Below are 72,089 nucleotides of genomic sequence, written 5' to 3'. Positions count from 1 at the left end.
TTAGCATATTATCATTTAATATTATTTTAAAGTTTGTGAATCTTAAGTTTAAATATGTGAAATAAAAATAAAAATTAATGATGCGGATTAAAAATATTTTTATCTATGGTGTTCACTTAAATATTTTTCTAGAAGTTTGATGTAAATAATCACTAATATCTTAAACTATTTTTATTTTTTATAATTTTTATGTTCTAGAATTTTTTATAATTTTATTTAGACAATCGAATTTGAGTATCAATGTTTTTAAACTAAATCTAAGGTGATTATTGTGAGGAACTCAACAATTTTATGCAATTTAAAAGAATTAATCAATGTGAGAAAGCATATGGCTATGATTCCATCCAACTATCGACCATATTTCTCAATTATATAATTATCTCTTATTAATTTGACTTTTGTACATCTGCACATATTAGTCATTAAAATCTAGACCTTCTTGTTTATTTGGTGTAAGTTAGATGTTTAGTTGTGGGTTTTGTGCTATGCTTTAAATCCAAATGATGGTATCAAATGGAGTCTTCGAATTAGGGATGTCAAACGGGTCGAGTGGCTCGTCGGCTCGGTCGTTCGGCTCGTGGGCCTGTAGGGGGCTCAGTCCCACCAATCGAGCATGCTCGGCTTGTAGAGCCCACGAGCCATTTTCTCATGGACTCGTCAAAAAATGTGTGAATTTACAAAAAAGTCAAAAAAAATTAAAAAAAATTGAAAAATCATGAGCTCGCGGGCCGAGCTCGCCCTCGAGCAATGACCCAAGCTCGAGCTCGGGTTTTCTTTCATGAGCCGAGCTTGTGGGTTAAATTGCCATCACTACTTCGAATCCAGTCAGAAATTGAGCACTTTTTGACGTGCCATCTATGTCTTCTTGTATGATTGCAAGACTGATTAATGAGGATCAAATACAAATTCTTATTAACCTAAATGGTTATATTGAAGTGCCCTATTTCTATTATGTTTTTGGGACATTAGTTAGCTGATCGTCATTTTCTCAGTTAATACTTGTATTTTTTTTTATAGATATGGAGTAGTGATAGAAAAAGCTTCTGTGACATCAGAGACAGCTTAATGACATTGTGATTAGTTTCTGTAAAGCTGGTGCTTACGGATTTGATTTTCACCTTTTTTCACCTCTGTGTATATAAGCAGAATTGAAATAGTCTACCCTGTCTCTTGTGAAAAGTTCTGTATTGATCGACCTGTGTGACACTAGCCAATCAATTTAGAACTGAAAGAAGCCGGTAGCAAAGGAAGTGGCTAGTGAACGGCCTCAACCCGATCCGTGAATAAGCTACTGAAGCCGCTACTCGTGTTAGTTAATCAGTAAAAATTTCTCTCGTTAGAGGGTTGTGCTTTCCAGGGCCCTAGTTTGGATTCATTTCCTCCATCGATATAAAATTTCTCTTGCCATTTTTGCTTCTTTTTTTTTCATTAAGATATTATTTCAGTTATTTGTTAAATATATGGTAATTCTATTCTCTTAATTTGTTCATTGGTTTTTCAAGTGGGCGAGAAATGAAATATTTGCAATACAACCAGCTCAATTCAAGGATTTCTATATGGGATTTATTGAAACTGTTGGGTTTTTGATACCCAATAAATCCCAGACTATGATATTAACGTGGGTTAATATTATTTCATAGGCATAGGTCGATGAATGAAATAAGTCCAACAACCAAGTCCATGAGCTACACCCGACCCAATTGTATTTCCTTATGGATGGCTTGAATTTTAGCCCGTTTACCCTTTTAACGGCCCAACTTAAAGCCTAACCCTAGAGTATATATTTGACTATAACCCTAGCCACTTTCTTAATGATGATTGTGTGATTTTGAGAGAAGAAACAAGAGAATCCCGGCTACCCCCCTTTGTGTGTGAAAAAAGGTCTCCAAAAGTGTTCATAACGCTTGTATAACGTGTGCAATTGGTCCTTCATAGTATACCTTTGTGGTGACTTTTCCTAGCCTTTGTGGCCACAAAACATCATCATTTCTTATTCTACGTGGGTAAGATTGAATAGAAACCAAGGTGAATCAATTGGTTGTAGTTTGGAGCCGATTGGACTGGTTGTTAGTTGAGAAAGATGCGTTGGATTGAGCCTGAAAATCACCGATTTGAAGATCTTTTAATAGAGCTTCCGTAACAATTGGTATCAGAGCTTCAAGGTGGTGGTTTTGGCTCGTGAAACCTACCAAAAAGGACCAGAAATTGCAGCAAAAATCAGATCGAAGAAGCTATCCAAAAAATGTCAAAATCAGTCTCCATTTTTCGCATTTTCTGATCAATCCAGAAGGAGTTTGGGGAAACGAAGACCACTAGCGTGATGTGCAGGAGGAGGCGAACCCTGCAGAGCGAAGCGTGTCGATCGACGACGGTGCGTGTGGTGGCGCGTGAGGCCCATGCGCAGAGAGAAGAACAGGCTCGTTGGGGCACGTGGAGAGTTTTTTGGCAACGATCCCTTCAGGCAGTTTATTCCTCATATTATTTTCGACATTTTTCGTGTTGAAAGTTTTCTATTTCAGGGTACGCAATAGAATCTGGACAGCGTTGTTCTTCGAGCGTTCAGGACTAGATCGTTATTTTTTGGTTGCTGCAGTTTCCAAAGACTTTAGGACAAATAGTGGTGGTCCTAAAGTGATAAATTCGCAACTCTCGTAATTTACGGACTCAGATAGGTCCGCTTTGGTATATTGGCTTAACTTAGTTTAAATTTCAGCATTAGCATATCAACGTGTCGAGTGATCGTTAGGATTGGGGGTTGTCATTGCTTGGCAACTATTGCTCGTGCTAGAAAATTTAGGAATTATTTGCCCTATTTTTGAAGAGTTGAACTTTGATTGCAAGTTGGTAGTTGATTTTGTGCTTATCTGTCATATAGTCACTGTGTGAGACTTGTTGCGTGAAAATTTGAAATTTTTGTTTATATACCTTCATGTTTTGCATTAATTATCCAATTAGAATGCCTGGACTTGACCCGTTCGAACATTCCCTTGATCTATGATCGTGAATCTTACGAAACTCTGGGAATGTAGAGTGGTGTATATTGCAACCTTAGGATTACTTTGTGTGATATATTTGTGACTTGGTTGTTCTGTTTTTATTTTCTCCTTAACAATGCCTTCACACTTTGAAGTTGAAATTTTTAATGGGAAATGAGATTTTTCAATTTAGCAACAAAAGATGAAGGGTATTTTGGTCCAACAAAAAGTTTCAAAGGTCATAGATGGCAAATTTTTTGTAAATTTAACAGAAGTACAAAAAGAAGAGTATGATGAACTTACATACACTTCAATTATTTTACACATGTCTGATACTATTTTGAGAAAAGTAGGAAAATTGGATTCTACAAAACAATTTTGGGAAAAGTTGGAGGACTTATATTTGCTTAAGTCAACTCCTAATAAATTGTACTTGCTTGAATGATTTTTCAGCTTTAAAATAGATCTTTCAAAGGATCTTGATGACAATTTGGATGTCTTTAACAAGTTAGTTCAAGACATCGTTAATTGTGATAAAGAGGTATCTGAAACGTACAAGGCTATTATCCTGCTTGATTTCATGCTTGATTCATATAGGGAAGTTAAGAATGCAATTAAGTACGGTAGGGACACCTTAACACCCAAGATTGTCATAGACTCACTTAGAAGTAAGGAGATGGAGATTAAGACTGAAAAAGAGGATAAGAGGAGTGGCGAGTTACATGTGATGAGGAGTAGGATGAAGTTTAAGTAAATGAATTTGGGTAGAACTTAAGACGGTAGTGATTCGAGTAGTGACTTGAGTAATAAGGGTAGTAAGAAAAAGGGCAAGGGACGAGAGAAGTGTAGTGGTGGAAGGTGTTACAGTTGTGGTAAGTTTGAACACTTTATTAGGGATTGTCTCAAAAAAAAAAAAACATAAGCTAAAGGGTAAGATGAGAGGTGAGACGAATTTGGTTGAGGGGTCTCGTAATGACCCCAGTGAGGTTTATTAAGTGTAAACCTAGTCACTGCATATGCATCTGTGTGTGATCCTTTTCTGCATGTGTGTGATTGTCTAAATTTTGTTGTGTGATTATCTGCTACATCTCAATGTTTTTGATATGTGCATTTGCATGAATTTGAGACATTAGGATCACTTGGTGTAATTGCTTGCATGCATAGTGGGTTAGGATACATTAGCAATGTGTTGTGTGTCTTTTGGTGAGGTGGAGTATCGATGCCTAGGGGTACATGGTGGTTTGTACCGGGGATGTAGAGTGTGACATTTGGATTACGAGTGGAGATGTGATCAAATGTCTAGAATTCTTTATCTAGAAAGAGACCCTGATCAGGTGAAATGTGAGAGAGGCACTTCTATCACTTCTGTTAGGTAGAGACCCACTATCCACGTAGGTTGGGAGAAGTGATGTGGAGATAGAGGATTATCCCGTGGACTTAGGATCTATTGTGACTTGCCAGTTAGACATGAGTTGAGTGATATGTCTAGTGAGCTTGGTGGGCGATGAGAGGAGATATGCGTTCTCGAGGTGTGAATAACATGGAATGGGATAGGATTAGTGTGGAGAGATATTTTCTTAGGGTCATTTATGCATGTGTTGCATATGTGGTTGAGCGTGGTTTAATTGACTTGGTGTTAATCTATGGTTTTATGTGAACGTGTTTTTTGAAAAGATCTATTTGTATTATCCTATAGTATATCGTCATCGCACGTGTATTTACTCTTAATTGTTTACTGTTAAATATTTGTTTCTACTTGGGTGTTTTTGACCTTAGCCTCAGTGAGTACATGGAGCAGGTATGGTATGTGTTTCAAGTTGGAAACACGAGGTAAGGTCTGTGATCCAATTTTATTGGCTACCTTGATTATGCAAGTGTTAACTGTGTGTTTTGATTGCTTGCAGATTTATTGGGCATCAAGGTGGAGATTTGTTGGGTTTTTGATACCCGGGCTATGATGTTAACGTGCGTTAATATTATTTCATAAGTATAGGCCAATGAATGAAATAAGTCCAACAATCAAGTCCATGAGCTACACCCGGTCCAATTGTATTTCCTTATGAATGACTTGAATATTGGCTCGTTTACCCCTTTAATGGCCCAACTTAAAGCCTAGCCCTAGAGTATATATTTGGCTATAACTTTAGCCACTTTCTTAATGATGATTGTGTGATTTTGAGAGAAGAAACAAGAGAATCCCGGCTACCCCCCTTTGTGTGTGAAAAAAAGTCTCCAGAAGTGTCCAGAACGCTTGTATAACGTGTGCAATTGGTGGTTCCTTCATAGTATACCTTTGTGGTGTCTTCTCCTAGCCTTTGTGGCCACAAATCATCATCCTTCCTTGTCCTACGTTGGTAAGATTGAATAGCAACCAAGGTGAATAATCTGGTTGTGGTTTGGAGTCGATTGGGCTGATTGTTGGTTGAGAAAGGTGCGTTGGACTGAACCCGAAAATTACCGATTTGAAGATCTTTCAAGAGAGCTTTCGCAACAGGAACTTGGGGGCGGGCTACATACGTTGTTTGTTCACTGATGAGATAGTCTAATTTTTTCTCCTATATTTGGTTCATGTATCTTCATTGTCGACTTTAATATTTCTTCTATTAGATATATATTTTGGGAAGCTTTGTCTTCAGATAGACATTTAATTACACTTGTCTTGGTTTTCACTCCAACATATGAGGACCTCTAAATATCATACTATTTATAATTATTTGTTGCTTTAATCTTAATCTTTTTTGGAGGACTATGTTGCAAGCAATTGCACGAAAACATTCAGTGCAAAGTTGGGAGAAATTTACGAATGTTGCTTCTGCAAGTAACATGCATAGACAGTGCGAAGATAACTTGCACCTCTAAGCATATATTTAACTATTTACTAAAATTAGTACCTCATTCGAACAAAATACAATATTTAATTTTATAAACTTTCCTCTACTTAACAAATGCTTTTGTGCATCATGAAGACAAATTTGGAGAATTAGATAAGTTCTCTTTATATGGCTTTTGAATTTTTCTTGTTTCTTCGCACTTTTAGTATGCTTTATAGTTGTATTTTATGAGTGAAATCATATGGAAGTTTACCTCGCCAAATGAAGTTAAAGTTTGGGGCTCAACCCTCAACAGTTGACATGCTAATATCATCTTAAAAATAACATGCATGGGCAAAAGACTAGTATAAAGGAAAATTTGAAAAAATTAAGATTACTTTTTATTGAAGCTAATTGTTTCATTACACAATAAACTTTATCCTTGGTCATGTTTTACTCAATGTACTCTGAACTCGTACAATTTGCACTCCATTCATCAGCCGTGAAATTTCAATCAGATCATCTGAGAGGCCTACATGGATAGACGAACTGCAAAATAAGCATTACGTGGCACCACGACTAAAATTGCTAAAATTTAAAATGCTATTAAAAGCATATTAAAGCCAAAAATATCAATCCCCAAAATTGGATCAAAAAACCCTACCACCAAAATCATCTCCTCGACCTACTAAGATAACAATTGGGGTGACCACTCATAACACTATGGCAGGACCACATGAAGGTAAATGTAGAATCAATTTTTATTGTTTATTGTCGAGTTAATTGTTCCAATGGTCATTGAACTTATATCTACGTCTTTTCGAAAGCTCACTAAAATTTAAAATGTCGAGTTTTGGCCACTGAACTTAGGAAAACGTTGTACGTTATTCACTGACATAACTTCTATTTCAAACTTCTAATGAAATTGATGATGTGGCCGATAGGATGCACATGTTACGTCCCGTCAATCATTAAACTTTGAAATAGTCGTATTTTGGCCGCTAAACTTTAAAAATATCTTATATTGCTCACTAAACTTTGATGTTGTCGAATTTTGGCCATTGAACCTTGATATAGTCGAACACTGACCACTAAACTTTGAACAAGGTCTTCCATTGCTCACTACAAATTAGAATTTAATTAAGCCTATATTTATCTCCATTCAAAATAAAACTCTTTAATTTTCATACTCATTTTAGCCATACATTTATATAACAAAATATTTTACACGTAAACTCAGAATTTTTTCCAAATTTTTAAGCACACGTCTTCCAAAAAATCACTATTTAAAACTATTTTTGAAAAAATAATGGCCTTCTAACAAGGGCTAAATTTTGTTGTTAAAATTCAAATTTAACTTAATTTTAACAATGAATATATTGTGTGTTTCATTGTAATTAGTAGTTACATTCTTTGCACAGCTTTGCAAACATTGTTTATACCACTAGGAATGAATACTCAATTACACAGTAGTTAAATTTAATTTTAATTTATTTTTGTAGAATTTTAAGCAATCATCATCATAATATTTGAATTTTACAATAAAACACGCAATCAATTTTTTGTTAAATAAAATTAAATCCGAATATTAACAACGAAATTTAATTAAATCCAAATTTATTGCGAACAATAGAAGATGTTTTACAAAACTGTGCAAAGAAAGTGACTACTAATCCCAATGAAACACACATATTGTTAAAGTTAAACTAAATTCGAATTTTAGCACCCTGTTTGATGGCCATTATTTTTTTTTAAAAAGAATTTTAAATAGTGACTTTTTGGAGAATGTGTGGTTACAAAGTTGGAAAAAAAATTAAGTTTACACGTAAAATATTTTATTGTATAAATGTGGTTAAAAATGAGTACAAAAATTAAAGAGTTTTGTTTTAAAAGGAGATAAACAAAGGCTTGATTAAATCCAAATTTATAATGAGCAATAGAAGATGCTTTTCAATATATATATATATATTATTTTTTATTTTTTTTTAATTTTATCAACAAGTTTTGTTAGATTTTTGATACCCAATAAATCTTGGGCTATAATGTTAACGTGGGTTATTATTATTTCATAGGCATAGGCCGATGAATGAAATAAATCCAACAACCAAGTCCATGAGCTACACCCGGCCAATTGTATTCCCTTATGGATGACTTGAATCTTGACTCGTTTATTCTTTTAATGGTCCAAATTAAAGCCTAACCCTAGAGTATATATATGACTATAAGCCTAGTCACTTTCTTATGATGTATTGTGTGATTTTGAGAGAAGAAAAAGAGAATCCCGGCTGTCCCCCTTTGTGTGAGAAAAAAGGTCTCTAGAAGTGTCCAGAACGCTTGTATAACGTGTGCAATTGGTGGTTCCTTCATTGTATACATTTGTGGCCACAAATCATCATCTTTTCTTGTCTTATGTGGGTAAGATTGAATAGCAACCAAGGTGAATCAATTTGTTGTGGTTTGGAGCCGATTGGACTGGTTGTTGGTTGAGAAAGGTGCATTGGACTGAGCCCGAAATCACTTATTTGAAGATCTTTCAAGAAAACTTCCGCAATAATTGGTATCAGAGCTTCAAGGTGGTGGTTTTGGCTCGTGAAACATACCAGAAACATCCAGAAATTGCGGCAAAAATAAGATCGAAGAAGTTGTCCAAAAATTGTCAAAATTAGTCTTCGTTTTTCTCGTTTTTTGATCAATCCAGAAGGAATTTGGGAAAACGGAGACCACTTGCGTGACTGTCAACTCCGGCGCGTGTGGCGACGCGTATGGCCCACGCCCAGAGAGGAGGAGACGCGCTTGAAGGTACGTGAGCGGGAATTTTGAAGTCCCTACAGACAGTTTGTTCCTCATATTATTTCTGACCTTTTTCGTATTGGAAGTTTTCTGTTTCAGGATACGCAATATAATCTGGACAGCGTTATTCTTTGGGTGATCGAGACTCGATCGTGATTTTTTGGTTGCTGCAGTTTCTAGGGACTTTAGGACGAATAGTGGTGGTCCTAAAGTGATAAATTCATAACTCTCATAATTTACGGACTCAGATAGGTCCGCTCTGGTATATTGGCTTAACTCATTTTAAATTTCAGTATTAGCAGATCATCGTGTGGAGTGATCATAAGGATTGGGGGTTGTCATTGCTTAGCAACCATTGCTTGTGTTAGAAAGTTTAGGAATTATTTGCTCTATTTTGAAGTGTTGAACTTTGATTGCAAGTTGGTAGTCGATTTTGTGCTTTATCTGTCATATAGTCATTATGTAAGACTTGTTGCGTGAAAAATTGAATTTTTTGTTCTTATACCTTCGTGTTTGCATTAATTATCCCATTAGAACACTTGGACTTGACCCGTTCGAATATTCCCTTGATCTAAGATCGTGAATCTTACGAAACCCTGGAATCTAGAACGGTGTATATTGCGACCTTAGGATTACTTTGTGTGACCTATTTGTGACTTGATTGTTCTGTTTTTTATTTTCTCCTTAAAAATGTCTTCACACTTTGAAGTTGGAATTTTTAATGGGAAAAGGGGTTTTTCAATTTGGCAACAAAAGATGAAGGGTATTTTGGTCCAACAAAAAGTTTCAAAAGTTATAGATGGCAAATTTCCAACAAATTTAACAAAAGCACAAAAAAAAGAGTATGATGAACTTGCATACACTTCAATTATTTTACACCTATCTGATACTATTTTGAGAAAAGTAGGAAAATTGGATTCTACGAAACAACTTTAGGAAAAGTTGGAGGACTTATATTTACTTAAGCCAACTCTTAATAAGTTGTACTTGTTTGAACGATTTTTCAACTTTAAAATGGATCATTCAAATGATCTTGATGACAATCTGGATGTCTTTAACAAGTTAGTTCATAACATCGTTAATTGTGATGAAGAGGTATCTGAAACGTATAAGGCTATTATTCTGCTTAATTCTATGCCTGATTCATATAGAGAAGTTAAGAATGCAATTAAGTACGGTAGAGACACCTTGATGCTCGAAATTGTCATAGACTCGCTTAGGAGTAAGGAGATGGAGATTAAGGTAGAAAAAGAGGATAAGAAGAGTGGCGAGTTACATATGATGAGGAGTAGGATGAAGTTTAAGCAAATGAATTTGGGTAGAACTCAAGACGGTAGTAATTCGAGTATTGACTCGAGTGATGAGGGTAGCAAGAAGAAGGGCAAGGGACGAGATAAGTCTAGTGGTAGAAGGTGTTACAGTTGTGGTAAGTCTAGACACTTTATTAGGGACTGTCCCAAGAAGAAAGTTAAGCTGAAGGGTAAGATGAGAGGTGAGACGAATTTGGTTAAGAGGTTGAGTTATGACCCCAGTAAGGTTTATTAAGTGTAAACCTAGTCACTGCATATGCATCTGTGTGTGATCCTTTTCTGCATGTGTGTGATCGTCTAAATTTTGTTGCACGATTATCTGCTACATTTCAATGTGCTTGATATGTGCATTTGCATGAATTTGAGACATTAGGATTACTTGGTGTAATTGCTTGTATGCATAGTGGGTTAGGATGCATTAACAGTGTGTTGTGTGTCTTTTAGTAAGGTGGATTATAGATGCCTAGGGGTATATGGTGGTTTGTACTGGGGATGTAGAGTGTGACATTTGGATCACAAGTGGAGATGTGATCAAATGTCTAGAATCCTTTATCTGGAAAGAGACTCTGATCAGGTGGAGTGTGAGAGAGTCACTTCTATCACTTCTGTTAGGTGGAGACCCATTATCCACGTAGGTTGGGAGAAGCGATGTGGAGATAGAGGATTATCCTGTGAACTTAGGATCTATTGTGACTTGCCAGTTAGACATGAGTTGAGTGATCTGTCTAGTGAGCTTGGTGGGTGATGATAGGAGATATGTGTTCTCGAGGTGTGAGCAACACGGAATAGGATAGAATAAGTGTGGTGAGATCTTTTCTTAGTGTCATTTATGCATGTGTTGCATAAGTGGTTGACCGTGGTTTGATTGACTTGATGTTAATCTATGGTTCAATATGAACGTGTTTTTGAAAAGATCTGTGTGTGTTATCCTATAGTATATCATCATCGCACATGTATTCTCTCTTGATTGTTTACTGTTAAATATTTGCTTCTACTTGGGTGTCTTTGACCTTAGCCCCAGTGAGTACATATAGCAGGTATGGTATGTGTTTCAAGTTGGAAACAAGAGGTAAGGTCTGTGATCCAATTTTATTTGCTACCTTGATTATGCAAGTGCTAAATGTGTGTTTTGATTGCTTGCAGATTTATTGGGCTTCAAAGTGGAGATTTGTTGGGTTTTTGATACTTAATAAATCATGGGCTATGATATTAACGTGGGTTAATATTATTTCATAGGCATAAGCCGATAAATGAAATAAGTCCAACAATCAAGTCCATGAGCTACACCCGACCCAATTGTATTCCCTTATGGATGGCTTGAATCTTGGCCCGTTTACCCCTTTAATGGTCCAACTTAAAGTCTAAGCCTAGAGTATATATATGGCTATAACCCTAGCCACTTTCTTAATGATGATTGTGTGATTTTGAGAGAAGAAAAAGAGAATCTCAGCTGCTCCCTTTTGTGTGAGAAAAAAGGTCTCTAGAAGTGTTCAGGACGCTTGTATAACATGTGCAATTAGTGGTTTCTTCATAGTATAGCTTTGTGGTGTCTTCTCCTAGCCTTTGTGGCCACAAATCATCATCTTTTCTTATCCTATGTGGGTAAGATTGAATAACAACCAAGGTGAATCAATTGGTTGCGGTTTGGAGCCGATTGGACTGGTTGTTGGTTGAGAAATGTGCATTAGATTGAGCCCGAAAATCACTGATTTGAAAATCTTTCAAGAAAGTTTCCGCAACAAGTTTATTATTAATGTTTTCTTTCATTCAATATACTCCTGCATAGCAAGCCCTTTTCTCGCAACCATCTATCTTCAAAAGTCACAAGTGTCCAACCATTCTGTGTCTACTGGAAGTAGTGCATTTTTGATAAATAGAAAGAAAAAAAATGCTAAAATGATTCCTCTATTGATGATAACTAATGAACTGCCTAAACTTTTTTCACAGACAAAATAGAAGACGACCCAGACTTCAATGATTTCGAGAATGACATATATTGCATGAAAATAATGTGAAATTGGTTGTGTTCAGAGGAAACTCAAGCGGAAGAAGAAGGGGAAACAGATTGACAGTGAGAAGTGAAGTTGTTTGTTAACTTCCAAGAATTGGTCTCAAATTACTTTTGTTTTTGGGCTCAAATAACTTTATTGGCAGCAACAAAAGAACTTATTTTGTATCTACAATGTTGCTGCTATGTCTTTTGGGGACCACCATTGACATTTGTTTCAAGCAGGAGGATTACGTGTATCTGTAGAGTCGAGTGTCTGAAGACATTGTTTTTTGAAGAATAGGCGAAGACATGGTTTTTGAAGAATAAGCTTGTGCTATGTACTTATATCAGCTGTCAAATTTGAGGTCCAATTGTTATATTTATATATATATGTATATATATATATATATATATATATATATATATATATATATATATATGTATATATATGTATATATATATATATATATATTCTTTTCGTTACATAATAGCCTGTTTTCTTGTGTGTTTTCAAATAAAATGGAAAATGAGCTCATGAAATTAGTAATAACTTTCCAAAAGGAGCCATTTTGCGAAGCATTAGACTTTGACAATAAAATTGTGGTTGTAATCTTGTGCAGATCTACTTGCATCAAAGTCGAAAAGGTTTAAGACCTGCAAGTCACAAAAAAAATTGAGTGAAACTCAATTGCTTAGGATGCGTTTGTTTTGCTATCTCAACTCCTACGTAGGTTATCTTCAGCTGTCTCAAGCTATCTCCCTCGCCACAAATGCCAACAATACTTGAAGTTCTAATTGAGTCTTGTACATAATATCTGCAATGCAAAAAAAAACATAACCACAACAATGTTAAATGCAAGAAATACAAAATTGTCAAATCGAAAAATTCAAAAAAAATTTAAAATCCATGAATTAAATATCTAAAGTAGATTTTCCTATTCTCAAAAAAGAATTTTTACCTTCGTTTTTGTATTGATGAAAAACATCAATATCCCGTTTATAGTAGTATCAAACACGGCCCCCATCATCATAAACGTCCTTTTGCGCCAAGCATTAAATGCAAGCTTCAATAAAAAAATATATATATGAAGTATTTGTCAGCATACATACAGACTATAGTTGTATTATGAATATATATACTCACATTTGACTTTTTCTTGGATACTCCTAGCCTGTATGCAAGCCTACGGAGTGATGTTAATGTCATCTGAACTATGGAGAAGTTTCTCCAGGATTTGCATACAAATATCGACTGTTTAAGACTTTCAATTTGTAGACGCTTCAGTATATTTTTTAGTACATCTTCAGGTAATTCACTGTCATTGTTACGCTCCTATCTGAATCGTTTCGGAACGCCCACCACCATATATTCCGATCTGATAGAGACCCGTCCGAAGTGTTTCCGAAGTAATATCACCAATGTCCACAACCTGGTAGCACGCTGCGAAGTACAGGCGATCCATACTACTGACCTGACCAAAGCACCTCGCCCCCAAGGCCAAGTGGACCCATGTTAGAAGATCTGTCGCCAATTTCAGAAAGAAATTTGTGCCAAGATCCTCCCTGCACCTAAGGTTTAAATTGATTTGACGTCTCCATGAGGCTAGTTGATGTAACTTATCAACTTTATGTCAATTCAACTCAGGGAAACAAGCTGTCCGCCCACTCTACAGACGTGGCTAATTGACGCCTATGAGCGGACGCCTCATACCGTCAGATGTATATACGTGTCCCACATCCAACGGCTCATCCCACCTATAAATACCCAAGGTTTGACAAGAGGCAAAGGTAATGAAACTCTTACTACATAGCACTCCATAGCAAGCTTATATATTTTCTTCTCCACCTTATCATTATTTTGCACAACCCCTGGGTACTGTTCCGACCACCTAAATCTGACTTGACTGTCGGAGTGTATACGGCCGCCACCATCCCCGTTGGTCCCGGCCATGTGCGTCTGACCATTCCCTGATTGTGTGCAGGGAGGAATACGTGGAGTAACTCTCGGTTGGCCACGTGGAAGGTCCAATTTTCGAGGCCAACAGATTGGCGCCATCTGTGGGAAAACTTATCGTTCGAAGTTCTGCATTCTCCACCGGAGAAGTTACCGAAAAACTAGTGACTAACCCTGAAAAGGGGACGTTCTTGAAAAAGAACAAAGTCGAGTTACAATCCAAGTTCTCACCACCCTTAAAAAAGGAGATAGGATGAGCTATAGCCATGAAGACGACAACCCCATGAGAGAGGCCTCTGAAGAAGAGGTACTCCATAACAATGTTACTCATCAGAGACCACATCACCGGCATCGTCGAGGTGGAAGAACAGCCATACTCACTGAAGAAATGGCTCAGATAGCTGTGGGTATGAGAGACATCACAGCTAAGAATATGGCAATGCATGAACTCCTCATGCCAACCCAGGGCTATCAAATGCCCCAAGGATCTTATCCGGTGCGGGAAGCCCCTGTATCTCACTCTTGAGGCCACATGAGCCGACACACAGAACGTCCCCTCGAAAGAGAGATGAATGCGGAACCCACATCTTATGTGCAAGGGAGCCAACCATCAGAACCACATTTGGGGGATAATTTTCCTCAAGAATACGAGGAACAAAGGTTGGCAAGCGTCTTCGACCAGATAGGGAAGGACCTTAGCAATAGGGTCTGTCTAATGAGAAGATCGATTTGTCCAGATCAGGAACAAGAAGAGGCTCCTCCTCCTCCTCCTAGACATAGGAGGGACAGAAGGAATCTAGTCGATTGGGGAAGTCGATGAGAAGCACCTCCACCTCCCCAGAACATTCAAGATGATGAAGGGTCAAATGGGCCCTGTCTATCTTATGAGATTGACGATGATGATGATAACCTCCCTTTCTCAAGAGAGATCCGAAGCTTCCCAATGCTATCAAATTTCATGCCCCCTAAGATCCCCAAGTATGAAGGAAAGGGGGACCCGGAGAAGCACCTTACCAAGTACATGACACAGATGAGCCTAAGGGGAGCCTCACCCACTTTGAAATGCAGAGCCTTCCATTTAACACTAGGCAGGGCCGTCGAAGTATGGTACAGTAGGCTTCCTCCCCTAAGCATCAGAAGTTGGCCAGATTTGAAGAAATCATTTTTGAACCAGTACCTCTCACGCAAGGAAGGAGAGGCACCAGTGCAACGCCTGCAAGATATGAGGCAGGCCCCTGGGGAGACTCTGAAAAGCTATCTTGTCAGGTCTACAGATGAAATCACCTACTGCGAACACGTCACTGACAGAGAAGCCCTTTCAGCCGTGAAAGGTGGGCTCAACATGAACAGTTTGTTCTGGAGGGACGTGCGCAGCAAGAATCCCTCCACATATGACGAGCTGGTGGAAATAATGAGAGTGGAAATTGTTAGTGAAGAAATGATTGATCATCGCAACCGATCCGCACAGGGACTCCCTCCGCCTCAGAGGCAGGTAGGTCGAAGACCCATAGCACACCTTGTTACTCAGCAATGGACCCAAGCAGGTCATACAATAGCTCCCATATCCAGACAGGCCCTGGCTTTCGTCACATGGAATGCAGTACCAGTGTTGGCATATGAGAATGCCCCTGCTGAAGCGGGACCATCTGAAAGAGCTGATAACAAGAAGAAGAAGTGGTCAAACAGACCCTTGGAAAGGGCAAGGTTTTGTACGTTCCATCAACTCTATGGACATGACACTAGTGAGTGCCAAGCAACCTATACCCTTCCAACAGGAATGAATATCCTCGCAGATCCGCCTCCTCGAGGAAGGGGGATAGAGGACACAGGGAACAATCGCCTCGGAGAAGAGAATCAAGGGACCAAGGTCAATCAAGATAGGGAAACCAAGCCCAATTTTCTAGGAGCCAGGTCATCAGGGAAATCGATACTATCATTGAGGGACCCCACACTAGTGGTAACACCAAGAATGCCCAGAGAAATTACACAAGGGAAGCAAATGACCCACCAATGATCACTTACATGGTCAACGAGTCGCAAGCAGCAGATAGGATGGCCCCAATCACCTTCTCCCAGGAAGACTCAAAGGGGGTTCACCACCCCCATTGTGATGCATTGGTTGTAAAAGTCGTAGTATCTAGGAACGGATTAAAAAGCATGCTCGTTGACAATGGCAGTTCCGTGAACATATTGTTCGACTCCACTTTTGACAAAATGCAAATTGAACATGGGATGATCCCCATGACCGACCCACTATTCGGATTCACTAGGGACAGCATCATCCCACGAGGGCGGATCACTCTGCCTGTCGAGATGGGTTCGGCACCCCTAGTGGCCTAGCACTTCATGGAATTTTTGGTGGTAGATCACAGATCGGCATATCATGGAGTATTGCGCAGACCCGCTTTGAAAGATCTTTGGGCTGTCACGTCCATCCACTACTTGTGCATGAAATTTCCAACCGAACATGGGATTGCTACGGTCCAAGGCTATCAGATGGGCTCCAGGGCATGCTACTTAAACTCGTTGCGAAAGTCCGAGCCCCGAACTGTTAATGCAACCCTAACTGAGGTTCCCGCTGAAGTCAGTACAGACGTGGAAATGCTCGACGTCCCTGAACAAGGGCATACCTCTGAACAAGAGAGAGACGTCGACATGGAAGAGGCCCCTGAACAAAGACACCCTCTTGATGAGTTAGATCCCCGAATAATTGACTCTGAACCAAATGCGACCCCAATGGAAGAATTGGAGACTTTTCCCACCAATCCAGAAGACCCCAGTCAGGTCTTGCATATAGGAAAGTCATTGTCCCCTGAAGCAAAAGCAGAGATGATAAGCTTCCTGAAAGGGAACTTGGAAGTATTCGCATGGAAATATGAAGATATGGTGGGAATAGATCCTAGGATCAGTTGCCATCACCTTAACATCAACCCCTCCTATGGCCCCCATAGACAAAAGAGGTGTGCCCTCAATCCGGAAAGGTATGAGGCACTGAAGGACAAAGCGAACAAACTTAGCCACAGTGGTTTCATAAGAGAGGTCATCTACTCAAGGTGGATATCCAACCCGGTTCTGGTGAAAACGCCCAGCGGAAAGTGGAGGGTATGCGTAGACTTCACGAACTTAAATAAGGCGTGCCCCAAAGACAGCTTCCCACTTCCAAGAATAGATCAACTTGTGGATTCTACTGCTGGACATAAGCTACTGAGCTTCATGGATGCATACACAGGGTATAACCAGATACCCATGTTCCGACCTGATGAGGAAGCTACGTCGTTCATTACGGATAGGGGTCTGTATTGCTACAAAGTCATGCCCTTCGGATTGAAGAATGCCGGAGCTACATATCAGAGGTTGGTCAACATGACGTTTGCCGAACTCATGGGCAAAACCATGGAGGTCTACGTTGACGACATGCTGGTCAAAAGCGTCCAGGCAACCGAACATGTAAGTCACCTTGATCAAACTTTTCAGATACTTAGAAAGTATAATATGAAATTGAATCCCCTCAAGTGCACCTTTGGAGTGGCATCGGGTTAGTTCTTGGGGTATATTGTCAATCAAAGAGGAATTGAGGCAAGCACAGTGAGCTAGAGATGAGGTCACCTCAGAAACCAAAGGAGATCTGAAGTCTCAACGGTCAGATAGCCGCACTCAGTCGCTTCATCTCTAGAGCCACAGATAAAAGCTTGCCTTTCTTCAATGTGCTGAAACAAGGAAAGAAATTCTAATGGACTTCAGAGTGTGAAGAAGCCTTCAAGGCTCTGAAAAAGTACCTTGGAGAGGCGCCCCTCTTGTTGAAACCTCAACTGAATGAGTCTGTACTGCTGTACTTAGCGGTTTTGGATGTGGCGGTTAGCGCCGTCCTAGTCAGAGAAGAAAATGAACGCCAATTGTCAGTGTACTACATCAGCAAAGCACTTCTCCCAATTGAAACACGCTACCCAGACATGGAGAAACTGGCACTCACCCTTATCACATGCTCAAGGAAACTGAGGCCATACTTCTAGGCCCACTCAATACAAGTTCTCACCAACTTCCCACTAAAGAAGGTGATGCAGAAAATAGACGCATCAGGATGCCTGTTAAAATGGGGAATCGAGCTCAGTGAGTTCGATCTAATGTTCCGACCTCGACACGCCATCAAGGGTCAGGCCTTGCTGATTTTATGGTTGAGTTTGCCAAAGCCCCAGAAATTGAGGCAATAATGGAACCAGCCGAACCCCCCACATGGAAACTGTTCGTAGATGGGTCCTCAGGAGAGATTGGCGCAGGGGCAGGGATCGTATTGGAAAGCCAGAAAGGCCACAAGCTAAATTGTGCAGTGTGGTTCGGCTTCAACACCTCTAACAACGCTGCTAAATACGAGGCCCTTCTGGCAGGTCTTAGACTTGCTAAGGAGATGCGGGTCAGAAGGCTCTTGGCGAGCAGTGATTCTCAACTTATAGTAAATCAGGTCAATGGAAACTTTGTAGTCAAAGATGGTAGCATGATTATGTACTTGAAGTTGGTTCTAGACATAGTTCCTCATTTTGAAAGGTTCGAACTGACTCAAGTCCCCCGTCTAGAGAATGCACATGCAGATGCCCTTTTAAAATTGGCCAGCAGCATGGATTCAGAGCTGCTAAAGGTCGTCCCTATTGAGCACTTATCAAAGCCCTCCACCTTCGGAGGTAAAGAGATACTATGGATAGAAGGCACGCCATTATGGAGGCAGCCTATCATCGCCTACCCGAAGGATCAAACACTGCTTGCTTCTAGAGGCGAGGCGAGGAAATTAAGAAGAAGGGCTCCACACTTCATCCTACAAGAAGATACCCTTTACAAAAGAGGCTTCGCCTTGCCGCTTCTTCGATGCGTAGGAGGCGAAGAGGCCACATACATACTCTGGAAAATCCATGAGAGAATCTGTGGAAATCACTCCGGAGGAACGGCTCTGGCACACAAGGTTCTCCATCAAGGCTTCTTCTGGCCGACCCTAAAAAGGGATGCTTGCCAGTTTGTCCAGAAATGTGATAAGTGCCAACGCTTCTCAAACATACAAAGACAGCCAGCTCAGAGCCTCCCGTAGTAACCAGCCCTTGGCCGTTTGCCAAGTGGAGCATTGACTTCATTAGTCCACTCCCAAAAGGAAGAGGAAGTACAACTTTCGCTATTGTCGCCATTGACTACTTCACTAAGTAGGTCGAGGCTAAACCCCTTGCCAGGATTACCGAGGCGAATACTACCAAATTCATCTGGAAGAACATCATTTGTAGATTTGACATTCCCCACTTCTTAGTGTCTGATAATGGAAGGCAGTTCGACAACAGGAAGATGCGAGACTTATGCGATGAGCTGGGCATAAAGAAGGACTTCTCGACACCTCATCACCCCCAAGCAAATGGGCAAGTTGAAGTAGTGAACAAGACTATCAAGCACACCCTGAAAAGGAAGCTTGATACCTCAAAGGGGGCCTGGGTTGACGAACTCCCCCACGTCCTCTGGGCTATTAGAACTTCTTGCCGAACTGCAACAGCTAAAACACCATTTTTCATGACCTACAGAGCCGAGGCCATGAGTCCGGTCGAAGTTGGGGTCCTATCACATCGACGGATACACTTCAATGAGATCGGCAACGACGAGGCTCGAATAAACGAACTACACCTCCTTGAGGAAAGGAGGGATGCCTCCCAAGTGAACTTGGCAAAGTACCATCGAAAGATGACCCGCTATTACAACTCCAAAGTAAGTAACATAACTCTTCGCCTAGGCTACCTCGTCCTCAGAAGAGTCTTCCAATCTTCAAAACCTACCGGGTCAGGAGTGTTTGGCCCGAACTGGGAAGGCCCTTACCCGATCCGCAGGGAATCCCGACCTGGTACCTTCGAAATTGAAGACATGGCAGGAGAGGTGCTGACTCATCAGTGAAACATTGAACACTTGAGAAAGTACTATCAATGATGAGCCTTTGTAAATTCCCTAACTTACTAAGTACTGGAATATGGTATAATGAATCGATTGTTCTAATATGATCTCAGTTGTAAATTCCCTAACTTACTAAGTACTGGAATTGCCTTGTTAAAGGGTGGTGTAATTTATCTCAAGTAATGAAACTTCGGTTCTGAGCCACATCGATTAGTAAATAGTTTCCTCGGTCCTTCAATAGGTTCACTTAAGTGATCTGATCTTCAATTATTAACTGACTAATGTTAAGGGGCTCTTCATGTTTGCTTAAGTGGTCTGCTTCATATTAACTTAGGTGGGCCGATCTCAAATTGTTAACAAGTTAGCAGTAAGAGTCACTTCATATTCGCTTAAGTGATTCAACTTATATTAACTTGAGTGGTCCGATCCGCAATTATTAACTGGTTATTGTTACGAGGCGATTAGTCTGACGCTTGTCATTTATACAAGTATGAACAGATCGAAAAGGTAAAAAAGCAGAAGCACAAATACTTGGCAAAAATTTCATTTCATTGAATAAATTTAAGTACAAGAAGGCCGAAGCCATTACAAAAGATGGCCCTGTTCTGCTGGAGGGACTTCTACATCGGCCGCCTCTGGGGCCTCCGGAGCTTCCTCAGCAAGCCTATCAGGCCGACCTCCAGTTGGCCCCCCGAACTCTGTCTCCAATGAGGAGATGTCCAAAGTGGGGTGTACCTCTTTCAGCCGACCCAATAAGCTTTGGGCACTCCAAGAGGCCCAAAAATTGGCAAAGTCGTCATACAGTGGATGGTCTTCAAAGTGGTCGATGACGTTCTGAACTGCCACCTCTCCTGCAGACTTCAACTCCTTCTTCAAAGAGGCAATCTCCTCTGACTAAGCCTCTTTCTTTTGCCTCAACTCTGCCTTCTCTTTGTTTGAGGCCTCCAGAGCCTTGGTGGCGAGCTTGTGGTGCTCATTGGCGTGATCAAGTCGCCGAGTCGCAGCAGCTACTTGGCACTCCACCTCATACAACTCCTTTTTCAGCCACTCCACTTCTGCTTCGATGGCAGTTAGCTGGGCCTCAGCCTCCTTCTTCCCCTCCTCTACCTGCGTGGCCTTGGCCTGGGCCTCTCGCACAGCATCCCCATAGTGCATCGCCTCCTCGAGGTGCTTGACGAGGTCCTCCCTCTTGGAGTTCAGATCCTTCCTCCCTCTTGGAGTTCAGATCCTTCACCAAGCCCTCAAGTTAGATGATTGTACTCAAGGCCCGAGCCACGCAGGCGCTATTTGCAGCCACCAAGTCCTCAGCTGTGCAGGAGGCGGTGTGGTCCCTCCACTCCTCAGTCCAGTATTTGTTGTGGACCACTGCCACCGCAACTGTTTCTGGAGGAAGAGCCTCCAACACTTCCCTTACGGGCTCTTTCGGGTTTGTGCCCAAAAAGTCGACCTCCTTAGAGGGATGGGGCCTCTTCCTCTTTCGCTGCCCCGACACTTGAGCAATTGGCATGGCAGCAAGGAGTGTTTAGGCCGGGGCAGTGGCAGCCTTAGGTGGGATAGGCCTCTTCTCCAGAATGGCCACCCCGGTTGGAATTGTGGTTTGCCTTAGAGCAAGGGGTGGCCTCGCCACAGTTGGATGTTTTGGAGAGGCGGCGCTCTTCTTGCCCTTCCTCCGAAGGTCAGCCTCCAGGTCCTCTGGTACCTCCTCCTCCGTCGGAGGCTGAAGCCTCTTACTGGCTTCCACCAAATCCTCCATTTGCTTTTTTTAGGAGGAGGCCTTCAACGCCCGTACCTCTGCCATCATCTTCTGGATGGTTTTAAAGTCAAGGCGCATGGGCATCTTCTTATTAAAGTTGTCTGCAAAGAGTGAATGATGAATTAGTATAAGTGTTGAGAGTTCTGAATAAAGGGTAAAGACTTCGGTCCATTTACCTTGGGATGCCATCAGGTCGTGAGTAATGAAGTGGACGTTCTTTCGGATCAGCCTATGGTAAGACCTCTTCTTTTGAGGCAGCTGATAAATGATGCAGATGGTTTCGAAGTCCTCAGATAACAGCTCGCACCGAGGAAGAGCACCTGCAAAGGAAGTGTAAATATTAGGCACAATTCGAACCGAAGAGAAATATAAGGAAAAATAACTACTATACTCACTAAGTGTTGAATACTTCGTCGGGACCGTAAGAGGCACCAGGGGGTCCCCCTCCATCGTGTCCCATCGCCCTGTAGCCCAGCAACACTAGCTCTTCCATTCTTTGATGGAGCTCAACAGATCGAGCACGAATGGAGTGTGGGAACCCCATGAAGTAAGGTAATACCACCCCCGGGTCTTATCCTCCTGACAGTTACCTTAGGTATGTAAAGGGTCTGGAAGACGGAGAGGGCATCTCCACCCGTAATGACACCTCTTTCCACAACATCCAGGAGCCCACCATTTGGCTCTAGGAGTTCGGATTGAGTTGCGTCGAGGCTAGCACATAGGATCTGAGCACCATCCTAAAGAATGGGTGAACTGGCAACCTAAGTCCGGCCCTAAGGATCACCTCGCTAATGGCCACACAGCCCGGCCTAGGGTAGCAGGCTCTCTCTTCCGGTCCGGAGAGGATCAAATCTATGCTATCAGGGATCCTATGCTCTGTCCTAAGTCTCCCCAAGTCGGCCTCTTAATTTGGATGGGTAGTCCGATGCCCCTCCAATGCACAGAAGTGTCTGCTGGGCTATCCTGTCGCTTCCATATATTTTCCCCCTATTATTGCCTCGGCTATTTCTGAGGAGGTCGCCACAATGGTCTTGTCCATCCTCACTAGTTCTAACCCCCTCCCTGAACCAGAACTCCCCTCCGAGGCCATTTTTTCAGAATTTAAAAGTCCTAAAAGGTACTGAAACTTACGAGTTTGAAGATTTTCCTAGCCGAAAATGGTGTAAGGTCGCCGAAAGTTCAATTTTCTTGTCGGAATTGCTTAGAAAACGCCGAAAATCGTCAATGACTTGAGAGCAAAATATATTATTTGTTTCGCAAGGGTAGAAAACTTGAGAAAACCTCAGAGTCCTCCTTTTATAGAAAGACAAATCCGATCTCCACCGTTGAATTCGAATGCGATCAATCTAAGCCGTTCATTGCATCTTCAATCTAGGCCGTTGAAATGAAACGCCAGATTTGATCTACGCCCAAGATGTCGCTGTGACCTTCACACTCACTTAAAACGCGTCACCTTGATTACAACCAGCCGTCAATAATAATAAGTAGCCGCAGCAGCCTTTTAAGAGAATGGGCATGGTACCCAACTGTCACCTTGGAAACACGCAATAGTGTCACATCATTCGACGTTTGAATCACCTCGGATCGAGTTCTTCAATCAACTTTACAAAGCTTGGATGTACCTGACGCGAAGTCCCCTGTGGGTCGTCGTCTCGAACGCCGCGTTTCCTCCTAAGCTTTATAAAGTTTTAGCCATATCTCAACGCGTCGACCCGATGGGTCAGCGCACCGTGTCAGATGAGCTCCTCACTCAACTTTACAAAGCTTGGACGCACCTAACGAGAAGTCCCCTGTGTGTCATCACCTCAAACGATACGCTCCCTCCCAAGCTTTACAAAGTTTTAGCCATCTCCCAACGCGTCGGTCCTCTGAGTCAGTGCACTGGTGGCAGATGAGCTCCTCACTCAACTTTACAAAGCTTGGACGCACCTGACGCGAAGTCCCCTGCGGGTCATCGCCTCAAAAGCTGCGTTCCCTCCCAAGTTTTACAAAGTTTTAGCCATCTCCCAACGCGTCGGCCCTCTGGGTCAGCGCACCGGTGGCAGATGAGTTCCTCACTCAACTTTACAAAGTTTGGACGCACCTGACGTGAAGTCCCCTGTGGGTCATCACCTCGGACGATGCATTCTCTCCCAAGCTTTACAAAGTTTTAGCCATCTCCCACTGCGTCGGCCCTCTGGGTCAGCGCACCAGTGGCAGATGAGCTTCTCACTCAACTTTACAAAATTTGGACGCTCTGACGCGAAGTCCCCTATGGGTCATCGCCTCGGACGCTGCGTTCCCTCCCAAGCTTTACAAAGTTTTAGCCATCTCCCAATGTGTCAGCCCGGTGGCTCGGTGCACTGGTGTCGGATCGAGTTCTTCAATCAACTTTACAAAGCTTGGATGTACCTGACGCGAAGTCCCCTGTGGGTCGTCGCCTCGGACGCTGCGTTTCCTCCCAAGCTTTATAAAGTTTTAGCCATATCTCAACGCGTCGACCCGATGGGTCAGCGCACCGGTGGCAGATGAGCTCCTCACTCAACTTTACAAAGCTTGGACGCACCTAACGAGAAGTCCCCTGTGTGTCATCACCTCAGACGATACGCTCCCTCCCAAGCTTTACAAAGTTTTAGCCATCTCCCAACGCGTCGGTCCTCTGAGTCAGTGCACCGGTGGCAGATGAGCTCCTCACTCAACTTTACAAAGCTTGGACGCACCTGACGCGAAGTTCCCTGTGGGTCATCGCCTCAAAAGCTGCGTTCCCTCCCAAGTTTTACAAAGTTTTAGCCATCTCCCAACGCGTCGGCCCTCTGGGTCAGCGCACCGGTGGCAGATGAGTTCCTCACTCAACTTTACAAAGTTTGGACGCACCTGACGTGAAGTCCCCTGTGGGTCATCACCTCGGACGATGCATTCTCTCCCAAGCTTTACAAAGTTTTAGCCATCTCCCAATGCGTCGGCCCTCTGGGTCAGCGCACCAGTGGCAGATGAGCTTCTCACTCAACTTTACAAAATTTGGACGCTCTGACGCGAAGTCCCCTATGGGTCATCGCCTCGGACGCTGCGTTCCCTCCCAAACTTTACAAAGTTTTAGCCATCTCCCAACGTGTCAGCCCGGTGGCTCGGTGCACTGGTGGCAGATGAGCTCCTCACTCAACTTTACAAAGTTTGGATGCACCTGACGCGAAGTCCCCTGTGGGTCATCACCTCGGACGCTGCGTTCCCTCCCAAGCTTTACAAAGTTTTAGCCATCTCCCAACGCGTCGGTCCTCTGAGTCAACGCACCGGTGGCAGATGAGCTCCTCACTCAACTTTACAAAGTTTGGACGCACCTGACGCAAAGTCCCCTATGGGTTATCGCCTCGGACGTTGCGTTCCCTCCCAAACTTTACAAAGTTTTAATCATCTCCCAATGCGTCGGTCCTGTGGGTTTGCGCGCCGGTGGCAGATGAGTTCCTCGCTCAACTTCGCATAACCTACACGACCCTAGCGCGAGCCCCCTCTGAGTCATTGCCTCGATCGTCACAATAACTTCTTTTCCTACTAATCATCCCATCTTGCAGCGCTTCGACCTCACATCGATTATTGTTTCCCTTACACAGTAACGAAACTTTGGCACATCTGCCTAGGATCATGGCCTCGATTACTACAAAAGATCAACCCCCAAGCTCCCACGAGTCGCGGTCCCCAGTACCGAGACATATGCATTCGGGCAGGAAAGCAAGTTCACCCATGGTATAAATATTCATACCTGGACTTGGGGGACCACTGTTATGGCCCTATCTGAACCGCTTCGGAACGCCCACCACCATATATTCCGATCTGATAGAGACCCGTCCAAAGTGTTTCCGAAGTGATATCACCAATGTCTACAACCTGGTAGCACGCTGCGAAGTACAGGCGATCCCTACTACTGACCTGACTGAAGCACCTCGCTCCCGAGGCCAAGGCCAAGTGGACCCCTGTTAGAAGATCCGTCGCCAATTTCAGAAAGAGATTTGTGCCAAAATCCTCCCTGCACCTAAGGTTTAAATTGATTTGACGTCTCCATGAGGCTAGTTGATGTGACTTATCAACTTTATGTCAATTCAACTCAGGATAAACAAGCTGTCCGTCCACTCTACAAACGCGGCTGATTGACGCCTATGAGCGAACGCCTCATACCGTCAGATGTATACACATGTCCCATATCCAATGACTCATCCCACCTATAAATACCCAAGGTTTGGCAAGAGGCAAAGGTAATGAAACTCTTACTACATAGCACTCCATAGCAAGCTTATATATTTTCTCCTCCCCCTTATCATTATTTTGCACAACCCCTTGGTACTGTTCCGACCACCTAAACTTGACTTGACCGTCGGAGTATATACGGCCGCCACCACCCCCATTGGTCCCGGCCGTGTGCGTCTGACCGTTCGCCAATTGTGTGCAGGGAGGAATATGTGGAGTAGCTCTCGATTGGCTACGTGGAAGGTCCAATTTTCGAGGTCAACAGTCATCAATTTGTATTATGTAAAAGTAAGATTAACAATTTTCTCATAAATTAAACAAGTATGAAGAAATTCATTACTTTATACTCTAGGATCATCTTTGCAAAAGCCAAAAAAATAAAAATAAAATAAATATAAGTTGATAAACAAAACCACGAGTTTATACAATTGAGACTTTTATGGGTGTAATCATTTAGGACTTTAAAAGACTTTTGAGAATTTAAAAGTTTAAGTGTATTTACCTGAGATTTTTAAAGACTCTCTAAAAGTTTAGATATATTCAATTGGGACTTCTATAGGCTTTTAAGAACAATTTATGTTCTTAGAGTTTATGTTAATTTCATGAAAAAAAAAATGGTCATAATCTTAGAAATTGATGTAAAAGTTTTTTATCATTTCATTTTCACCAAAATTGAATGATTGGATCGTGACTATTGACTTTACCCAATGAAATTTCTTGGGCATTATAGTTCTCAAAAATGATAATTGGATAGTAAGAAAGATTATAACTTTCATGTATATAATGAACTTTAAAAATGAAAACTCTTAAAAATCTTTAATCAAAGTCTATAGAAGACTTTTGTTAAATTCTTAATAATCTCCCGTTTGGCCCTCATTAATTTTGATTATAATGGGGAGAATAGTATTTTTATTTTTTTAAATGAATGGTTGTAAAAGAATGAAAAATTTTGAATTTACGTGTAATATTATTTTAATGAAGATTATGTGGTTGAAAATAGGAGAGATAAAAATTTTAATTTAATTTGATGAGATGTAATGGGGGTCAAACGGGAGCTATATCAATAGAAATCATTTAAAAGTCTATAAAATTCACAAAAGTCACCCACGTAAAAAAGCTTATAGAAGTCATTAAAAAAGCTCCAATGAAATAGGCCTCCCTTAATGACTTTTTTGGCATTTAAAAAATTAGAGGTATTCAATATAAACTTTTTGAAATTCTCTAAGGATACGTTTAATTGCAAGCATAGAATTTGAATGGAAAGAAAATAAATTCTAAGTAATTCAATTGCCTAGAACTTATTTGATAGAAAATTATAAATTAAATGTATTTGATTAATTTAATTTTCAACCTGTAAAATATTATACTTGACTATTTTTTATTAGTGGGTAGATGAGAGAGAGTAGATAGATGAGAAAGAGTGAGTGAATTTTCTGAAAAATAAAATCCTACTCCTAAAGAAAATATTATTCTTGATTTTGAGGAAAATATAATCACGTAATCAAAAGTAAGATAATGTTTTCCATGAAAAAAATGTAAATCAAACGGCACAAAAATAGAAATTTAGATAAACGAAACACATTTTTCATGAAAAATGTTGTAGGTGTATTCTTGATATTTTTATAGATTTTTTAAAGAGTGATGCTATTTAGTCCTACTGAAATTATAACTCGAGTCTAAATGACGTTAATGTGACATTAAATGATAGGTGAAATTAAATGACTTATTTAATTTCACCTCTCATTTAACCTATCATTTAAAACCACTTAAAATTGGAATTGCAACCCCATTGGGGCTACATAACATTACTCTTTTTGAAAAGTTTTAAAAAGTCATGTTGTATTCAATTAAAATATTTTAGAATTCTATATAAATTTTGGGGTATTCAAATTTTAATGACATTAGGGTACAAATTTTAAGCAGAAAGTACCAAAATAAAATTTCAAAATTTGTCTATTGTTAATCCCAAGATTTTGGAAGAGTTTCACCAAAAAAAAATAATGATAATAATAAATTAAATTAATTTGTATTTTTTTCTTTTAATATTTCTCTTTAATAACTATTAAAGCTTAAAAATGAAAGTCTATAAAAGTCTACGAAAAACTTCTAATAATTCCATATAAATCTATAAAAAAAATCACGAAATTCATACAAGTCATCATAAGAAAAAAAAATCTACGAAAGTTTTCAAAAATCCCAATTGAATAAAAAAAGTATAGAAACATAGTTGGAGAGAAAAAGATAGAAATATATAAAATATATGTGGAATGTAAATGAAAATGAAATTCTTACTCGATTTTTGTACCGCGATCACCGCGAGCGAGAAGTAGTGGAGAGGATGGGACAGACTAGCCATTCCTATCAAGATTTCAAGAATAAGAAAATCTTTATAACAAAATGCATTAATAATTTAAAGATAAAATTTACACCCCTTTTTTATCATAATATTGCACACAAGTCAAGATTGGTAAGTGTTTGATGATCTATTGCATGGAGGCAGTTGTGTGAAGGTACCAATCCAAACGGTCGATTGGAAACGTAAAAATGTTCATCGTGAATGTATACTTTTACTATTTCAATGAGGCATTTGTTAATTAACAGAAATGAAGAGAGATTGTTCAATCATTTTTGGTGAGAAATGTATTTTTTCGCGTTTGAGACCTATTTTTTTAAAAATAGATTTTGTAATAGTAATTTTTTCGAAAAATGTGTAATTAAAAAGTAGAAAAAAAATTAAATTTACGTTCTAAAATATTTTATCAAGAGAATGTGGTGGTTCGAAATGAGTTTGATGCAATATTATATGAGATATTATATTATTTAATTTTCAGTTTTAAAGTCTATTTTAATAAACACAATTATGATTTGATTTTATAGTATTGTTTTTACTTAGAATAGGTTGTTTTAAAACCTTATATAAAAGGTCTTATGCAATGCGACGTAATTTAAACAACATTCAAAGGAATAAAATAAATATAACACTTATTTTTAGCTAATTCAAACAGGGGTTATAATCCATGTGTTTAATTCAAAAGTATGTCAAATGACAACAGAAGTAATATGAGATGGAAGATAAAAATAAATATGCAAAAGTATGTCAAATGACAACAAAAGTAATATGCAGAGCAAATTGGCCATTGATTTCAGAAAACTTCTCAGAAAGAGCAGCCCTAAGTAACTACATTGACTTCATAGATATGCATATATCCTAGTCAACTATGTCAAGTTGCATATATATTATATATACAAGTTCTTTTATAACTAAGGAAATTAACATTATGAATTAAATGAGATATAGCAAAGGTATTTGTGTATACTAATTATCATTTATGTAGTATTTATTTTTCTCATAAATTATTGATAGCATAGTTAATTTCTTAGAATTCCCATGAACTCTTCATATGCTACCTGCAAACTTATCTTCTCCAATCTCCCATGTAAATGGTTCTGTTAGAATCCAATAAATAGCTTCACATGCACGTAATACCCCATCCTCCTCCTCACCTATATATACCCTTCACCATTTGATTATTTCATCAAGCAACAAATAAAGGAAGAATTTAGCGTTTATTCAAGAAATACATACAAAATGTTGAGGAAAAGAGTGCTTATTAGTTTCGTGTTAGCAGCGCTTTTGATTGTATGAATTCTGAAAATTGAAAAAGATAAACCATCCATTCATCATGAAAGTTTCTGCATCAGCAGTAATACATATTCCATTTTGGGACAGAGTTTAAGCCTTACTAAGCTAACTAGACTCTCAAGCATACGAGTTTTCCAGAATTCAGAAGATGCATTTTAACAACTTAATAGATCCCAAAATATTCAGTGGTGTTGTTTTATGTCTTCTAAAACAATTCTACTGGGGCCAAAGCAAAAACCACAATCCCATTACACTTACACACCACTACTCTTTTAATCACCTAAATACTCAAAAAGTTGGATTCAAGGTTGTGTTACCTCAAAGCACAGTGGCGCTTACCAATTTGGCTAATGAAGTAAGCTGCCACACTTCAGATTAGTCTTTATCTTTGAGTTTATGGTGGTCCAACTAACCAACCATTTGTTATCATTCAGAAAGTTGTCAAGGCAGGAACTCAGGGATTTATTAGGGGTTTGTAAATGTGGATTTCTATATGTATTGCAAATAATTATATTTGATTCTACTCTACCTTTGAATAGGTACACCACTGGTAAAATGTTAAATCTTATTGGTGAAGACTGTTAATTTGTGGGATTGTAAAGTAGAATCTTGAGGATTGATCGATGCTAAGCTTTTCAAGCATTATAAAATTATGTTTTCCAAGTTAATTAGCTATTTTTGTTTTGCATTTTGGTCACGCAACTGTGCTTTTGTTGCGTTTCAAGCTTCTTTTTCTACTTATTTCAGTGCATTTCGAGGTTGATTATTTCAGTTGTTTTTAATTTGTGAACATAAACCATATTCCACTAGTAAAATGCCACAAAGTGCATGACAGTCTTGCTTAGATTAGATGCATTTTATTCTAGAATCTACCTCTTCTGGATTGATTTATAATAGTGTATCTATGATGTTTTTTGTATTGTTTTTATTAGTTTTTCATGTTTGCTTAATTGTGCGTGTGAGTGTGTCGTTTTTTTTAATTGAAATTTAAAATGAATGGTCGTTTTATTTATTTGTTATTGGTTAAAGGTCTAGACCATTTTGAATTTCGAATATGGGTTGGAATGGCTCAATTGGAATTTTTTGATGGAAATGTCGAGAAGATGCCACTGGAATTTTTCGAATATGGGTTGGAATGGCTCAATTAGTTACTATAGACCCATCCTATTATCAATTAACCCAGCCCACTCCCCAAATAGAAAAGAGGAAATTACAGCCATCCAGGTATTTAAGATAAATCAAGATTTAAGTATCATAATACAAAATTCAGGTGATTATGTATTTTAAATAATAATATAAAATTAAATTAATTCAACCTATTATATTCCAAACCCTTATTTTCCCATTTCATTTCTCTCTCTCCATCCCTCAAATCACATTTCCTCTCTCTCTCTCTCTCTCTCTCTCACGATGTAACCACCATCGTCGCCGTCATGAAGACCCCTCACTTCTCCTCTCTCCTCTTTCTCAAAAATTTGTGACCGACGAATAAGCTATGACTTTTAGAATTTGTGATTTGTGATTGAAAGATAACCATTTAATTGTGACCTAAAAATTATATAATTTGTGATCAATAAATTTGAAAATTTGGTGAATAAGTTGTGAATTATAAAAATTGTGATGATAATATGTCACTAATAAATAAGTTGTAACCTATAATCAAGCAATTGTGACCAAAAATTATGTAATGTTGTGACCAGAATATATTATATTAAAAAATATTTTTTAATTAATAAAATCATAATTATCACTTGATTTTTGAAAGTTTAGATGTAGTTTCTTAAAATTGAAATTGTGTATAGTTAATACCTTAATTATGTATGGGTAACTTACAAAAATACCCTTAAAAATAAAGATCTTTGAAAAATCATATGAAATATTTTTGAAAGTAAAAAATACTGAATAAAATTAAGTTTCACTTTTAAAAAGTGACACAACGTCACTTTATTATAAAATTATGCCACTTTTTTTTAAAAAGTGATGCAATATCACTTTTAAAAATTTGGTGTCAATTATATATTAAAAAATACAAATAATAATAATAATAATAATAATAATAATAATAATAATAATAATAATAATAAAGTGATATAAAAAAAGTGACATACTCAAAAAGTGACAAAATTCAAAAAAAAAAAAATGTGACAAACATAAAAAAGTCCAAAAAAAAAAGGTGACTATGCATTAATCAAATGTACATTTGTCACTTAAAAAAGTCATTAAAAAAAGGGTAACAGACAATAAAAAAAAAAGTGACAAAAATTTCGAAAACGTGACAAAATTTATTCAAAAAAGTGACAAATTTAAAAAAGTAACAAGCACTCAAAAAAATGATACAAACGCTAATCAAAACCCTAATCATAACATAGTATTCTTTGTTCGGATGGCAAGATTTAGGACTAAGTCAGAAGTCAATGGTCATAATATTCAGAATCATAAAGAATAATTATCGAATAATTCAAGCAGTATCAGCTTCATATTTCTCATTCTCGAAAATCTAAGTGTGTCTCACAGATTGAACTGCACGAGAAATTACATTCTAAGGATTCGAGCCAACTGTAGACCAAATTTCGTGATCTTATAAGGGGGAAAAAAGTCATATTAATCACAAAGGGATTACAGACACCATTACATTCATCTATTTAAAATTTGATATTGTCCCAGTTTTTTGAAGTCAAAACAGAATCCAACAGAAATGATATTAAAAACACAAACATGAAATGTACAAAAACACCTCCAAATTAAAGTGACAATGCGTATAACCAAATATTAATCGTCATCTTCATCAGCTTAGATGTGACAAGATAATTTTTTTATTCACAGTCGACCTAATTTCAAACAAAATAAATTAGAATTCTCAACTAGAAATAGCAAATCCGTAAAAACATACTAGATCTTGTCAAATATTTTGCTAAAAACAACAAATCGGACGAAATGAATTATTAACGTTAAGAATTAAATTAACAATCTAAACCTTTATTGAATAGTTGTGTAGATTTGATTTTGATTTTTTGCTCTCTCTTTTCTCCGGACGTTAGGCTGCCTCGAGGAACGCTAAAGGAGGAATAAAATGAGGTAGGACCGAGAAATGAAGAAGAGCCATTAAACAAAATTCTGAACTTTGTTTCAGATTCAGAGCAATTAAATAAAAAAAATTCACAAATCACAAATAATATACTCTAAAAATTTCAATCCTATTCCCCTTTGATCACAAAGATTGTGGCTTTGAAGAAAGGCAGAAGACCCCAAATATAGAAAAAGCACAAAACAATATCTCGATAGAAAAACAAAAAGTACACAAATGCAAAGAGAACTCGATGGCTTTCTCAACGAGTTCTTGGATGTAATTCCCATCGAAACAGCGATGGCTAGCATCATAGACTAGACGAACGAGGGAAACAGGTTTGGTCTTGCTCATGGGCACCACCCGGATGTTTCATTTGAAGCATCTAAACAATTTGGGAGTAAAGAGTTGAAAAGTTTGCTGTCAATGGTTTGGGAGTTTCCTGGAATCAAGGGTTTTGATTTGGGGCTGTGGGGTTTTGAACGTATTCAAAATTTGGGAGTAAAGAGTTGAAAAGTTTGCTGTGAATGGTTTGGGAGTTTCCTGGAATCAAGGGTTTTGAATGTATTTAATACGTGATTAAATGTGTTAATTAGTTATAAGAGTACTAATCAAAATTCTCATTTTTTGGGGGTATTAGGTCTAATTTTCCTTGTTCCCAATAGAAAACCCACGCAACCCAAATCTAAGACACAGGGTCCAACCCTGATCGGCCTAATTACTAACCTACGCAATCTCATTTTTCACAACCCATTTCAACATAACCATTACCCGGCCCAATATAATCAACCCAATAACCCAAGCCCTAAACTCCTTCCCCCGTCAGTATCCCAGCACCAACTCGTCTGCCGTCCACCCACGCCGACGCCACCCACGCCAGCGACACTACTCTCCAATACCGCCGGCATCTCCGGCGCTTCTCTCACCGCAACTCATCTTCCACCGCCGATCACTCCATCAATTCAGTTTATGCTCACCGTCGGCCATCGCTCAATCGCCGACTCCTTCGCCACAGTCACCGCCGTCGCCTCGTAGTCGCGCCACCACCAACCAAGCCCATACACTTCCACCACTACAATCACCAGTACAGTCAACCATACACACAATCCAATTTGTCGCCTTCTTCGACACATTCTACAGATTTCTACCCTGGACGACGACACCACAGTATCTCTCACGTCTCCGATATCAACAGTTACAGAGAACCAACCAAGCAAAATGTGACTCGCCATATGAGAACCAAAACAAGCAAAAAGGACCTCACCAACATATGAAATTTTTCAGAACAAGCAAAAGGAACCTTGCCAACATAGGGATTTCTCATTTCCATAATGGAGGATAAAACACGGGGTACTTTTAAAATTGACCTAGTCAAAGGTTCTTATTTCCATTTTGACTTTTAAAATCTTGAAAATTATCATATTAACCTCTTGAATGGTAAAAAACAAAGATGCCCTTAAATATATTATATAATTACAAAACATTAGATAGTTTAAAAGATATTATTACCCTTTTAGTAAATAATTGAAAACCAAATACTTCACCACTTATAAAATTGCAGAACGAGCTTCGAATACAGAAAAACTCTTATTTTTCATCTGCTTGAACCTCAAAATATCAAAAAAAATTCAAATGCGGAGGCTAGAATTTTTTTCAAATCAATTACTTCAAATCGGCAAGTATATTTACACATGCCTAATTTCGATTTCAGCAAATTAGTGTGCGTTTGAATAGTTAAATAGCAAAGTAGTTAGTAAAACTTTTTTTAACAGATCTACAATTTTTTTCTTCAGAACCATAAAAAAATAAAAAGTCATATGCTAAATAAACAGTTCGGCAATCAACTGTAGGATGTTAACGAAAACTGTTAGACAGCCGACTGTCATAAGACTGTCTAACAGCCGACAGTCAGCTGTTTCTCATTAACAGCCGAATGTTAGCTGTTTTTCCCGACTGTTTTACAATTTTTTTTATTAATTTTTGTTTTGACAATTGTCTTATAATTTTAATTACAAGTTGATTGAATAAATAAATATCTGAATTTTTGTCGTTGTAATTGATTTAAAAATTCTATACCGTCATGTAGATATGATAATCCCGGTCTATTATTTCAGTGATTTCGAACTGAATGAAAATAATAGATGGGAATAGAGATGGACGACTGATGTATGTGGTTGTATTGCAATCTTTGAGGCCTGTTAAATAAACAGAGTATCAAAATAGAGAAAAATACATTATCCAAATTCAAAAGCACGATACGTTTAGGCGAACAATGGGATGCAAGGAAAGATCCTCTACAACAGCTTCTAGTGCAGGGATAGCATCAGGTTTTTGCATCCGACCCAAAATATATGCGGCCTCACATGCCAGCAAGTTTGAATCATCCCTCATCCCTAGAACAGAAAATAAAATAAAACTTTCGTCACTCTAAAACAGAAATAAGTGATAATTAAAAAGAAAAAGATAAAGCCGAAAAGCTGCATCTCGTTTACATACGGTACCTTTGATGAGGGAGTTGAGGGCATGGGGGTGGTGATCGATACCGGTCAGACGGAAAGCTCTAAATCGCTCTGAAATTGGTTGGTTTTCATCTAACAATAGATCGCATAAGAATTCGACGGTAACCAATCTGCCAAAATCCATATTAAACACAAATAGCAATAGGAGGAGGAATTCAATTGCTAACCGTAGGTCCCCAAAATGTTTATATCTATGGGAGAAAGATATGGGAAATTAGAGTTAAATATTTCATTAGCCACCGAACTTTACATCATGTCACGGATTAGTCACGTAACTTGCAAACCTTTCCATTGATCACTGTACTTTGCTTCGTCCAAGTCCATCATTCACCCAACAAAAATTGTCAATAAGGGTGCGTTTGATTACGAGAATAAAATTTGCATGGAAAGAAAATATATTCTAGATAATTCAATTGCCTAGAAATTATTTACATGGAAATTGTTAATTATAGGTGTTTGATTGACTTAATTTTCCACCTAGAAAATATTACATTTTTCAATCTTTTGGTGTATGATAGCCATTATTTTCCATGAAAATAATTAATTTTTCCAACTTTAGTTGTTTGACAACCATTATTTTCTATGAAAATTATCTCTTTTTCCATGGAAATTGTAATTTTTCCATGAGAATTACTCTATCAATTTTCTAGTGTACTACATAATGGTCCCCACACGATTAAATATATTGTGTAATATTTTTGGTTATGTTTTTCTAAAGAAGTCGTATTTCGAAGATAATGTTATTGAAAAAAAAAATTTAACAATAAGGAAAACAACCTCACCAATTCAAATTTATACTTATCTACGAGAATTAATTATTTTTCATTCCAATGAAAATAATTATGAGATAATCAAATAAATAATGATGAAATTATGTCCATCATAGAACAAAAGAACAAAAAGTAAAAATAAAAAACAAAAAAAAAATCTCTATTGCAAGAAAGTAGCAATTCAAACCAAAATAATTATCATACTTCTACATATGTTTGTTGAATTATTCAATCACATCATCTTAAAGTAGTGGAGGCAGATCATGACCAATATTCTCAAAGACCAAACCACATGTGAATTTTTCATCAGTCAAGCTCACAAATACTCTAGCCAGACTCTCGTTCGATCGAAATACTTTCATGACTTGCATTATGTCACGCTTCTCAATGTTCATGCTTTGTAATTTTTCTAGAAGACTAGAACCAATTGTCAATTGATGTGATTTAGTGTAGCTAACGTTGCTTGAATCTCCATAGCATTAGCAAATTTTTTTGACGATTCAGCAATGCTTGATAGGCCTATGAGATTGTCTTGTGGTTACTTCGTCGTCGAATTTTGTTAGTTCCTCCTTCAACGTTACGCTTAGGAGCCCGGACTGAGCTTGGATCTATATCCTCACTTTCACCATCAACTTCATTCATATTTTCATCTGGAAAAAAAAAAAGAATTTGTTAGCATTTTTCATATAATATAAATTATATGTATGTGTGTGTGTCTATATATATATATATATTTATTTATTTATTTACAATCTTTGACATACCAGGAATGGGATATAAATTATCATTGTCGGATACAACGCGAGTTATTTCCAAATATAGCCTCCATATCATCATAATGAGCACAAAGTTTGGTCCTCCACTTTTCGAATTCCGGTTTCTCCTAGAAAGGAAAACATAGTAGAATATGTGCCATGCGTGGTCAATGTTCAAAAGATACTATACTACTAATATATAATACCTCGTAATGTAGTTGGTTGATGAAGATTATACCTTCAAAAACTCTTCCCAAGCTATAACATCAATTGTGACACGTCTAGTGTTAGGATCTAACCCAAAACCACTCATACTCAACAATTGGCGAACTTCAAGAAATTCCTTTTTTAGGGTCTTCAATCGCACCCTCACGTTCTTATCTGAGACCATGACTTCACATTCATTATACACGCTCTCAATTGCTTTGGAAACGTGATGTGATGAAAACCCATTGTCATTCCTTTTGTGACCAGCCTACACTTGATGCAGTAGTGCAGTTATCATACAACCATCCATTGCATCACTCCAACGCACATGACAATTACTAGCATTGGGATCCACTTTGGTTGAGCTTATATCCTCCACATCTGAATGAATGGTTGGTCTAGGCACTCGAAATGGTACCGTAGAACTTTGTCGATTATGTGCCATGAAATATGTATACCAAGATTAAAAGTTTATGGTTGACCATTAAATACAGACATGTAAAAATAATGTATGTCAACCATTTGAAACGGATAAGATCAAATCCAATTGCAACATTTAAAATTCTAGCAAAGTTATGTAAACCATTACATAAGGACGTGGAAAAATACTCTGTCTAAAATCAATATTTGTTTATTCTAAACAATAGCTAAATATGAAAGTGTGTAAAGTTTAGGTCCATTACATAACAACATAAAAAGAAAATATCATATTTCAATCAAAATCGACTCTTGAATCCTAATTGGGACGATAATCAGCCCACATTAACTAAGCGATTGTATTCTTCTTATTAGACCATGCTTCTTGAGATGTGAAAGATATGTGGGCATTTGGAGATTCTCCTCAGGTACATCAATGTGTGTAAGGTTAACCTCGTCATCGCTGCTAACTAAATCCTCCTCACAAATATCTTCTACGTTATCAATCCTTAAGAAGTTGTGGATGTCAGAACAAGCAAGGACTATCTTTGCTTGTGTGTCAATGTCGTGGTAGGGTTGATGTTTCAAATGTGAAAATTTGTTTTTAAGCCAACCAACTGTCCTCTCAATGACATTGTGCAAAGATGAATGTCGAAAATTGAATAACTCCTTACTACTTTCAGGGTGTTAGCCCTCAATATCTCTACGATGATAACGAGTCCCACGGTATGGTTCAAGAAATCCCAAAAACAATGGAAAATCGACGCTGACAAGATAATATTTACCTATTACAGTTGTTATTACCTAGTAATTATTTGATTTTTATATGTTGTACATAAAAGAAATTTTTTCAAAATAGTAATACAACTTACCCAAAGGAATTGTTAGCTTATGCCCTTGGCGTAATATTGCAATCCTTAACAATTGACCGTCATGTGTGGATCCCTCCCAACTGGTAAGCACATATGTAAATTTCATATCAAATGTGCAAGCTACCAAAACATTTTGAGAAATCACTTGCTTTCTATTGTGATACCTAGCTTGCTCCTCTAAGGGGATGTTTGCAGCAATATATGTACCATCTATGACCTCTACAGCATCCTTTAAAAAAGAAGAATTTTCAAAATATTGTAGTATTGAAGTTCTAAGAGATATAATGAAATAACTAAAAACCTTGAACCTAAAAAAATTAGTACCATGGCTTCGTATTTTCCTTCTCATAAGGGGAGCTATGATGGGTTGTGTTAATTACAACATCTCTATATGGTCGAAGACAAGCGTACAAGACTCTGTGGAAGTAAAAACTAACTGTTTGACCAGATCAAAAGAAAGTAAAACGTCTAGCCCGATTATGTTGGTCATGCTCGACAATATTCAGAAAAATAGCCAGTTATTCTTCAATTCGAACAAATTTACTACCAACCAACCAGTAAGTTCGCAAACGAGCCCATAATCTTTGAAACAGACTATTATCATCCTAAGTAGATCACGACAGTCACTCGTGTCAAACATTTATTTAAGTGTCATATCTCTTTCGGAATCCCAATTTCTATGAGGAGCTCTAGGGAGACGTTGTTCACGATGCCTAATATCATTATATATCACAATCGCTTGTATGACCATCGTCTAAAATAAACCTAAATGTTGTCATTCGCATTGATGTTGATTCATTGTTGTAGCCATGTTACGAACTATCACGTTAAATAAACATCAAATAAAATCCACACATAAAATACATATTATAATTGGACAAGATGAGTAATAAATCGAGTCATTTGAATGTAAGCTATTTACAGGCCTCAAATAAGTGAATAAGAAAATTCAAGTAATCGACCTATTTTGTGTTCGAAGATATATCTCTGGCCTTTATTTACTGAATGAGTATCTAGCAAAACTAAACAATAATATTTCACTAAAAGATCTCGACACAAGCACATTTAATCGAAGTGCATGGAGGACCATTTGAAGACAATCTCCTATCAAATCTTGGAACTATCCCAACTCAAGCTTATGATCTTGATGTTACAGTAGCTACCAATGACAAGGATAAACGATGCCAAATGATATTTTAAGACATTTTAAATTTTGCAATAGATAAGAAGGAAACAATATAATGACATCTTAAGACATTTTAAATTTTGTTGCGGACAAATTTTATCTAACTGAAGTCCAAAAAATGTTAGATCCTCCTCTCATACACTGAAGATATGGCAGGTTACACAAATAATACCATATAATAGTCAAAAAAATGATATTCAATTGGAAACTGATTCAAAATCTATTTAAGTTTGGAAACCAGAGGCTATTTCCTATATATATAAAAGAGCGAAACATTGGTTGGACACGTGTCGCAATTTCCCATCGTCTTCCTCTTTTTTCTTTTTCTTTTTTTTTTTCCTTTCTTCCATTACTTCAAGCAACCATCAGCTCAAACATCTCATCATCCCACTCCACAATCCCATCTCCCATACCTCCAAAATCTGATGAAATCCTGACCCAAAACACAATCCCATATTCCATACCTCAAAAATTTGATGAAATCCTGACCCAAAAGCTTATTTACGCAAGGCAATATCTCCATTCAATCCAATTCTATCCAAAATTGATTGACCCAAAACTTATTTGTATGCACAGCCATATCTTTATCAGATTCTGTCCAAAATTGCAACACCCACAACCAAACTCCATCATAGATTGTTTTGATAACGAGCAGTTCCATGGTCACGTATCATTAGCAAATATTTTAAATCAGAATCTCTGTAATTTTTATGTAAGTATATGTTTATTCTACTTTCAAAAATAACAATTTGTTTTCTATTTTTTTGAACTCTGCTTTTCAATTTTTCTCTTTGAGTTAATCATCATTAAAGAGTGGTTACGTGCAAGAAGGAAATGGCTTATCTTGGAGTTTAATTTAAATAACAAGAAAAATAAAATAAAAAAATAATAACTATGGCTCTGTGCATCCGATTTTTAATAACCAAAAAAAAAAATTATGGCTCCGTGCACGCACGGAGCTTTTCAATTTTTCTCTTTGAGTTAATCATCATTAAAGAGTGGTTGCAAGAAGGAAATGGCTTATGTTCGAGTTTAATTTAAATAACAAGAAAAGTAAAATAAAAAAATAATTATAGCTCCATGTATTCGAGTTTAAAAAATAAAGAAAAATAAAAAATTATTATGACTCGGTGCATGCATGGAGCAATATGCTCCATGCATGCACGGAGCATATTGCTCCATTTATTTTTATTATTATTATTATTATTATTATTATTATTATTATTATTATTATTATTATTATTATTATTATTATTATTTGTGGTAAAAAACATAACTATCTTTTTTTCCCTTTTTTTTTTTTGCATTCTATCTTCTTTGTTTTTTCGTAGTTGGTAAAAAAAAAAATAACGGAGACATTCATCGTCCTTCTTCTCTCATTCTCTCTGCCTAACAATTTCCTATAAACTTTCTCAGGACATCATAAACAATATCATCAAAATTGGCCGCGCCATTTACCGACTTCAAGGTAATGTGATTGATTAATTCTTCCGGGTGTAGTCTTGAACTCATACAACCCATTCCTTTCTTCGATTCTTAAGTCAAAGTAAGGATTTAATAATTCGGATTCGGATTGAAAAGTATTCGTTTCTTTTTTTAGACAGTTGTTAATATGCAGCATTTCGTTTGTCTGTAATGGTGAATTGAAATAGTTTGATTTTTAGTTTTAATTTCATTTCTTTTTTCTGACAGTTGTTAATTTGTAGCATTTAGTTAATAATGCCAGTTTTCCTCATTTGTCTTTTAATGGTGAATTGAAATAATTTGATGTTTAGTTTTAATTAATATTCCTTGCATGTCAAACTGATTTTGATAATATAAACTAGGGAGTAAAGTAATATCAATTAAACTTCTACCATTTTAATTAATTATATCAATTGAGTCTAGTGTTCACTGTCTAGATTAATTTGAAGATTGTATGTTATTTTAATTAATGCTTATGATATTGAAAGCAAAGCAGAAAATAAAGCAGATTTAAGAAGACGTCTTGGGCTTTCTTATGATGATGTCAGGCAGCCATTCGTAAGTCTGATTAGTTTCTATGCTTTATTTCAACTATAATGGAAGTACAATAAATTGCAATTATTGCTACAAATTGCACAATGAAGAGGTAAATTCCTAGAGTTGACATCCTAATATTGTGGATTTTGAATTTGATTCAACCTGTGTATAAATATTGCCCATTTTGTGGTTTTTCTTTTTTTGCATTTCATACTTCATGTGTTTCATTTTTCTTCTTCTATTCCAGTGCCTTAGTTTTTTGGTAAAACTTTAACTTTTTTTCAAATTTTTTTTTTATTATAGTTTGCTTTAGATTTTGTTGGGGTTTATACATAATTCTAAAAGTTTTAATTATTTCTTGCGCTGGAGCATTTTTCCATTTTGCGAGTGTATGAATTTCAACTTTTTTTGGGTGTTTTATTATCAAATTGGATTGATTATTTGGTTTCTTCTTTTGATGACATATTTTTCCTTTGTGTGGTTTTATTTTATTTGGTTGTGTGTGTGGGTTGTTTTTTAAAACGTATAATAGCTAAAATAATTGCTTGTTGCTCAATCTCATCGTTCGAAGATCTCTGTATATGAATTTACAGGACAATTCCATGTGCGCAAATTATTTTTTAAAATTATTCTTTTTATGAAATTGAAGTAATCTAATTCAATTTTGTTTGTAGGATTTTACGAAGATATTTTAATTCGATATTGGAGGTGATATGATTAAAGTTATATGTTGCAGTTGATTAAGTACATTTATTAAGTGATATATGTGGTTTATTAGATTAGTTCTTTTTCATTTTAATTAGTTTATTGTCGTGACAAGATCATGGAATTGTGATATTTCGTTAGTTCATGTAAATAAACCATGATTGTTGAATATTATGAGAATTGTTATAGTGGGGAATGATTAAGATAGAAAAAGATGGATTGTTGTAGTTATGATTTAAACTTTCCATGTGAACTTAGTTCCAATGTGGATTACTTTCGACGGGGAAAATTTCATATCTTTGTACTGAATTTATCTCTAGAAGAACTAGAAAATCATTGACGTGTAATTTTTTTTATCATATTTTCTTTTGACTCGTAGTCAAACAATTAATCTTATTTGTAAATGTAGGTACATTGAACATGATGAAGTGGCCTGTAGAGTTTGTCATGTTGTCATCAAATCCAGATATCTTTGGTCTCTACACCAAACTTCTGAAAAAAAAATCAAGAGGTAACACTTCAATTATGCAATGAACAAATGTTTGAATCAGTTTTCTGGGTGTGAAGTTGTATTAGAGATGTAATCGCAGCTGATGTAACAGGACAATCCTCAACTATTCTATTGAATTACATGGTTGTGTTTTGTAGTAATAATATGATTCATGAGCATTCATTAAAATAATTTATCAATTTTTCTCAAGAAAGATTCGAGAAATTTTAAAAATCTTATCAAATCTACCTTACTTTCCAATTCTTGATTTGAAGTTCCAAGTTTTTTTTCCTAAAATCTTGTGCAATCAAGCTCTTCTTCTCTAGTTCTTCTTTTAGGATTTAACTTGAACTCATGATCATCCTTATCTCTTCTTGCTTCTGTCATTGTTAGATGCCTTTATATCTCAAGAATTATAGTTCTTCCACAAGAACTTGGTACATTCTCAATATTAGGAGTTGAAGTCGATTTCCATAGGAATATAAAACTTAATTTGGGCTTAATTATTGTGTTCTTTTTATTTATGTACTTTTGACTTTTCATTTGAATAATATTGTAATTTTACTACTTTGAGTTAATAAGAAGCCATAAATACAACCTAAATTCTGTTATAGACTCGATTATTTAGAATTTTAGGGATAGATAGTATCCCAACAAACTTAACCCCCCTTAATTTTTTAAGAGTCTCATGAATTTGATATATTTGTTCATTTTTCGTAAACATATACATTCATTGAGGAAGATTCTCAATCTAAAATAGTAGGTCTTGTGATATATGTAGAAAGGATGTTTCGACGACTAACGAACAACTAAGCTCACCCTCCTGAGTTTCTTCTTTGTGACTCGACCATATGGAACAATTTAAATATTTATATTATCAAATATTTTGTCTCATAGTGGCAAGTTTATAATTTTTGTTGGAATCCAATTTCTTCTCTTAGTTTCAAATACCAAAAAACCTTAGGTAGCACTCTCGAAGATGTGCAATTCTGTTTGATTGATTCAAGAGTTTGGAGTTTTTTTTTTAATTAATGTCCCATTCTTTTATCTCTCTCATAGATTGATTGAAATGAAGTATTCGTTGTGATACTTCTCGTAAATTGAACAAGCTATTCGTCAGTTTTTGTGCTCATTAGCTCCATTTTTTATATCAATCAAGCACATTTAATTAACAATTCTTAGTAAAACAAGTTCTAGGCAATTCAATTCCCTAGAATTCATTTTCTTTCCACTCAAATTCCATTCTTGCAATCAAATGGACCCTTATTTTTTACATTTCACAATTACCGTGCAACGCACGTCCGCCCCACTAGTATTCATTGAAAAGGGTAAAACAACAAATTCACTTTGCAATATTTGGAGACTATTGTTGGGATTATGTAGTGGAAATCAAGAAAAATATGATCTTGAATCGGAAACTAATGCACAAAATGCAAGCATGTAATACTAGATCCTTTTCATGTGCATTTCATTCTCATTCAATATTTTTCAACAGAACTACCCTTGAAACTCAGGAGAACAAAACTTACTCCACTCTGCTTTTATTTTTAAACATAAGCGAACAAACTCAAATTTAAACGACCTTAATAAATAATTTTTTTTTCAATACTTCCAAACAACAACTATGCAATTAGTTTCCTATAATTAATGTTTACCTTCATTGTTCCAACTCTATTTTCCAAACATACCCTAATTAGAATGGTAAATAAAATAAAATTCGAATGTTGTATACCTCCAAAACCCTTAATTTACAATTAAACATGAAAGAAATGATAAAAATTCTGAAATAAAAAATCTACAATAGACAAACAAAGGTAATTAACAGTAAAAGAGAAATTATTAAAGATTTAGAGCAAAAAAAAAAGTAAGAAAGTGGTAAAAAAAATCAAAAAATTAGCTAGAGAGATTTATGCTTACTATGACAAACGGAGAGAGAAAAAACAACAGCTCGTTGTCGACCTTTTGTGGTGAATATGGCGTATATGGAAGCAGCGAATTGTTCGGGTCTTGATTTTTCTTCCTTTTTCCTGGCTTGGTTGGGTGAATATCTAATTTCTTGTTCCTTTTTCTGGTTTCTTCTTCGTCTTTCTGGCTACATTTCGATTGCGTGGTGATAGAGGGTTTTGTACTTGGTGAAGAGGTGAGAAAGAGAGAGCGGGAGATTGGATACGTGAGTAGGTGGACGACTTGATAAGAAAAAAGTTTTGCACTGTTTGAATTCCATGGAAAATAAAATTTCACTCCACCCAAAGAAAATATTTTCTTGTTTTCAAGGAAAATCCGGTCACGTTATTAAAAGTGGGAAAATATTTTTCACGAAAAAAATAATTAATCAAACAGCATGAAAAAGAGAATTTATGTAGAAAAAAGACATTTTGCATGGAAAATTTTGGCAATCAAATGCACACTAAACATACTGGTGTGGCAGACAGAAGGATGACGTGGCCAGTGAACTCCTTCTAAGTTGCAAGTGGTTTGCAACTCAACTTCTACGTCAACAAAGTTGCATCTTTAGCAATTAAAATTCACATGACTTCTGACTCTAAAATTCCAAACCCATACCTGCGCATACATAACTTGCTTCTCCCAAATTTGATTGCCTCCAAAATACAAAGAGCCCTAGTGTCAGCACTAAGAAATCCCCAAGATCTCTCAGAATAAAAAGGTTGCCTGTTTGTTGTATCGTTGTTCCCATGGTATGACACGAGTTGATCTGTGAAATGAAAATTGGTTTTGTTCGTAAATCATTTTATGTTTTGCATGCATCTTCTTCCTTTCGTAATGGTAGGACATGAGTCGATTTTGTATATTATTAATTAAAAATTAACGGATTTCATTCAAAATTGATGAATTTGATCATGGAGTGTGTATGAGAAAATAGCAGGGGGGGAAAAATCATTTTTTATGAAAATTGTAGTAGGACGAACCTATATTTTGTGGACATTGCAGTAGGAATTGCAGTAATTTTTGTTTAGTTTTTCTCCTTTTTGTCATTTTTCTCTTTCACTGGATGGAATAAATATGATTACTGATTTGATTTGATTTTTATTTGTTAGTTGCAAAAGCATGTTATAATGGGAGGGAATAACTAAGGGATATTTCATGGTTGCCGGAAATCGGGCACTACTTGTTGGATTGTCGGACTAAAAAACCATGCCCAGTATGCGTCAAGAGAATTCAGAAATGCATAGAGGTTGGAAATAGGACCGGAACTTAGGATGGCTATTCTTTTATTGTACTAACGATTGCAAGGATTTTAAGTGGCTCGATACATATGAATATTGTCAATAAGAGGGTCGGTCAAGCATGACATCAGAAATTTATAAGCTGTTGAGTTTGTTAACGCATGTTGCTAAAATAACTGAAGAAAATGATTTGGATATCTTTGTGAAATTTACTTTCCACAAGGGAAAAAGAGAGAAGGATATCAGGAAACAAAATAGAGGAGCTCCGTGAAACAAACCGTTTATGTTGTTCACAAGTTTGTATAATTCACTGGTTTTATAATCTGTTTGTAGACATAGAACCTCGGATTGTGGGTTAATCCCATTAATTTGAAATTTACGTTTGTAATTTCAATGTTTTTATTTGACAAACTTTGGAATGTATGTGCAGATTAAACTAGTGTTCTTGCCGCTTTAGACACTTGGCTACTTCAATATCTTGCTCCTCGTGTGCCTGCTTGACTGCAACAACGGGATGCAAACAAACATTACGAATGAATGTACATTTTTAGAAAATATTATCACTATGCTAGACCACTTACCATAAGCTCCATTTGGTGGAGAATGCAAAAAGCTTAGCAACTCCCATCACAGTTTTCATAAAAAATAGAAACATTGAATTCCAACATATGTTCCAGCTAAGTACTCTGATTTGAGCGGCTTCTTTTTCGTGCCCTCAAAGCTCTCACACTGGTAGATTCTATATCCCCTGTGTCAATCAAGTCGTTCACAACATCTTCAAAGTTTATATCGTCGATTGGAACATCAATCGAAGTCGATTGGGTGCAAAATGTTGCTGCTAGACCAGATTTCAGCCCACCTGAATGCGCTTCATAAGACAACATCGAGGTTGGAATGAAATGGAAAGTTTGTTCATTTCCAGGATTGTGGTCGACGATGCCCGCTGTCCTCGGTCAAAAACCATTTACCCTATATAATGTAATCATTAACATTATCAGATTACTCACGTAATCGACAAATCATCACCATGAACATTTACATAAATAACTCGAAAGAGTACTAACTCGTTCGTCGATCACTCTATCACAATGTGCGCCTACTGGTTCTATATTATATTCAAACCAATCTTATCGACCAAAAATGAAAGTTAGAAAACATTTTTAAGCCCCCAAGGCACATCTCCAAGTGGTAAAAGGGGAGGGTGGAGAAATCCAGCTTTGCTTGAGGCTGCTGCGTCAAGGGTTCGAATCCTGAAATATGGATTTAGCTCTTGGGTAAGTGCAAGTGTACAAGCAACCTTCCACCCTGTACCCTTGGAGGCATAACCTGCGATTTACCTCCCTCACGATGCTCCAGGGCAGGGGTGGTGGGAGACCCTTAAGGTTAGGGTTTAACCTTTTTTTTAGAAAACATTTTTAACATTATCGCCTGAAGGCAAAATCGTACTCACAGAAAATATGGAGCATCCGGCCTATAGTGGTATCGCTTCTTGTGACCCTGCTCTCCGCTTACTAATCAGGTCATCTTCAGACACACCTTTCTTCGAATATAGTTCTCTCATAAACACACTATCACATCTTCATTTGCTCATTTTCTCCAATTTATCGATCTCTTTCCTTTTTGCAGTATAGTCCACGACGGTGAAGTGATATCAAGCGTTATCAAGCGTATCCAATTGTGGCCATAAAAGCATACAGTTATTGGATGCATGGTACTGCTATAGCACCGGATATATGTCTCAATTGTATAGCAATTGTGAACGAAATCTTCTGGATCGTTTCTGCAATCCCTAATTACTGCAACGGCATACATGCAAGGTATGCATGTAAGCTCCATCCTCTACATGTACAAGTTCTTTCATGTAGATCAACAACATATATTCCAAATCTGCATTCAACTTGCCATTTACAACCACCTGAAAAGTACAATGTACATTCACACGCTTTCTCAACATTCTTGTGTAATTTTTTCTTAATCCTTAGACATAAGCGTCCTGTACATCTCATCATTGTATCTTGATGCTTTTGAATACTATTCATGAAGGTTAATTGTTGTGATGTTAACATCGACAAAATCATTTTTACTCTATAACTCATGCCTACGAAGATTACCATTCAAAATTGTTCAATTCCATTGTTACGAACTCTCATAACCATTAAAACCCTCAAAAAGTTCAAGATTTTACCTTCGTGTGGTTTGTCCATTTGCTTGAGCTACATAAATGGATTGGGTGCTGATTCTTCACGCTTCGATCGGGTTGTTTAAAGATTCAAAAATGGTGAGGACCTTGATTTCGAGATCTGCTATCGACTATCGAATTCAAATTTGGGGATTTAAGGTTTCTAGTTCGCTTTCAATTTTTCGTCTGCCACGTAGATTCGTAAACTAATAGATTTGATCCGATGGGTAATGGGCAATAAAGGAGCAAAGTTCAATGGCCAGTGGAAAAGGTTTGAAAGTTCGATGAGTAAGCCGTGACATGATGTAAGGTTCGGTGGCTAATAAAAATTTAACCTGAAATTTTATAAAGGGGGTGTTGTGATGATTATAAAAATCCTTTTAAATTTAGGTTGAAATTTTAATTGATATGTGTTAATAAAATTCTTTAAAATTTAAGTATTTCAAAAATTAGTAAATTTATAAAGATTCCATTAGTAGAGGAATTTTAAAATATTTGGATGAATTTTAAGCTTAAAATATATATAATCAAATCTTTTGAAATTTCATCATATTTGATGAGATTCGTATGAAATTTGTGAAAATCAATTCAAATCTATAAAATTCATTAAGATTTATAATCTTTTTCAATTTATATCAACATGCTCGTAAGTATTAAAAAATATAACACTTAATATTTATTTTTATTAAATTATTTTGAAATTTTTAATGTTCTTTTAGCGCATGTTTGAGCTCTATTTTTATTTAAGAATGTATTTTAGAAAAACAGATTGATATAGAATGTGTGGTTAAAAAATAAAGATTTTTTTTTTGAATTTTTGTTTAATATTATTATATTGAAAAATATGTTATTGAAAAGAAGAAATCGAAAATGAATTTTAAAAATAATGGGAAACAAATAGAATTTATGTATAGCTAGAATTCTAGTATTCATAAAGGATAATTAGCACAAAACGTCCTTATCTTTTAGTTTTTGACATTTTTATCCTTACATTCACCTTTTATTGCGAAAATCATCATTTTCATGAAATTTCTTATGTAAAATGACAAATATATCCCCTATTTAAATAAAATAATAAAAAAGAAAAGAAAAGTTAAAGAATAAATGGCAATCATACTTCCAAGCTTTTTAAAAAATTACAGATGAGTCCAAATAAATTATTAAAAGAGTAATTAGCACAAAACGTTCCTACATTTCATCATTATTGTGCAAAACGTCCCTACCTTTCATTTATTTGACATTCTCACCTTTATTTTTATATTTCATGGAAAAATCGTTATTTTCATCCATTTACTCAATTAAAAGTTGTAAAATGAAAAGTAAAAATATTTTGTGCTAATAACCCTATTCATAAAATATCATCTTTAACTTAAGTCAAAACAACAGCGAAAGAGATATGTCAGACAAAAGACGTATAGACACAACAATATCATTGTCATTGCACTGATATAAAAGAGCGAATATGAGTTCGTTGTTCATTCTTCTGATCTTCTTTTCACACCCAAACTGGATTGTTACAGTTCACTTACCATTCCCAACTCTTCATACAAAATATCTTCAGTATGGATATGCTTTTTACCTTCTCTTACAGCTTCTGTAATCTCTATCTAAATCTAAGTTTGTGATTTTTGTCTGGTGACGAGAAGGAAGTAGACGAAAACGAAGAAAAAGGATCCAATGGCCGATGTGACGGAGGAAGAGCTCAAGAGCGAGATGGAGGACCTCAAGGCTAAGGTCAATTCGAGCTACCTATCCCTAACCCATGGCCACAGCTGGATTCAAGGTCATATCCACCGCATCTACAGCTTGAGCCGGAGCCCCCACGGGAACCCAAGCATTAGCCTCATCCTGTGCTAGACAAACGATCCTTTGGCTCGACCTTAATTTTAATAGCAGAGAAAGACCCTGAACCGAATTTGCTAATTAGCGTAGTACAAGCATTTAGAACCTCAAGAAACATAGGTAAGTTCTTACTCTCATCGTGTACGTGCACACATATACAGAAATTATATTATAATTATACTATTTTTTGTAGGAAATAAGGCGAAAAAGCCCCAGTTCGTCATAGTAGCTTTTTTGCATAGTTTGAGAAAGTTGGAGTTTGATTGCAGAGTTATTAATCCAAGATCTGAAATTATACAACCAAAAATATATAACAGCTTTACAAGAAAAACCTAAACCACAGCATCAAGATTTAGATCTTTCATAGTCTCAGACCATGCGCCCCATAACCTTCATAGAGGCACCGAACTCAACCCCAAGCCCTTACAATCCCAAAGTACAAAGTCGCTTCAATGGAACTCGAAATGGACAGACCACTTCTCACAGCAGTTTACTCACATGAAGGATACTCACACAAGGACACGATTATCACCAAGATAATCTCCAGAAAATCTCACACAGAGAAGATGAAAGAGTTACAGAGACGAAAACCCTTGAAGGTTCCAGAAGACACGAAGAAATCAGAGAACAGAAAATGACGACTCGATCCCCCAAGAAAGAGAGAGAGATATTATTTACACTAAAATCCAACAACCATTGATCAGTGGGTCGATCCAACGGTCCCAGAGCGACTAAGTTTGGATTGAACTATTGGGCTCGATTAAGTGGGCCATCTCATTGCATTTTGGACCTTATTCATCATCACAGCCTATGTTGGACTGGACCTTGGCGTCACAGCCCAACAGATCTCCACCTTGATGCCAATGGTCATACAAGAAGCCTAATAAATGTAAAACACAATTTATATCTCTCCAAAGAATGAAACTTCCCAGTACTTCCAATAAGCATCAGATTCAGCACCTGTACAGAACCAAAAAATTTAACCAGCATCAATGTTCAAAATTTGTAAACAAGACTTAAACTTGTTTAACGGTATTACCTTAGTCCCTACATCAGTTGGATTAAATTGAGTTGCAATTTTCTGAAGTAAAATAAGTTCTTTAGAAACAACATCTCTAATAAAATGCAACTTAACATCAATATGTTTGGTTCTTTCATGAAAAACAGGGTTTTTACATAGGTGAATTGCACTTTGACTATCTGAATATAAGACAACAGGGTTACTTAATTCATTTATTTCAGATAACAAGCCCTTAAGCCATAGGGCTTCTTTTATTGCTTCAGTTGCAGCAACATACTCAGCTTCAGTAGTAGATAAAGCAACAATAGGTTGAAGTTGTGATTTCCAACTAATACATGTATTACACAAAGTAAACATATAAGCAGTGGTAGATTTCCTATTGTCTCTATCTCCAGCAAAATCTGAATCTACAAAACCCTTGAGTACAACACCTTTATTACAGGCACTAAAAATCAAACCAAGATGTGAAGATCTTTTCAAATATCTCAACAGCCATTTTAGAGCAACCCAATGGTCAGGTCCTGGATTGACCATAAATCTACTTAATGTGCTAATGGAATGAGCTACATCAGGCCTAGTACATACCATGGTGTACATGACAGATCCTACAGCATTAGCATAGGGTACATTTTCCATCTGTCTAATGTCAGATTCATCTGTAGGACATTGCTCTTTATTAAATTTAAAATGGCTGGCCAATGGTAATGAAACAGATTTAGAGTTATGCATGGCAAACTTAGTCAACATTTTTTCTATATATGCAGTTCGCTTCAAGTACAGTAACTTATGGTGCCTTTTCCTAGTGATTTTCATCCCTAAAATTCTTTTTGCATGTCCTAGGTCTTTCATTTCAAATTCAGCACTTAAAGACCGTTTTATCTGATTAATAACATGCATATTCTGACCAATCAGCAACATATCATCCACATAAAGAAGTATAAAAGCAACAATAGCATTTTCATCATTTCTTTTAAAATAAAGACAATGATCAAATTCACTTCTTATGAAACCAATAGTAGATACAAAATTATCAAACCTTTTGTACCATTGTCGTGGAGATTGTTTCAAACCATATAATGATCTTTCTAACAAGCACACATGATCAGATTTAGATTCATCAATAAAACTAGGTGGTTGTCTCATATAAATCACTTCATCAAGGTCACCATGCAAGAAGGCTCCATTTGTTCAAGTTCAAGATCATAATGAGCAACAAGGGCAAGCATAACTCTAATTGTAGTGTACTTTATCACAGGAGAAAAAATCTCATTATAATCTATGCCCTCTTTTTGTGTAAATCCTTTTGCTACAAGTCTAGGCTTAAATCTTATGGGCATCTTTTCAGTATTTCCCTCCTTAACACTAAAGATCCACTTGCAATCAACAAGGGTTTTACCTGCAGGTTTAGGAACTAAAGTCCAAGTCTCATTTTTTATTAAGGAGTCCATCTCATCTATCATAGCTGTATGCCAATTCTCAGATTGCTTACAGCTTATAGCCTCTTCATAAGATCTTGGTTCTTTAAACACTAAGTCTTGATAGGACAAAACAGCAAGTGAAAGGTAATCTCCATACCTCACGGGCTCTCTTACTTCTCTCCTAGTCCTATCTCGAGCTAATTGGTAATCCCCTAATTCATCAGGCTGACTTTCCAGATTTTCTCGAACACTCTCCTCTTCATTTTCTTGAGGACCAGAAGCTGTTTCAGCTTCTTCCTCCACCTATTCATCACCAACAGGTTCACTAGGCAAGCCAAGCTCCACCCGCTGCTTGGTATTACCATAATTTTCATCACCGGATAGCCCTTCTGGCTCCTTATTTTCTAAGGAGGGCATTTTTTACTCATCAAATGTAACATCTCTACTGTTGATGATTCTAAAACCTTTTACCTCTTTACTCCAAAGCCTATAACCTTTAACCCCATCAGGATATCCCAAGAAAACACATTTCTGGGCCCTAGGTTCAAGTTTCCCTATACTCTGATGGGAATAGGCAGCACATCCAAAGATTCTTAAATAAGAATAATCAGGGACATGTCATGTCCATAACTTTTCAGGTGTTTTATCACCTAGAGCACTTGAGGGGGTTCTATTAACAACATATGAAGCTGTCATTACAGCTTCACCCCATAAAACCTTAGAAACTCCTGAGCCTATCAACATGCACCTAACCTTATCTAACAAGGTTCTATTCATCCTCTCAGCCACTCCATTTTATTGAGGTGTATAAGGTACTGTTTTGTGCCTTTTAATCCCAGCACTTTTGCACAATTGATCAAATTCAGCATTGCAAAACTCAAGACCATTATTTGTCCTAAGGACCTTAATTTTCTTTCCAGTTTCATTTTCCACCAGAATCTTCCAAGTTCTAAATTTCTCAAAGGTTTCAGATTTATGTTTCAACAAGTAAACCCAAACCTTCCTAGAATAGTCATCAATCAAGGACAAGAAATATCTATTTCCTCCTTGAGTGATGGTGGATGAAGGTCCCCATAAATCAGTATGTATATACTCAAGGATTGAGATGGTTCTATATTTTCCTGTGTTAAAATGCAGCCTATGCTGCTTACCTAAATTGCAGTTTTCACAAAAGGACACCTTAGATATAGAGTCTTTTCCAAACACACATTTCTTATAAAGGATGTGTAGGCCCTTTTCACCTACATGGGCCAATCTCTTGTGTCATTTTAAAGTGGCATCAACTTCAACTCTCTAAGACCCACCTATGTGATCAAACATTGTACTAGCTTTGATCACATAAATCACATTTCTTTTAACACCTTTAAAAATAACAAGTGATCCTTCTATCACCTTCAAAAAACTATCTTCTATTTTTCCTTGCAGCCCCATATCATCCAGATTTCCCATGGAAATAAGGTTCCTATTTAATTCAGGGACATACCTCACCCTTTCAAGAGTGTAAATGTATCCATTATCAGATTTCATTTCAAAGTGACATTCCCAACTCCCTCAACTCTGCAAGCTATATTATTGCCCATAACCACTTCTCCTCCATCAATTCTCTTAAAATTTTCTAAATATGCCTTCCTAGAGGTCATATAGAAGGTACAACCAGAATCCAAGATCCATTCGTGGTTTTAACTCTCATCAACAATATTTGTAGAGTTAGATAAATTTTCAATCACAACATATACATCAACTGTAGCAAAACCTTCAGATTCTACCACATTACCTTCATCAACACCCTTACCTTTCTGTTCATTTTTCTTCTTATAACAGTCTTTAATAAAATGACCAGATTTTCCACACCCATAACACTTTTTAGTCCTAGTCCTTGACTTGGTCCTGCCTCTACTTCTAAACTTTCTCCTATTGTTATTTCCCTGATTATTATGGCTTTCTTGAGTACCACTAGACCTACTTAAAGTCCTCCCCCTAGCAAACAAGTTTTCATGGCCACTATTACCTCTCTCAAACTTAAGTTCAAGTTCCTTACTCCTTAAAGAGTCTATGACAATATCAGGTGTAAGAGTATCTCTACCATACTTAATGGCGGCTTTAACCTCTTTGTAGGCATCAGGTATAGCATTAAGTAGCACTACAGCCTTATACTCATCAGAAATTTTCTCACCTGTATTAATAATGTCTTAAACTAACTTATTAAAAATGTCTAAACTGTCTTCTAAGTCTCTAGTAGGATCTATCCTAAAGCTGAAAAATTTCTCTAACAGAAACAACTTATTAGGCAGAGACTTAGGTAGGTAAAGCTTTTCTAATTCATCCCATAGTGCCTTGGCAGTATCATGTTTGCCTACTTTTCTTAAAACTTGATTAGACAAATGCAAAATAACGGAGGTATAAGCAAGTTCATCAGATTCTTCCTTTTGATCATCTGTCATGGTATCAGGAAATTCATCTGTTATTGCTTTAGAAACCTTTTGCTGAACTAAAACACCTCGCATTTTTTGTTGTCAAATGGGAAAATCCCCTTTTCCATCAAAAACACCAAGTTCAAAAGATGCTTTTGTCATGTTTTATTGTTGAAAAATAACGCACAGTATTTTCAAGAAATAAGAAAAGGACAGATGATCAACTTTTGAAAAATCTGTTGAATTTGACCTTCGCAAAAAATTTTTGTTTTAGATCATACAAAAAGTATACAGTCAAATGAATGAATCACAATTATTTTTAATCACAAATAATTTCAAAACAATAACAAGATCAGTACATAATCTAGTGTAAACTCCACAAGAACCAGAAAATACAACAATGCAGGCAGAAACAATATCTCAGTATTAAGAAACAAATCTGCAGAACCTAGGGTTGATCAAATTCACCAGAATTCCGTGAGAATCAAGTTCTCAGGTCAAGGTTCAATTTGAATCACCCAAACTTAAACGATCACAGACAGAGATCACAGACAAATATAAGGAGATATCACTAATTAATGTAACAAGTTATAGTATACAACAATTAACCATATCAAGATAGAGGCATAATCAAGTATACACAGTGTTACGTGTGTATGTGATCATGTAGGGATCAAGAAGTGCAAACCGAAGGGTGATTAAACGATTAACCACCAGCACCGATCAGGAATTAGTTATCGCAGCAAGGGGTGAGTGTTCTCCAGATCACCAAATCACGACCGAGCCCTTACAGCTTCGAAGTTAGGGTTCCAGTTCAAGATCGAACCCACAAGACCTCTTATTTTAGGGTCCTTTTACAAATCGAGGCGAGAAGTCACAAAACTTTCTCGTTTTCCACAGTTTAGTTTCGAATCAGCTCAACAAACCACCAGATTGACACAAATCTAGACCTAGGGTTTCGCGATCTACAGTCAAACGCCTAAAAATTAATTTTTCAGTGTTCGAACCTTCAATCGAAGACTCAAGAACGGACAAGCATAGGCTTTGATACCACTATTAATCCAAGATCTGAAATTATACAACCAAAAATATACAACAGCTTTACAAGAAAAACCTAAACCACAGCATCAAGATTTAGATCTTTCATAGGCTCAGGCCATACGCCCCATAACCTTCATGAAGGCACCGAACTCAACCCCAAGCCCTCACAATCCCAAAGTACAAAGTCACTTTAATGGAACCCGAAATGGACAGACCACTTCTCACAGCAGTTTACTCACACAAAGGAGACTCACACAAGGACATGATTATCACCAAGATAATCTCCAGAAAATCGCACACAGAGAAGATGAAAGAGTCACAGAGACGAAAACCCTTGAAGGTTCCAGAAGATACGAAGAAATCAGAGAACAGAAAATGACGACTCGATCCCCCAAGAAAGAGAGAGAGAGAAAGATATTATTTATACTAAAATCCAACAACCATTGATCAGTGGGTCGATCCAACGGTCCCAGAGCGACTAAGTTTGGATTGAACCATTGGGCTCGGTTAAGTGGGCCATTCCATTTTGGGCATTTTTCATCATCACAACCTATGTTGGACTGGACCTTGGCATCACAGCCCAACAAGAGTTAATTTCAGTTGTGGTATTTAAATGATCGCAAATCTGTTTAGTTGGCTCTAATTTCGCTGGATAGGATTCTGTGATTTGAGTAATTATGTTTGACCCGTATTCTTTCTTACCAATCTAGTGCTGAAGTTGGACGAGAATCATTTCGGATTTCATTTAGGATTTCCTTATGAGTTTATATTGCAAACCTAATATCTCGCTAATAAGTATTACTTTGAAAACTTTAAGAATTATTTAAAAGTTAATAACTGGAACCTTCGGCCTTTTATATTTATGATTGATTATTTGGATAGTGAAAGTCATGGGATATGCATTTTTGAAAGTAAATAGTAGGGAACGATTTTGCCTTTTGTGTTCTTTGAGACGAAATGGGTGGGCAATTGGTTAACTTTTGGAATTAGAGGTTTATGGTGTTTAAATGTTGGTAAGATTTATCATCAATATCTATTTGTACATAAAATCAGCTTACGAATGCTGGTTGGATTTGATTAGATAAACTAACATTGTAAGTTAAACAACCCCTATTTGAATTTGTTGCAAGTTTCTCTCTCCCGGATAGATGCTAATATAAAAGTTTCTAGTAGCCCTCCGGCACATATTTCAGTGGTGCAAAGGATAAGGGTGAGAAAAACTCAACCTTGTTGGCAGTAGGGTTCGATTCTTGAAATATGGATTATGACTCTTTGTGGGCGTCAGTGTACAAGCAGCTCTTGTTTTTTGGCCTGTTGGGGCATATCCCACGATTAACCTCACTCATGTTGCTCCAGGGACGGGGTGGTGGGGGCCCCTTAAAGTTGGGGTTCAACCTTTCATAAAAGTTTCTAGTAGCCAAATGAACAAATGATTTTCTACACCTTGGCACCAGTACACCTACTAGAGGAGGAGCTAAAGTAACATTATGAAACTAATTATCTCAGATGGCAAAAATAAATATTCTTTTCAGGGAATAGAATAGACAGTAATTCAATATGCTCGAAGATTGAACATTAACATTTTAAAAGTAGTTGCGGGTTCCTGACTGTCATTGTCATCATATTTTGTACTGGCTTTTCCTTGTGACAATATATGTCAATACTACTACATAATGCATCATTCTATTGAACGACACCATTTTAAATCATTTCATTTACTCAAAAAAGGGAATGGAAAAATAGAACCAGACATTCAATCTTAGCAGTTACGCTACTCATTTCTCTTCACCTTTAATACTAATTTCAGTCTTTCTTTTTTTCTTCTGTATATTTTTTTACTGTTTCTTCATTTATACCGTTGAATTTCTAATTTGTTTCTTTTTTTCGTACCAAAATATTTGGATAGAATTGGAGCTTGATGACCTCAGGTATGTTCCTTTCTAACTTTTCTTGTCAATCTTCATTTTGTTCCTTTCTTTTTTATGCGAGATTTTAAAAATCTTTTCCAAAATACCAGAAAATTTCGACAGAAAGTAGAGTTTGGTGACCTCAAGTACGTTCATTTCTAATTTTTGTTGTGTACTTTCTGTTCAGCTCTACTTTGAAGTGTTTATTTTCATCTCTGTCTTTGTTTGGAGTTTTGTGTATGCCACCAACGTCCTGTGTATTTACTATATTATGGTGGACTCTTCTTTTATTCAACTACTGTGGAATTGGAGCCAACAAAGCTTTTGGCCGTGACATTGTAGATGCCCATTACTAGGCGTGCCTCTATGCAATAATCAAAATAAGCGGCATCGATAGAGAAGTGATGCCCGGCCACGTAAAATTGACATATCAACTTTTTCTTCACTAGCTACTTATTCTGGTTTTTTTCGTGAATCGTAATTTTAAATTTATATTTCCATTCGCCTCCTACACAGTGGTAGTTCCAAGTTGGACCTTCTGTTAGCATCTCGGCTAATGATGAGTTGTGGGTTGCTCATTACATCCTCGAGGTATTTTGACATACCTTGTTGTAAACATTACTTATTTTTCTTTGCAATTATTCTTGAGCAAGGTTATGTAAATTGTTATGTAGTTAAAATGATAGTTAAGGTGTAGGAAGATCAGATTTTTCCTGTCGATGAAAAGATTAAGCATGCTGCAAAAGTTCGACACCAGTTTCAGTGCAACGAATTCCGTAGTCTGCAAAAAAATTGTAGCTCGAAGAGGCTTAGAGTCCTGAGGATGTATTTTATATCATTTAAGTTATTACATGGTCGTTAGTAAGATTGTTAATTTTTTTCTTTTATCTAATGAATTGGAATCATCTCTTAATAATTTTTGTGCGCTTCCTTGTTGTAATTTGAGCACAATATAGAGTTCAACGAAGCCTTTGTGATGGAGAGTATAGTAGGACAAGATTTCCTCACTCGTGGCTCTGGTGAGCCCCGATCTTTACTTTCATAAATAGGGAAGTGATATTTGACTAATGTCAGCTGTTTGCAATAATTTATAATTTTTTGTGTCTTGAGTTTAGTTCTTGTTACTGATAAGTGTGTTTTTGCACACTTGTTTATTACTTAAATATGCTTATAATTGATTAAATGAATGAAATGCCACTCACAATCAAGCAACATTTGCTTTTGTAAGCTAAAAATCAACCATGGAAAGAGAACAAGGAAAAATGACTAAAAGCGCACAAAATTTGTGGATTTGGGGACCAAATTGTACAAGTACAAAAATTTAAGGACATTGGGTTGTAATTTATAGAGGGTAATATTGATATACAAGTCAAAATTTGAGGATCAAATTGTACAAGATCAAAGTTGAGGAACCTTGAATGAAAATTGCTAAAGGACTTTTGTGCAAAAAGGAAAAGAAAACCAATAAAATGAAATCAGGAACCAAATTGGCAGAGAGTTGGTGCCTAGGCACCATTTTAAAAGAAATGGGGACCATTTTGCTTACTTTTGAAACATCAGGGACTTGGCTGCAATTTTTCTAGGATTTAATTTTAAAACCAGTAACATGGGAGTCTTCTATCGGCTTGGTTTTCATTCTTCTTTCTTTTCTTTTTCTTTTCTCCTTTCTTTCTTCTTTTCTTTTTTCTTGATAATTTTTGGGGGCAAAATCTAGAGCACGAGGAGGAGATATCAATGAATTTTGCAAAGCTTTAAGAAAATCAAGAGCAAGCAATTTTTATCTTCAAAAATCCAACAAAAGGGATTTTATGTATAACTTTGTATTTTCTCCATTATTTTGTCAAACTGTGATGTATTGGATGAATGTGTGTGTGTGTGTATATATATATATTCTTGTATTGAGATTTAAGGTAGTAACATAACCTAACTTTTAATTAATTTTAATATTTGTCATTTAATGTTAAAATGCTTATTTCCATGTGTATCTACTATTGCATTTTCATTTATGTCAGGGGCGGACCCGGAATTATTGTTCAGTGGGGGCGAGACCCAAAAAAGAGAGAGAGAGAGAGAGAGAGAACCTAAAACAAAACAAAAGAAGTATAATAAAAGAGTACTTTGAGAATCGAACTCAAGAACTACCTACATCCAAAGCAAGAACTAGACCACCAAACCCACTGCCATATGTTTATCTTAGGTTTTTTTTTTTTTTTTTTTTTCTAAAGGTATTTGAAATTTTCAGTGGGGGCGACTACCCCCACTGGACCCTTAATGGGTCCGCCCCTGTTTATGTGGTCAACAAATGACTGTGTTTAGTGATTTGTACATCATTTGAGAGGTGATTGTGCATTTTGGAACAAATAGTAGAAATTCTAGTTTTGTATAGGAGATAGAGATATACCTCTAACCCTAAGTGACCCAATGAGTTACTTTCACAAAAATTTAATGCAGTTGATTGGTTTTAATTGACTTGGATATATAATAAACTAAACAAATCAATTGGGATTAATTTTCCTTGAGAGAGGGGTAATTGACTAGAATTGAAAAATCGGGTCTAACATTGTAAATGAGTAATTTATTTATTGGCTTTTAAATAAATTAATTAGGCGATAGTTAAGCGAAACTATAAATTCCAACCACATTTGCTTTCAAAATTTTCAAGATTTTTATATTTTCCAAAATCATAATTTTATTGTGTGTTTATTTTTATTGATAAAATTAAATTGATTAAAGTTGTGTAATTTAAAGTAAATATTACTTGATAGATCACCAATTTGGACTCAAAAACTTCACTTTATTACTTGAACGCAACCCGTGTACTTGCAGTTTGCACTTTCACTAAGAGCAAGTTTTCGGCGCCATTGTGGATGAATGTTTTTACTTTGATTACCACTTTAATTGATTTTAGTTTTAACCGTTTCTTTTTTAATTATTTTTAATTACTTTTATTTTTGTATGCTTTGGCTAACCTGCATATTAATATATTTATCCTCCAAGAAGGTTGCATTTGTCTAACAAAGACCTTCCTTTCTAGAGGACTATAAAAATAATATCCCTTAGTAGCATTAGGGTAATCGAAAAACAAGCATACCTCTATTCTAAACCCTAATTTTCTTCTTCCTATTTGAGCACATAAGTCGGACATCCCCAAATTTGAATGTGACGTAAGTTAGACTTGTGCCCATTCTACAATTCCAGAGGAGTTTTGGGAGAAGAAACCAAGTTAAGAACATATGCTGCTGTTTCTAGTGCATATCCCCAAAATAAGGTAGGTAGAGTTGCGAAAATCATATTGACCTATGTCCTATTTCTTCTTTTTGAAACGCCATTCTGTTAGGATGTATTAGATGCATTCAGCTGAGAAACAATACAATTTTTGGGTCAAATAGTCACTGAATCCTCTCGAGAGATATTCGACACCTCGATCTGATCGAAGTGTCTTAATATTCTCACCCAAATATTTCTCCACCTCACTCATATTCTTTGAATTTTTCAAAAGTATTTGACTTTCGAGCCATTAGGCAGATGTATCCGAATCTAGAGTAACCATCGGTTATGTGATAAAATACTCATAGCCCCCTTTCGTAAGTGTATTCATGGGTCTACATGCATCTGAATGAACTAGTTCTAATACTTCTTTGGTTCTATGTCATTTTCCTAAAAATGATCTCCTGGTCATTTTACCTTCCAAACAACACTCACAATCTGGTAATATTTTGACCTTAAGTGTGTTAAGTCACTTAAGTGGATCATCTTTATCCAATCTTTGTATCATGTTAAGGTTAACATGTCCAAGTCTAAGATACCATAGATATTATCACAGTATGGTAAGACATTTGTGTTATGATTTGCAAAAGTAATATTTATTTCATTTGTGGTACAATTTAAAATATAAAGGCCATTAATCAAATATCCAGCACAAATAGGAGCTTTATTCTTTTAAATATAAAGCACATCGTGCATAGAATTTACAGAATAACCTTATCCTATAAATAAGAAATAGAAATCAAATTCTACTTCATCCACGGGACATTTTTTTTATGACTGTGGGTGTTTGGGCCAACTTACGCACACCTCAACTAATCCCACGTGGCCTTGAAGTTTACAGTCGGGTACTTACCTCAGTGGCCCTTAAAAGACTCGGACTGATGACCATTGGGAGTAAACCCAATGTCTAACCATTGAGCTACCCCTCAAGGTTTCATCCGCGTGACATAATAATGGTAAAAGTAAAATACTCCTACTCCTACTACTATTGTTAAAACTACTGCTCTTATGCTAACGATGATTTTAAACTAGCCTTTACCAAGTTTTTTGCTACTCTGAAGCACTGCATCAAACATGCAGTTATGATTGGTGGTTCCAAAATCCAGAACATAGGAATTTGCATTATCAACAACTAAACAATACTCAGTTACGAAAAACATCACCCATACTTTGCTTTCTAGCTAGTACATTTGGACAGCCTTTCTCTAGTGTCTTTTTCAATCACAATTGGAGTACTTGCCTCATGGCTTTCCATCTAGCTTTATTCTTTTTTGAAGATTCAAGTAGAACACTGAAAATTGAAATCATTTTCTCTCTCTAACTCAAAGGAGAAAAATGGTGATTTAATGGAAAAATCACCAGATCTATCAGATTGCCAACTATTAGTGGAGGCAATCTACCGCAAACACTACCCAACAATCCTACCAACAACCTGGCAACAAACTCCAATCCAAAAATGGATGAAATCGACGAAAATCAACATGGCACATTTTCCAATGAGGCCAAAACTCCACTTTTTGCTTCGAATCAGGTCATGGGACCATCACTAATGAATCTAGAAGGGCCAAAAACTCTAGAGATGGTATCAATTTTGTCAGGCATGGCGGAATTGAGAGATCGTAGCCCGAGAAGCCAAAATTTGAAAATTCAATTCGTCCGTCTCTGTTTCCCACGAATCTACATGCACCTGGCCAATCAATTACCTATGAAATTATGCACCTTTGATCCAAAGATTAACAGGAACAGAGTATGGATGCGCCGACAATCGAGGAATAACCGAACGCCCAGTCGATCGAAAAAATGGCAATTTCGACTGCTACAGTGCTCATCTCAGAAAATGAAACACACCACGTTGATCAGCACAATATTTTGCACAATCTTATAAAATTTCATAATTTTCTGAGCATGTCTAATTTTGGTCGGATGTGACGGGCGGTTGGTGACCCTCTAGTGGCCCCAGACAACTTTTGTTCAGAATATTCATTCAGCTAATTCGAGTTCATTTTCACATCAGTTTTCCCACATGAGGCACAAATAGCACTAAATCTGGGCCGGATGACCTATGTCACTGTAGTTTCTAGTCGATCGGGATTGACTCGGGTTGAGAGGAATTCACAAAAATCATGTGCATCAGTTTCACAGGCTACAGATGACTCTTCGGATGCTGGATTCGCTACTAAGGAACCTTTACTCGGTTGGGCGAGCCGACAGTTGAGTTAACTGACTCGGAGGAGGTTCTTTTGGCCGATCCCTATAAGTGTACTTGTAAGAAAGTTTCCCTACCAAAAGTCATCCATGAAGAAAGTACGCAAGAATTTTTCTATGTTTGGTTTTCGTGGTTTCTTTGAGTTGGGATTGATTGACAATGCACGTATACTGATCCACTTTACACATGAAAAGGACTACAGTAAGCTCTTCCTTAAGCCACTTTGGTATATTGATAGATGTCCTATGAGGGTCCTTAAGTGGACATGTGATTTCAGACCAAAGTAGGAGACTTCAATTGTTCACGTTTGGTTTCATTTCCTTTGCTTTCGATACATTTGCGCACCAACGGGTTCCTTTTTGCTTTATCTAGGGCAATAAGAATGCCCTTGAGGATCGATGAGGCCACCTAGATTTGAGACGACCTAGTGAGGCCAGGGTGTGTATAGAGGTGAATTTGGGGCTTAAGTTACCTGATAGAGTATGGATTAAGTGCAGTAGTAACCGCGACTTTTGGCAGGCAGTTATATATGAGAAGCGATTGACATTTTGTTTTTCTTGTAAACACTTCGGTCACCAGTTTGATCAATGTACTTCGAGGTAACACTACCACAACCTCTTCCAGATGTTGTGCCTCCACTAGTTCAGTCCCATTCTCCTACTAAGACTGGCACTAATAGGGCTGACAAGGGAAAAGGCAATGTTATGTTCATTGAGCCAAGGAAGTAGTGGGTACCAATTTCGGTAGTGCCTCCTATGCTTCACACTACCCCTATTGCATTTGTGGTAGAATCAGCTACTACATCAATAGATCCTACCCCAATTCTCACCACAAGTACTAACTATAGGGATAACACCAGTTGTTCTTCCAGTCACAGAGTCTACATCAAAGATCCCTCCCGTCGTCCATGAGAGCATCCCAGGGATTCCTATTCAGACTCAGACAGTTGCTCCCTTAGTGGTTGAGGATACGATAGAGATAGCACCTATTGTGTAACGCCCCGACCCACAAGGATCGAAACGTCGCTAGATTAATTGTACTTTTAGCCATAAACTTAATAAATAGTTAAACTTTTAGCGGAAGCTTTAAAGATTTAATTTAAGAAATTTTATTTATCTAGAACAATGAATGACAACATATCTCATTACAAAAGAAACTAATTTCCAATGTCTTCAGGGTGACATCCATGAATAAATACATTATTTACGTGAAATTTCTAGGCAAAAAAAATTTTAAAAAAAATTAAATGTTGCCGTTTGACTTCCCTTTTTTTCAGTAAGTTTTAAAGTAAACTCGTTTACATAGTAATCTAGGTCGAAATTTCACGAAACTTTAAGAGAAAGTAAGTAACTTCTCATAATATAACATATCCAAAATTCAGCTTTCGTCGGTGACATATGAGATGTTAAAAAAATATTTTCCGAAATCCCCCTAAAACTAAAAACAAGACTGTTTTCTTTTCTATCTCGTATAGTAAGTGACAAAGTAAATTCGTTTGCGTAGCTATCGACCCCGAAATTTCATGAAATTTTATTTTAAGGTAGGAAACTCCTTACAATATGTCATATCCAGAAATTGGCTTCTGTTGGCAATATATAGGGTATTAAAATATTTTTCAAAACCCCGCAGCGACTCAATTTGGGAGGTAGCCCAACGCAGCATACTTAAGATGGCATATAAAATTCTATCGCTATTGGATTGACATAATTTTAAGTTTGTACAGTAGCTAATCCATGAGACTATTAAATCCCACTGGTTTTGTCCAAAAATACCAAGTAACGATTGAGTTACAAACTTTTAAGTTCGAGGGCAGAAGCTGGAATTTTCAGAAAGCAGCAACACTCCGTTTACTTAAAGTGACATATAAAATTTTACTGGCATCGGATTGACATAATTCCAAGTTTATTTAGTAGCTAACTTATGAGGCTATCAAACACTAATATCTTTGTTCAAAAATTCAAAGTAACAAATTAGTTACGAATTTCTAAAATCTGAGCAGAAACTGAAATTTTTAAGAAAATAGCAACATTAAATAGTTAACACTTTTTGTAAATGGTGTTTCGTAAGTAAATTCTAGATCACATCTATAAATTCTTGTACCACTGGTACGTCCTCAATCTTTATTGTCATATGTTTTTTTCCTGAGATGTTAACTAGAAACCCTTGGTACATTTCTTTTCTCATCATTTTCTCAGCTTGCAAGGCTGATACTAGTTGGAAATGGGGGTTGGTCTTTATTCTAAGGAAAGAGAATTGTTCTTCTCCTGGTTTCTGAAAAGACACTTCCCTTTCCCTACAACGAATGGTTGCATAATTATATTTCAACCAATACATGTCCAAAATCACATCAAAGTTTTCATCTCTATCGGATACAAATTAGCTTCTAATGTTTTTCTTCCAATTTCAAGATTTACCGACCTAGCTAACTGATCTGTATTTAATGTTCTGCCTGAGGGGATGCTAACTTCTAGTGTACTCTCTGACTTCTCACAAGTAATACTAGATTTAGCAATGAAAAACGTTGATACAAAAGAATGAGCAGCTCCCGAATCAAATAGTACATAAGCAGGTGTATTGAATATCAGTAAAATACCTGTTATTACGTTTGAGTTTTCCTCTGCACCCTTCTGAGTCAGTGTAAAGACTCACGCGTTTCCCCTTTTATTCTGATCACCGTTATCATCCTTCTTTTGAGTGAACGTAGGACAATCCTTAGCAATATGTCCTGACTTACCGCACCGAAAATAGGCATTCTTCCCATACAAGCATTCACCACGATGAGGCTTACCGCACTTCGGACAAGGTGCAACTATAGCTACTATGGCCTTACTGGCACTAGATCCGATGTTAGCCTTCTTATTTTGCCATTTGTCTTTTCCTTTGTCTTGACCATTCCACTTCCTCTTTCCAATTTGCCCTTTATCATATTGGTTGTACAATTGATGTTGTTGCTCTGCATTAGCCTTCTGATACCAAATAGAGTGAGCTCGTTCCAACATCTCATGGTATGATGTAAAACGATGTGACATAAGGATCATGCTTAGGTCTGGGTTTAACCCTTGCTCGAACCATCTAGTTTTCTTAATTTCTGTGTCAACCAGGTGTGGAGCATATCTTGAGAGTTGATCGAACTTTTGTTCGTAATCATCCAGGGACATATTACCCTGTTTGAGCAGAAGGAATTCGCTCTCCTTGAAATCTCTTAGAGACTGAGGAAAATACTTGTCCATTACTTCCTCTTTAAATTGTTCCTATGTTAACGCCAATTGCTGCTCTGGGTTTCTAGTCCGAGACATTAAATCCCACCAGTGACTTGCATCACCAATAAACATAAACTCCGCACACTGAACCTTTTGGGCGTCAGTGCAGTTTATGAGTCGAAACATTCGTTCTAGCTTACGAAACCATTCCTCAACTACTAGTGGACCAGATGCTCCACGAAGGTAGGGGGCTTATGCCTTCGAAATAACTCAACTACACAGGCATGAGTCAAGAGAGTAATAGGAGCTGGCGGTATATTTGGAGCTGGATTCTGATTCAGCCTGCCAAGATCTTGAACCACTTGTAGGAGATCTCTTATCAAATTGTTCTGATTTGCACGAGACATTTCCCTAGAGATAAAATATAATATCTCACATTAACTTCAGGATTAAAATAGGAAATTATTTTCAACTTGAAACAGAATTGATTTTATTTTTTATTAAAAATACTCCTTGAAATCAGGATATACAATAGGTTGACAAATTTTTACTTCCACAACATTAAGGAAAAGATAACACAAGGAAATGAAATCTAATTTCTAATCCCTATGAATCTTGCTAATCTTCTTTGGTGGAGCTTCATCTTCGAAGGAATCTACTGCCTCAAGCCTTGACTCTAGGTCCATCTCAACCTGTGGCTCATGCTCATGCTCATGTTCATTCTCTAATTCCAACCCAAAGTCATTCTCATGCTCCCATTCGGGATCTTCCTCTGGGTTTGATTCAAACTGAGGTTCTAGCTCGGGCTCAATTACTACCTCCGGTTGAGGTTCTAAGTTCTCACTCTACCTGGCCAGAAGGATCTAGCAATATATACCGAATTCAATTGTATTTGGGTGCTCTAGAGGGTTATCTTCTAGCATCTCATCTCTAACCATGACTCCCATGTTTTCCCATTGAGGTGGAAGTAAATGTATGAGGTTATTTATAGCCTCGATATGCGTGATCTGCAGTCCTGCATCTACCGTCGCCATACATCTCTCGTAAATGTCACGTATGTGTTCAACAAATGGACGAGATGGGTCAGTCACGTAGTTCTCATAGGATTGAATGATAGACCTACGGTTCAACGCTGCTCTACAAGCTATGGCCTTTCTAGCGGTCTGATAAATTCTAACCATGTCTGTCACATAAGTGTCCAATTATGTATTATCTCTGTTAGTGATATCAACTTATACTTTATGCTTATGGGGTTTTAATAAAATAGCCAATTATCATTTCTTCATATATATAAATAAAATATAACTTACATAACATATTTCATCCTAAACATCATTAGCATTTTCATAGATTCAAACTTAAATGATTTATAAATCATGCTCAAAAAATAAAGTGGAACATAATATTTTATTTCATACCTTGGGTTCGTCGAATGAGGTCAACTAATGGATGCGAGATGCCATAGAATGCCTTAAATGTTTCATTTTCTCATCTTTTAATTATTATTATTTTTTAAAAAAATACGCTAAGTCTACAGAATCGACTAAATTCGTGCTCTGATACCACGCTGTAACGCCCTGACTAGCAAGGACCGGAACGTCGCTAGATTAATTATACTTTTAGCCGTAAACTTAAAAAAATAGCTAAATTTTTAGAGGAAATTATAAAGATTTAATTTAAAAATATTTTTTTAAACGAACAATAAATGACAACATAATTCAATACAAAAGAAACTAATTCCTAATGTCTTCAGGTGACATCCATGCATAAATACATTTTTGTTACATGAAATTTTAGGCAAGAATTTAAAAATAAATGTTGTTGTTTGACTTCCCATTTTTGCGCAGTAAGTTTTAAAGTAAACTCATTTACATAGTAATCTAGATCGAAATTTCATGAAACTTTAAGAGAAAGTAGGGAACTTCTCATAATATAATATATCCAAAATTCAGCCTTCGTCGGCGACATATGGGATGTTAAAAAAATATTTTCCCAAATTCCGCTAAAACAAAAAACAAGACTGTTTTCTTTTCTATCTCGTCTAGTAAGTAACAAAGTAAATTCGTTTGCATAGCTATCGACCCTGAAACGTCATGAAATTTCATTTTAAGGTAGGAAACTCCTTACAATATGTCATACCCAAAAATCGGCTTCCGTCGGCAATATATAGGGTATTAAAATATTTTTCAAAACCCTCAGCGACTCAATTTGGGAGGTAACCCAGCGCAGCATACTTAAGGTGGCATATAAAATTCTGTAGCTATTGGATTGACATGATTTTAAGTTTGTACAGTAGCTAATCCATGAGACAAATAAATCCCATAGGTTTTGTCCAAAAATCCCAAGTAACGATTGAGTTATGAATTTTTAAGGTCGAGGGCAGAATCTAGAATTTTCAGAACACGTAGAGTCGGAGAATGATCATTCAAACTATAGTGGTACTGAAGTACCGTACCCGAAGGCACCATTTCATTCAAACGTTTAACGAAAAATCATAATTTGAAAAAGAAAATAACACTTGCACCTCTACCTACCTTCGTTTGACGCATTTGAATTGATGAAGTTGGACGTAAATATTGTTTCCCAAATGCGACCAATGCTCTTTTCTCTCTTTTAATAAAAATATGCCTCACTTTTTCTTTCTCTTGCTTGGAACGTTTTGGTTCAAAGTGCATGTGTTTCAATGTATATATTACATATATATTTATATATTGGAAAGTATATAAAAAATTGGAATTGAAAAAGGGGTGGACGGTTGCCTTCCCAAAAGGAATTTGATTGGTTGATTTTTAGGTTTCATTCCAAGTTTTCAAATATATGGAAACTATAGAATCCAAATTTCCAAGAGTATTGAAACTATGAAAAAGTGTGTGTTTGGAAAAAAATTAAATGATTTGTTTATCTACCAATAATGAAATATATTCCTAGGTATAATATATTGTCCTTGGTTTATACAACTTATTAAACTGGCAAACTAAATGAACACCATAGATTCCCAATTAAAACTTAATAGACTCTATTTTTCTTATAGTTCGGTCATAACGTATACGCGAATCTAGTCTTAAACAAATAAAATTTTACCATAAGGTCAATATTAAATTCCGTCCTACTTAGAAAACATGTCGAGCGTAAGGTTCGTCTATGGGCTAGTCTCGTGGTGCTAGATCGTCACAAATAAAAAAAAAAGCCTAATTTCATTTTTATTTCTCAGGTTCCTACATATTGATTAGCACTTGCTGAGCCTAGTCCAAAGGCTCCTATTGAGACCGAATCCCAGGTCTCTCATTCACCACAGATGTCAGGTATCGACGGTACATTGAGCGGCCCGAAGGCTAAGTACATGTTGATCAACCACTTCAAAAAGACCCATGGCATCAAGATGGGAGCTTCCACGAAGGATGCCATTGATGACCTAGTTGGCAAGCTCTTCAACGAAAAATCATCACCTAGCCCTACCATCATGCTTAGACAGGATAAGGTGGATGCTCAAATTCAAAGTGACATGGATGGCATGGGTTTCGGAGATTGTGGCGAGAATATTAAGGCAATCGTACCTTCAATTAGCATGTCACTCTCACATGTGAATAGCATCATGAGATCAGATGCACCTGTTTTTTGCCTGACATTCAGTATACCATTGCTCTTACAGGAATTTTCACCTAGACAGGCCCCTTCCCCCAGGAGGGACCCCTCTCCAGTAAGCAAGCCTGATTATGCAAACTACTGCGATTCGAAAATATTTCAGACCAGACGCATGACTCGGTCAATGTCTATATACTACCACCCGAAGATTTATCCTCGGGAGTTCCCTTGAGTAATCTTCATTAGTTTTGGTTCATGTTTCATTTATTGTCATCTACATTTCATTTGAGATATTTGTAATTTTTTCACTTACTGGAGGTCAGGTCTATGCCTCTCTCCTTTATGTGTATTCTCATTTTTATGTTATAAAATAAGCCATACTAGTGGTATTTGCTTAAAAAAAATCCATTTATACACATCATCAATATTCCACTACCGTTGTTTTTAATCCCATTTTGGTTAATGCCAATCACCATTGTCATTTTGGAACTGAAAAACAAAAATATCTTACAACCTCTAAAGCTACGTTTTCTCTCTCAAAATATTATATCTATAAATAAAATTTTTTTGCTCTTTCCCATAGATACAAGGAACTTTGAATCTGAAAATTTTCTAAAGAAGGGGCAAAGAGTATGCTGGATTTTATTACATATTGAATGCAAAAGGATATTCAAACCCCAAGTATTTAAGGTAGGGATGTTTTCAATACTTTTGCAAATGGAGTAAAAAATTGTTGTTTTCGATTTGCATTAACGTGTTATTATGTTACTCATGAGAGAATGGAAGCACCTTGGCGTTTCAACTAAGAGATGAAGAGAAAGCACCCTTGGTGTTTCAACTAAGAGATGAATTTTGATTCATGAGAAGGGGTTGTTAAAACCTAAGAGTATACGGACTGCTTGATCACCGGTTCGCTTTGAAATTAACGGTGACACAAATAACCAAAGATTGCAATTCTAGATAACATAATTTTTTTTTATCAATTTACTTAAGTGTTTCCTGCTAAGTATTACTTGTGGTGCTCATTCCTACTAAATTTACAAGTTAGTTGAAGGCATGGCAGTGGTTTGGCATGGTGGCAAGTGCTCAGCGATTTGAAATACTCTCAACTTTCTAGAAAAAAATTTCAGTTATGTAAACCTCTTATGAACATTTAGATGGCACTTTTAAAATCTTTAATTTTCTGCTTCATCTAGTTTAATATACATTTCATGTCAGCCACAATTTGGAAATGTTGGAATGACTATGCATAAAATTTATTTATTGCTAGATTGAATTTCAGATTCAGTCCTTCTATTTGGAAATGGTATAATTTGGGCTATAATGCATGTTTTAGAGTGAAATAAATGGGGCTTGAAAGGTTAATAAGTCTTCTAATAGTGGCCTTTGGAATTTCCTTAAAATATTAACTAGAGAAAAAGTTATGTTCATTTTAGTAAACTGCATTGAGTTAGTTACAAATTTTTTGTCCAGCATAGTCATACAATATTTTCGTGCTTCAAACATTATCGTTGAGACCTCAATTTTTTTATATGTTGTACGTATTTGAATGTAAGTCTCTGTTAAAATTTTAAATTTTTTAGTTGGAGTTTGTTCGGCCAAACATATTTTTCTTTCCGCTGCCGTGAAATCGATAATTGTTGATTTTCCTCCAGATGTTTTCCAAAATCAAATTACACCATTATTTTCCAAGTCTCTATGGACAAATATCTCCCATTATATTTTTATATGTTTCAAATTTTAAAATTTTTTCATTTACAATTTATTTTGGTTAACATCAAAGAGCTCAAACAAAGAAGAAGATTTTTTTTTCAACACTTCGAGTTTCTAGAATTTGGGGGCGTTACATGAACTAATTAATGAATGGCCATGAGGGATCTTGATTTGATCCAATGGTTGAGGTTATGCACCTCTACCTATGAAAGGGGGCCTTTGTTTTCCTTTGAGGATTTTTTACTTTTGATTACGAAAATTGAAGCCATCCATCTTCTGAAAATACTTTCTAGCGAGGAGTATTCGAATATTCTGGCGACGTTTAACGATTTTGTGTGAATACTTTCTCTAGAAAACACCCATTCCAAATTTCATATATTTTTTCTACTATGGCATTTCATTTGAAATGAGTTTAAAACTTTGCAAGATTCAGTCAAATGAAGATATTAATATTGAACAAAAAGTTAATGAAGATAAAGGAATCAAGAGATTTTGTGAAGTTATTTTTGTTCTACACTATAAATCACATTTTAAAACTATTCTAGTGAAAATGATGCGGTGATTAACTCTTATACTAACGAAGATAATATTCAAGGGGTCAATACATCTGTCAATGATAGCGATGATGATCCAAATGATAATTGTGTGTTATCAATTATTTCTTCAAAAGATGCATTTCAAGCAGTCATAACCTTAAATAATTAATTTATATAAAATGAAAAAAAATACCAAATGTAGTATATGCATTACAAAAAATTAAGACTGAAGTTGAGTTTGGTTTAGG

The sequence above is a fragment of the Olea europaea genome, unplaced genomic scaffold (genome assembly GCF_002742605.1).
Source record: "Olea europaea var. sylvestris unplaced genomic scaffold, O_europaea_v1 scaffold1691, whole genome shotgun sequence".
NCBI classification, from domain to species: Eukaryota; Viridiplantae; Streptophyta; class Magnoliopsida; order Lamiales; family Oleaceae; genus Olea; species Olea europaea.
The sequence above is the reverse complement of the archived record's forward strand: the minus strand, read 5'-3'. Positions refer to the sequence as shown.